The following is a 69,218-nucleotide window of genomic DNA, read 5'->3' as shown; positions in this document are numbered from 1 at the left end:
GACTCTGTCTTAAAAAAAAAAAAAAAAAAAGTATTCCCTTTGATTTATTTGGATCTTTGTTAAAGAAAAAAAAATATTCCAGGACTGTGACACCCACTGAGTTTTCTATGTAGCTGCACACCATGGAGTTCATTTCCTTCCTGGATTACAACTGTACCTTGGATAGTAAGGGCACTTTTGAAAGTGCACACCTAGCTCACCTGATCTCAAACTCAAAAGTGGATAAGACTCTGTTCAACAGGAGTGTTAAGCACCCCCATGCCGTTAATGTCCATTCAGGCCAAGTACGTGCTCTCTGCCCCCAAGAGAGCCAAAGTCATTTTGACACATACACCCAGAGCTTGCATAATGGACCCAGAGAATATTTCTGGATTTCAGAACAAAGTCTTCCTGGAGCCCTTTGTACTTCATGGATCCCGTGTTTTGTTGTCAAAGCTATGTAGAATATTTCAAGAGGAGCAGAAAATGCTCTTGGTTCTGTTTTTAGTCCTGAAGACAAAGTCAGCTATGTAATTTGCAAAGCTTGTGGCAAAATGAAAATGCAAGCCCCTTATTTAAATATCATGAAAAAAAGGATAAGGGTATTAACTATAAAGCTTTTTCCTTTCTTCCATAATTTCTTTGTTGTCATGATGTTTCTAAATTCACTATTTAATGTTGTTCTAAGTAAAGTCAAAAATTTAGGCCTGGACAATAGTGAGACCCCCACCTCTACAGAAAAATAAGAAAAATTAGCTGGGTGTAGTGTGGCACATGCCTGTAGTCCCAGCTGCTCAGGAGGATTCCCTGAGTCCACAAGCTGAGGTTGCATTGAGCTATGATGATGCTATTGTACTCCAGCCCTGGCAATAGAGTGAGACTCTGTCTCAAAAAAAAAAAAAATTATTAGCATGAATTTTACCATTCATTTTCATATTGTATGGTAATAGTTTTAAATGCAAACATAAGAACCTTTAACTCTTATGCAAAATTACAGAAATCGCATAGTTGGTATTTTGTGGCTGGTATACTCAGGTGTTTTGTTCTTGCTAGGGCAGTGGAAAGTTACAAAAGTAACTTAATGGTTTAATTTTATTCAATACCACACATAGCAGCACTGTATGTATTTACAGTGTATTTACATTTAAGGATGAACTAAAAGGAAAAGGAATTACTAGTTGCCCTATCTTTTCCTTTTTCTATGTTCAATATAAATGGTGGCTAATACAAGGAAGCAACACAGTAAGAATAGGGTTTCTTGGTTTGTGTCGCTTAAAACTCCATGTCTTTTTTCTTCATTCAAATGAAGTTCTGGTTAAAACTGAAACCATGGCCTAGCACGGTGACTCAAGCCCATAATCCTAGCACTCTGGGAGGCCTAGGTGAGTGGACTGCCTGAGCTCAAGTGTTTGAGACCAGCCTGAACAAGAGTGAGATCCTCTAAAACTAGCCGGCTATTTTGGCAGGTGCCTGTAGTTCCAGTTACTTGGGAGGCTGAGGCAAGAGGATTGCCTGAGCCCAAGAGTTTGAGGTTGCTGTGAGCTATGACATCACAGCACTCTACTGAGGGTGACAGAGTGAAACTTTGTCTCAAAAAGAAAAAAAAAAGGACAGTATGGCCTCTTTGGACTGTCCACACCTCTGCCTACTCAGTAGTAGATGTAACATGCTTTACCTGGCATTTCTTTTGAGCTTCACTGAAAGGCACACATTATGGGTCCACCGGAACTCTGTGCTCAAGGGGAATTGCATATATGTTAACAGAGTGGCAAGGGACATCTCTTGTAGTCACACACATGTTGCCTGTTCCATTGGACTTCACTTACAAAACACAAGTTTAAAGATAAAATTATTTTTTTTTTTTTTTTTTTTTTTTTTGAGACAGAGCCTCAAGCTGTCCCCCTGGGTAGAGTGCCGTGGCATTACAGCTCACAGCAACCTCCAACTCCTGGGCTCAAGCGAGTCTCCTGCCTCCGCCTCCCAAGTAGCTGGGACCACAGGCGCCCGCCACAACGCCTGGCCATTTTTTGGTTGCAGCCATCATTGTTGTTTGGCGGGTCCAGGCTGGGGATTCGAACCCGCCACCTTAGGTGTACATGGCTGGCGCCTTAGCCGGTTGAGCTATAGGCGCCGAGCCTAAAGATAAAATTATTAAGAATTTCAAGATAGGGACAGCAGAATATTAAACCAATCATGGGTCTGGGCTTGATGGCTCATGAGGATTGCTTGAGGTCAGGAGTTCAAGACCAGCCTGATCAACATAGTGAGACACTGTCTCTACAAAGTGATTAGCTGGCTTGGGTGGCACCTGTAGCTCAGTGATTACAGCGCTGGCCACATACACCCAGGCTGGTGGGTTCAAACCTGGCCTGGGACAGCTAAACAACAATGACAACTGTAACAAAAAAATAGCCAGGTTATTATGGCCGGCACCTATAGTCCCAGGTACTTGGGAGGCCAAGAGAATAGCTTAAGCCCAAGAGTTTAAGGTTGTTGTGAGCTGTGATGCCATGGCACTCTACTGAGGGTGACATAGTGAGACTCTCTCTCTCAAAACAAAAAAAAAACCTAGCTGGGCATGGTGATGTGTGCCTGTAATCCCAGTTACTTGGAAGGCTGAGGCTGGAGGATCACTTTAGCCTAGGAGTTTGAGGCAGTAGCAAGCTATGATCTTGCCACTGCACTCCAGCTTGGATGGCAGAGCAAAGACCCTGTCTTTTAAAAAACAAAATATAAAAAAATAAGCCAAGCACTGGGCCTTTCTGAGCTCAGTGCCTTGTTAGACATTCAGTGATGTTAAAGTTGTTTTTAAACAAATGTCTGAGAAAGGTAAAGGTCTAAAGAACTAATGGTCACCTTGTCCAGAAATGCTGAAAGAATTAAAATGTTCATGTGAGGCATAGGGATCAGTCATTCTGCTTGATTGCATCTTCAGGCTTGGATAGTAATTTTTAAACCTTTTCTTTTAACTCAACCCATAGTAGAAACAGACCATACATAATATCCCAGTCACACACATACATACATTCCAGAGACAGAAAGTTCCATGAAATGATATACTTATGATGCATTCTGAAATTTTCTATTTCATTTTTTTTTGTATTGCTGGTTGTGACTCATTCATTTTCCAACCCCCTAATGGATCTCCACCAGCAGTTTCCAACACAGTGATTTAGGGGAGATGAGTCCAGATGGCTTTTATCAAGGAAATTGGGATCAGGATCCACATTGTCAGACATGCAAACTGCTGCCTGGGGTCTCTCTGACCAGAGACCACAGCTCCAACTCTATGAAGTTTGTAACTTCTGCTTTCAGTTATCACCTCTGGGTTTCCCCTGTTGTGATCTGTAGTAAATGACTATCATTTTGAAATCCAGCTGGTATGTTACAACAGAGATTCTTGGTATTTTACGGTTATCTTCTGATGCAGAGCAAAACTTCAGGTGAATGAAAGCAGACTTATTTCACTTTTTTTGCTTTAGTTACCCCAGGCTGATGTGGAATAAAAAATGTTGGGTAATTTCTGTTTCATTTCTGTATAATGAATGAGTGGGGGAAATTTGTGTGTTTAATCCTGAAACCATTTAACTTGGGGTTGTTAGAAAATCAGTGATTGTTAAGAAGCATATAGTACTGAATTGAGACAGCATATTGGAATTTATTTAAATTTTTTGTAATTGCAAAATCACTCTTTGAACTATTAAAATTTAGTATAAAAAAGATTTGGCTTATCTTTCTGAGTTTGGTTACAAGTTAAGGTTTAATAATCCTAGTTTTGAATAGCAACTATGTAAGAGTTCTGCATTGAGGATTCCCCGCAATCCCTGAATAAATTTAATGAAATACAGAGTTTATGACTCTTGAAGTTCAAAAGCCTCAGTGAAAGCCCCTCCAAAATAATATTTTCTTAACTTTGCCCTAAAATGCGAGCTCCTAATAGACAGAAGATAATCATTTATTCTTACATTTAATTGGGCAGGTGTGCAAAGTGCCATATTATTATATTTAGACCTCTGTAGAAATTTATATCATATAGTGGTTCCCAACTGGAAAGTGTGCACCAGAATCATTTAGGGAGCATACAGCAGACCAAGTTCCAGTTTGAGAGACTAGAATTAAGTGTTGTTGTTTTTTTTGTTTGTTTGTGTCTTTGAGACAGAACCTCACTATGTTGCCCTCAGTACAGTGCTGTGGCATCACAGCTCACAAGCAACCTCCAACTCTTGGGCTTAAGCGATTCTCTTGCCTTAGCCTCCTAATTAGCTGGGACTTACAGGCCCCTGCCACAATGTCTGGCTATTTTTTGGTTGCAGTTGTCATTGTTATTTAGTAGGCCCAGGCCAGTTTCGAACCCGCCAGCCTGGGTGGATGCGGCTGGTGCCATAACTACTGTGTATAGGCGCCAAGCCAGACTTAAATGTTTAAAAAATTTCCTCCAGGCGGGGTGCAGTGGCTCACAACCTGTAATCCTAGCACTGTAGGAGGCCAAGGCAGGTGGATTGCTTGAGCTCAGGAATTCAAGACCAGCCTGACCAAGAGTATGACCCTGTCTCTATTAAGAACAGAAAAACTAGCCAGCAAGTGTCTGTAGTCTCAGCTACTCAAGAGGCTGAGACATAAGATGGCCGAAATGCCATGGCACTCAACTCCAGGGCAACAGACTAGGACTGTCTCTAAATAAATAAATAAAATTAAAAATCCCTGGGCCCAATATGCTCAGCCCTCCAGCACATACAAACTTTTTCTTTTACATTTTCTTTAGCAGTATTTTTCAAATTTTAGCATGCACTGGAATCACCTTTTGAAGGGCTTGTGAAATCAGTTTGCTGTGATTATATCTTCCCACAAATAACTAAATGTTAGTTCTTTGAGAGGAAGGGTCTGGGCTCCCCTGTTCTTTGCTTTATTTCTAGAGTCTACAAAAGAGTTTATACAGAGTAAGTGCATAACAAATAAATAATTGTTGAAAATTAATACATAAAAATATTTAGGCACAACCCTTTTTCTGAATGAAGTAGGTACATTTTCACAAATATAGACTGAGTGTGCAGAATTCTTGAGTTAGACTGGTAAGTGTTTATTTTACTCTAGTTCAGGATCTCTGAATTAGCAAGGCCTCTTTATGTATGAGACTATACTGGCCAGGATTTCTCAAATTACAGTTCCTGGACCAGCAGCATCTGCATCACCTGAGAACTTTGCAAATAAAATACACAGACACCAGATTAAATTTGAATTTCAGGTAAACAGTGAACCATGAAATATTTGGGATATATATATACCAAAAATTATTCAACATTTATCTGAAATTCAAATATCAGATTTCTTTCTGTAAACTTTTTTTTTTTTTTTTTTTTTTTTGGCTGGGTGTGGTTCCTCATGCCTGTAATCCTAGCACTTGGGAGACCAAGGCTGGTGGATTGCCTGAGCTCATGGGTTCAAGACCAGCCTGAGCCAGAGGGAGATCTCGTCTCTAAAAATAGCTGGGTGTTGGGGTGGGTGCCTGTAGTCAAGCTACTTGGGAGGCTGCAGCAAGAGAATTGCTTAAGCCCAAGAATTTGAGGTTGCTATGAGCTAAGAAGCCATGGGACTCTACTGAGGATGACAAAGTAGACTCTGTCTCAAAATAATAATAATTTTTAAAATTTTTTCTTAAATATCAGATTCCTTATTTGCCAGTCCTAACGTATTAGAAATGAAAATTCTTTGGCCCTACCCTAGACCTACCCAGTCAGAAACTCAAGTGAGTCCCAGCCATCAGTGTGATTTTGATACACTTTTTTTTTTTTTTTTGTAGAGACAGAGTCTCACTTTTTCACCCTCGGTAGAGTGCAGCGGAGTCGCTCCAGCAACCTCCAACTCGTAGGCTTAGGCGATTCTTCTGCCTCAGCCTCCCAAGTAGCTGGGACTACAGGTGCCCGCCACAACGCCCGGCTATTTTTTGTTGCAGTTTGGCCGGGGCTGGGTTTGAACCCGCCACCCTCGGTATATGGGGCCGGCGCCTTACTCACTGAGCCACAGGCGCCTCCCTTGATACACTTTAAAGTTTGAAAACCACTGCTCTAGGCAATGCCACGTTGACCCAAACATCTGGTAATCCAAATCTGGTCTTCTGTTTTTGTTAAAAAAGCTTTTTAAGAACACAGTCACACCCACAGCCATTCTTTTACTTATTCTTTTATGTGTTCATTATTAAGTTCCTTGCCCTCCTGGAGTTTATGCTCTACGTGTAGGAGGTTGTGTTAATTATATTTTCAGGCAGAAATAACAATAAAATCAACTAAAATTGGCTTAAGGGCGCAGTGGCCCATGCCTGTAATCCCAGCACTCTGGGACACCAACGCGCATAGATCTCTTTGAGCTCATGAGTTCTAGACTAGCTTGAGCAAGAGACCCTGTTTCTAAAAAATAGCTGGGCATTGTGAGGCACCTATAGTCCCAGCTACTTGGAGGCTGAGGCAAGAGCCCAAGAGTTTGAGGTTGCTGTGAGCTGATGCCACAACACTCTACCAGGGGATAAGAAATTGAGACTCAAAAAAAAAAAAATTGGCTTAAGTAATAAAGGAACACATTATCACGCATAGCCAGAAGTACAGAGGTAAGGTAGGCAGAGGGGCTGGTTGGTCCAGAAGTTCTTTGTGTTACAAAGACTTTATGACACTGAGAGTCTAAAACGTTTGCTAACTGGTCTTTTACAGATAATATTTGCTTAATCCTACTCTAGGAGAATGTTCTCTGATAACAGAAGCACATTTTTGGTTATCTCTTTAACAGGAGCAGGAAGCTGGGACAGGACAGACACTGAGGTTCTGAAAATGGAAAAGTTCCTTCTGAACTCTCCTGGTATGGCTGTGGTTCTTGGCTTCAAGTAGGGAAGACAGCCAGGAAGGCGGCAAAGGAGAAGCTGAAGAACAGAAAAAGTACAGTTCTGAAGGCCCAGAGGACGGTTCTGGGCACCCCCTGCTGGAAAGCTGTCATTCTGTGACATGGACATGTAGTCAACACACCTGTAGAGAAGGTCTATTGTATGCCAGGTTCTGGGGAGCAAAGACAAAGTCCTATTCTTGAAGGGCTCACAAGTCAAGAGTAGCCAGATACTCTAATTAAATCTTCATGCTGTCTAATCGAGTGTTATCAGCAGGTGTACTTGCTGTATTATTTAGGCTGGTCTCCAACTCCTGGGATCATGTGATCCTCCCACTTTGACCTCCTGAAGTGCTGGCAATGTATAAATAACAGTATACATTAGTATAGTGTATACTCAATGACTAAGATGGTCTGAAAAAACAAAAGGATGGGTGGTGCCTGTGACTCAAAGGAGTAGGGCACCGGCCCCATATGCTGGAGGTGGCAGGTTCAAACCCAGCCCTGGCCAAAAACTGCAACAACAACAAAAAAAAAAACCCAAAAGGATGCTGGACACCATGGCTCACACCCATAATCCCACCCCCCCTCAAAAAAAATTAACCATATATGGTGGTGAGTGCCTGTAGTCCCAGTTCCTTGGGAGACTGAGGCAGGAGGATTCTTTGAGCCCAGGAATTTGAGGTTACAGTGAACTATGAAGGCACCATAGCACTCCACCCTGAGAAACAGAGGAAGACCCCATTTCTAAGGGAAAAAAATAAGAATCTCTTACCCTTTAACCATCACTCCTTATTTCCCTATCTCTGCCCCCATAGCCTCCTGCTCCCTCCACTAAGCAACCATTATTGTAATTTCTGTCTTTATAGATCTCCCAATTCTGGACATTTCATGTGGATGGGATCACACAATATGTGGTCTTCCGTGGCATCTTTCACTTTGCATAATGTTTTCAAGGCACACCCACATTGCTGCACGTATCAGTACTTTACACTTCTATGGCTGAACAATATTCCGCTGTATGGAAATACCACGCTTTGTTTATCTGTTCATCTGCTGATGAACAATAGGTTGTTCTCACCTTTTGGCTATTATCAACAATGCTATTGTAAACATTTATGTACAAGTTTCTGTGTAGACATGTTTTCATTTCTCCTATATCTAAGAATAGAACAGTAGAATTACAGGGCCACATGGTAGCTATATGTGTAATCATTTGAGGAACTATCATACTATTTACCAAAGCAGCTGTACTATTTTACATTCCCACCAGCAGTGTAGGAGAAAGATTCCAACTTTTCCACATCCCTGTCTCTGACTTTTACATTCTACCCATCCTACTGGGTATGAAGTGGTATCTCACTGTGGTTTGAATTTTCATTCCCTAATGACTAATGACATCTCACATCTTTTCATGTGTTTATAGACCATTTACATACAAGGGCTGTCTGGAAAGTATCCAGCCACATATTTCTCTGTTTTCCATATTACATGGCCATTTTCCAGATAGCCCTCGTATCTTACCTGAAGAAATGTCTATTCAGATTAGTAAAGGGAGAATAGTTCCCCTCATTCCTGCAAAATTCATGACCATCTGGTTTATTTGAATGTTACCTTCTAGGAAGTACAGTCTTTGCAGATGTAATCAATTTACTTTGAGGCCATACTGGATTAGGGTAGGCCCTAAATATAATAACTGAGAGATAACATAGTGGTAGGAACACCATGTGAAACAGAGGGAGAGTCTGGAATTTATAATTCAAGGAATTTCAAGGATTGCTGGTAACCACCAGATGCTAGGAGAGAGGCATGGACTGGATTGTCTCTCAGAGTTTCCTCAGGGCCCATGGGCCCTCCTAACACCTACCTTGATTTTAAAGTTCTAGCCTCCAATTACTTGAGCTCAGGAGTTTTCAGCCTGAGCAAGAGCAAGACCATATCTCTACTAAAACTGAAAAGAACTAGCTAGATATAATGCTGTGTGCCTGTAGTCCCAGCTACTTAGGGGGCTGAGGCAAGGATGCTGAAGCCCAAGAGTTTGAAGGTGCTGTGAGCTACAATGTCATAGCACTTTACTCAGGGTGACAGTCAGACTCTCTCCACAAAAAAAAGAAAAAAAAAGTTCTAACCTCCAGAGCTATAAGAAAATAAATTTCTGGCTCAGTGCCTGTGGCTCAAGCGGCTAAGGCGCCAGCCATATACACCTAAGGTGACAGGTTCGAATCCACCCCGGGCCCGCCAAACAACAATGATGGCTACAACCAAAAAATAGCCGGGCATTGTGGCGGGTGCCTGTGGTCCCAGCTACTTGGAAGGCTGAGGCAGGAGACTGGCTTGAGCCCAGGAGTTGGAGGTTGCTGTGAGCTGTGATGCCACAGCACTCTACCCAGGGGGACAGCTTGAGTCTCTGTCTCAAAAAAAAAAAAAGAAAAGAAAAGAAAAGAAAAGAAATTTCTCTGGTTTTTAAGCCTTCAAATTTGTGCTTATTTGTTACAAAAGCCCCAGAAAACTAATAAAGATCTCTTAAATTGGATTATTTTCTTGTTTATTTTTCTTCCTCTTCTTCCTCCTACTCCTCCCACCTTCGTCAAGAGATGGAGTCTTGGCATTCTCCTTCCCTTCTTCTTGAGATGAAGTCTTGCACTGTTGCTAGGTTGGTTTGAAACTCCTATGCTCAAGCGATTCTTCCACCACCATCTCCTAAATAGCTGGAACTATAGGTGAACTGCAGCTGGCTTAGGGTTGTCATCCTGTTGAGCTGTACAAGTCCTTTAGATATTTTGGATACAAGTCCCTTATCACATACAGTAGAACTTATATAAGTTGACCACCCAAAGGACCATAAGTAACAAACTAGTCAACATGAGGAAATAGGTCTATGTACTGATACATAGTGCAGTACATGGCCAGTCTATGAAAAATAAGTCAGCTTAAGGAGGTGGTAAATATAGAGAAGTGGTCAACTATGGAGGTTCTACTGTATTTTCTCCTATTCTGTGGGTTGTCTTTTTGACAATGTCTTTTTTTTTTTTTAGACAGAGTCTTACTCTTTTGCCCCATGCTAGAGTGCTATAGCCTCAGCCTAGCTCATAGGAACCTCAAACTCCTGGTTTCAAATGATCCTCCTAGCTCAGCCTCCCAAGTATCTGAGACTACAGGTGACCGCCACAACACCTGGCTGATTTTTCTATTTCTGGTAGAAAAGTTACAAAGAACTATTAAGGTAGAAATAATATAGCTTGGTGAATAGAATACTAGCTTTCATAGCATGAAGAAAGATACTAAACTCTCTGCCTCTAACTCTTTGTATAATCTATAACTAACACCGCTTACTAGAAAAAACCCTCAAATCTCACATAATAAAGAACGGGATAATTAATAAACTACAGCTATTGCTTATAAAAAAATTTCTGAACTACCAGGCTCTCAATTCATTAAGATAGATGGCTCTGTAAAGAGAAGAAATGACTATCAGGTGGGTCATAGAAAAATTTCTGAAGAAAATTGGGAAAATGTATAAAAAAATTACTGAGTGAATATTACAAGTTTATAGAACAAGTTGCTTAAGCACATATAAGTTGAAAGTATGAGTTGTTCAGAGAATGAGAACTATGGCTAGGGCACAAGGTGGGTATGAAGAAGACATGGAAAATAAGGAAAGGCTATGACACTAAACACTAACATTTTTTAAGTTAATATCTGACCACTATGCAGTACTTTATACATAAGAAGCTTATTATAACCTTATGCAGTAGATACTGTTACTATCCCATTTAAGATGGGAGAAAAGGTTTAACATATGCAACCCACAAATGTAATTCACCATATCAGTAGAAGCAAAAACAAAGAACCATATGATCCTCTCAAAAGATGCAGAAAAAACATTTGATAAAATTAGAAATCCTTTTCTAATTAGAACACTTAAGAATATAGGCTTAGGTGGCACATTTCTTAAACTGATCGAAGCCATCTACAACAAAACCACAGCTAATATTTTACTAAATGGAGAAAAACTGAAAACTTTTCCACTTAGAACTGAAACCAGACAAGGTTGTCTTCTATCACCACAACTGTTCCACATAGTGCTCGAAGTTCTAGCCAAGAACTTTAGGCAAGAGAAGGAAAAAAAGGGCATCCAAATGGCGGCAGAGGTAAAAATCTCGCTGTTTGCTGATGATAAGATCTTATACTTAGAGAAACCCAGAGACTCAACCATAAGACTCCTGGAAGTGATCAAAAATATAGTAATGTTTCAGGATATAAAATCAATGTCCATAAATCAGTAGCTTTGTATATATGCCAATAACAGTCAAGTTGAGAAGCTAATCAAGGACCCCCCCCCCAAAAAGAAAGAAATACCTAGGAATATACCTAACAAAAGAGATGAAGGACCTCTATAAAGAAAATTACAAAACCCTAAGACAACAAATAGTAGAAGATATTCACAAATGTAAGAACACACTATGTTCATGGCTGGGAAGAACCAACATTGTTAAAACATTTGTACTACCCAAAGCAATCTACAGATTCAATGCACCCCCCATTAAAATACCAACATCATACTTTCAAGATTTGGAAAAAATATTTCTTCATTTTGTATGGAACCAGAAAAAACCTGTATAGCTAAGGCAATTCTTAGTAATAAAAACAAAGCTGTACTACAGACCATAGGCTGTACTACAAGGCCATAGTGATTAAAACAGCATGATACTTGCACAAAAATAGAGACATAGACATTTTTGGAACTGAACTGAAAATGCATGAGGTGAAACTAACATCTTACAGCCACCTGATCTTTGACAAACCAAATAAGTACATTGGGGAAAAGAATCCCTATTCAATAAATGGTGCTGAGAGAACTGGATAACCACATGTAAAAGACTGAAACTGGACCCACACCTCTCACCTCTTACCAAAATTGATTCAAGATGAATAAATCTAAGGCACGAAACAATAAAAATCCTCAAAGAGGGCGGTGCCTGTGGCTCAGTGAGTAGGGCGCTGGCCCCATATACCAAGGGTGGCAGGTTCAAACCTGGCCTCAGCCTGCTAAAACAGCAGTGACAACTGCAACAAAAAATAGCCGGGTGTTGTGGTGGGCGCCTGTAGTCCCAGCTCCTTGGGAGGCCGAGGCAAGAGAATTGCCTAAGCCCAAGAGTTGGAGGTTGCTGTGAGCTATGATGACAAAGCACTCTGCCAAGGGCAACAGAGTGATACTCTGTCTCAAAAAAAAAAAAAATCCTCAAAGAAATATCCTTCAAAACACTTGAAGATATTGGCCTGGGGAAAGATTTTATGAAGAAGACTTCTGTAGCAATTGCCACAACAACAAAAATAAACAAATGGGACTTAATTAAACTGAACAGCATCTGTACAGCTAAGGAGACAACAACCAAAGCAAATAGACAACCTTCAGAAGGGGAAAAGATATTTGCCTATTATGAATTGGACAAGTGCTTGATAAATAGAATCTACAGAGAACTCAAATTAACAAAAAAAGACCCAACAATCCCATGTACTACTGGGCAAAAGACATGAATAGAACTTTCTCTAAAGAAGACAGACAATGGCTAACAAACATGAAAAAATGCTCATCGTCCCTAGTCATCAGAGAAATGCAAATCAAAACCATCCTGAGATATCACCTAATCCTAGTGAGAATGGCCCACATCACAAAGTCTCAAAGCTGAAGATGCTGGCATGGATGTGGATAGAAGGGAACACTTGGAAACTGATGGTAGGACTGCCAACTGATACAACCTTTTTGGAAGACAGTATGGAGAATCCTCAAAGAACTCAAATTAGACCTCCAATTTAATCCTGCAATCCCATTACTGGGCATCTACTCAGAAGAAAAAAAATCATTTTATCATAAGAACATCTGCACTAGACTGTTTATCGCAGCTCAATTTACATTTGCCAAAATGTGGAAACAACCTAAATGCCCACCAACCCAGGAATGGATTAACAAGCTGTGGTATATGTATGCCATGGAATACTATTCAGCCATTAAAAGAGATGGAGACTTTACATTTTTTGTATTAACCTGGATTGAGGTGGGAACACATTCTTCTTAGTAAAGTATTATAAAAATGGAGAAGCAAGAATCCAACATACTCAGTTCTAATATGAAGGCAGCAGATGACCTAATACATGGTGTGGGGTAGGGGAATGAGGGAGTGGGGAGAGGGAAGATGGGAGAGGGTTCAGTGGTCAAGGTGTATAGCACACTTCTTAGGGGGTGGAACACAGTTACAATAGAGAATTTACCTAACAAACGTGATCAGTGTAACCTAATTATTTGTACCCTCGATGAATTCCAAACAAACAAACAAAAAAAGATGGGGGAAAAGGAGGCATGAGTGTGTTAGGGTAATTAGCCTAAGATTATATATCTAATAAATGGCAGAGATGGGCTCTGAACCCTGGGAATGTGGTTGCCCTTTCTGAAGTGATCTCATTATGAATGACCTTTTTATTCTGAAGATTTTGTGACTTTTTAGGTAGGCTATTGTATAGATTGGAAGAAAGATCCTTGCCTACTTTATTTTTGGCTTAGCAATCTCAAAGAAGTATATGCGATAAAATAGATGGTCAGAGTTTGTGGAGAACTAGTGGAGGCTAGAGGACTGATGCAAACTCTGATCCTCTGTACATAACCTAAGGTTGGGAAGACAGACCTGCTTATGGCTGGCGGCCTAAGCTCAGATATTTTATTTTTTGAGAGAGTTTCACTTTGTTGCCCTTGGTAAAGTGCTGTGGTGTCATAGCTCACAGCAACCTCCAACTCTTTTTTTTTTTTTTTGACACAGTCTCATTATGTCGCCCTCAGAGTGATCTGGTGTCACAGCTCACAGCAACCTCAGACTTTTGGGCTTAAGCGATTCTTTCGCCTCAGCCTCCCAAGTAGCTGGGACTACAGGCGCCCGGCACAACGCCGGGCTATATTTTAGAGACCGGGTCTTGCTCTGGCTCAGGCTGGTCTGGAACCTGTGAACTCAGTAAATCCACCCGCCTCAGCCTCCCAAGTGCTGGGATTACAGGCGGAGCCACCACACCTGGCGCTGAGCTCAGATATTTTAAATTGGGAAGAATCTCTTTGCCATTCTCCCAAGAGAAAGGGGAACTGAAGCTGTGGAAAGGGAGAATGGGGGTTGGCGCAAATCAGTACTTGATGTCAGTTATTTTGGCTCATGTTTTGTATTTCCTACAAACCTTTTCTGAAAATGCATCCAGAAAAATAGACATTTTACAATGAAACTCTCGCTAAGCACTGCGAGGCACTTTTCATACATTAAAAGTGCTTTATATACATTAACCCATTTAATACAGCAATCTAGGAAATAGACACGATTATTTTTTTACTTTGCGAATGGGGGCACTGAAGCACAAACTCTCCCACACTTGTACAGCAAACTAGTGGGGAAATTAAGTACAGCTGGAAAGAACTACAATAAAAGTATAAACAAGTACAAAACAATTGGCTATGATCTGTCCTCCTGAGATACTGTTCAGAAAGAACTGTCTTAGATCAGGACTTGAATTCGGGATCCCACACTTACATCTGTGTAAACATTTGCGACTGGTCACTCTGAACCTCAATTTCTTCGCCTATAAGACCGATCTTATAATACCTTGCAGGGGTTTTGTAAGGATCTAGCGAGTGGTGGCAGTAAAAGCGCACTGTTACTCTCTAAAAATATGACAGATGAGAGAAACACCCCCGGCGTCTCGCTGGGGAACTTGGGACCGGAAGCCGGCGCAGGGCCCTCTGGGACTCGTAGTCCGGTACTGGCGCCCGACCGCCTCTCCGCGAGGGTGAGCCCCGGAAGTACTCGTCACGCGAGAGGCGCGCTGGTTAGGAAGGGAAGGTCAGAGGTCGTAGGGGCAGAAGGCGTTCCTGCTCCTTGCCCAGTCGCTATGTAGTAAAGGGGCCGACGTTCTCGCACAGGTTCTGGAAGGCTCGTAGGCTCGATTAGGGCAGTAACCTCGCGACTCATTGTCGCAGGCTTCGGGTCCCTGCCGGCTGGACGGAGCCGCCACCGCCGCCATGTTTGGCTGTTTGGTGGCGGGAAGGCTGGTGAGCGTGGGGCTGGGTGGTGTCAGGAAGGGGTCAGGTTACTGGGGGCAAAAACCCTGGGGAAGGGAGTCCCGGTGTGCCGGTGCTAGGAGTGCGGGAAACCCTCTCAGTGTCTGCTTTTTGGTTGGAGGTGTGAGGATTGAGCGTGGGACGCTGGGGTGCTTTCATTTGTCTAACTGTTCAGATTCATTTGAATAGAAATCACGGTAAAAGAGGCCCTTGTGCTGTACGTTTGTACTGGGCTCTGCAAGCGTTTTGTCACTTGCTATTTCTGCCTCTGTGTAGTGCTTATTTAACACCTCAAACAGTTCCCATAACTCGTGAGATGGTCATTTTAATTTTTCTCAGTTGAGGAACTTAAGTTCAATCGGCAGGATAGATACTCGCCTAACCTCATAACATGAATTAGAAGTAAACTTGGGACGTGAATCTAGTCTGTAGCAAACTATTTGTCAGAGATTAAGGTGCGCAGACAATACATATCTGCACAGTCTCTTTTATGCTCGGTAAAAATATGCATAACATAGCTGAAAGTTGGCTGATAGAAACGCCTGAAACTTATTTGTGGACCTAATCTGAGATGACTAGAGAAGGGCGCGAGCAATGTGTTTCCTTATTGGTCGAAGGAGATAATCTGCCTTCGCAAGTCATTAGAATTAAGTGAGGTCTGCGCCTAGATTGTTGAAGAATAATGTACCGGGCGAAACTTGTTTGCTTCCTTGGTAACCATTCACACACCTACTTTCAGACCTGATTGTTTTCACCTGGCGTTCTTTTTCTTTCCGTTTTGTTAAAGAGTGCCGCCAACTTGTTGATTTTTTTTGTTATTGCCAATCAACTTTTGATAATATGTTCTGTACCCAGTTCTAAGAAACCAGAAGGATAAATTGCAAACGACTAGCCTCGAAGTTTATTGTCTGTCTCTTGAATGACTGGGAAGTGATAGTGGTAGTTAGTAATCCTGGCGAAATAATTTTGGGTTGCCTCTGCTCTTGACAAAGTGAAAATATGAGTGTGGGACTCAGATGAGTGACTTATAATTGAGTGACATTAAAAGGGTATGTGTTTTGTTAAGAATAAAAATAATCCATTCTCCTGTTGTCTACTAATTCGGAAGGAAATTTAGTTGTAACAATTACCTGTGTCTGTTTACCGAACTCCTGACTTCTGTAATGGATATCCAATAAAGGTTCTTTCCAGACGAGATTTATTGGGAGTGTTTGGCTTTTTGATTCTGGAGTGTTGGAACATACTAATCAAAAGGAAGGCCAGATAGACCTAGCAACATTCCAAAGTTTAACTACATTCTGTTAATGGTAAAATCCATTTATCTAAAGTTAAGAACCTTGTTTCCATTCCTTGAAATTTTTTCTTAAAGAGGTACCATTTTTGTTAAAAGTCAAGGATTAGGGTGTCAAAGTACAAATTTCAGGAATGGTGCCTGTTTAGGGTTAACACTTAAATATTTATTTTGACTGAGTTATTTCAAGACTCAGGACTACCATAGTTTTCCATGATTTTAAGGTTACATTCATGCCAAAGCCTGATGGAATTGAATTTAATACTAATGCAGGCCATTTGGTTTATGTTTATGTACTTCTTTTGTTTTGTTCTTTGTACTTAAACGAGGGGGGGTGGGGGCGTGGGGGTTGGAGGGTGGGGTATTAAATTGGGTCAGAAAACTTTTTTTTGGTTTTTTTTTTTTTGAGACAAAGCCTCAAGCTGTCCCTCTGGGTAGAGTGCCATGGCATAGCTCACATCAACCTCCAACTCCTGGGCTCAAGCTAGTCTCCTGCCTCTGCCTCCCAAGTTGCTGGGACCACAGGCGCCTGCCACAGCGCCTGGCCATTTTTTTTTCGGTTGCAGCCGTCATTGTTTGGCAGCCCAGGCTGGATTCGAACCTGCTACCTTAGGTGTATGTGGCTGGCGCCTTAGCCACTTCAGCCATAGGCGCCGAGCCAGAAGACTTTTAAAGAGGGAATGAGAACTTTAAAAACACTTGTCTTTTGTATTTCAGGATTTAAATTAGAGTAGCTGATATTATTTATAACTAATACATAGAGTAAATTATATAGCAGTATAGTTTTCTTAAGAGTCTTTGTACTAATAGGATATTATAGAGGGAAAAGTAAGCATTTTAGTAACAATAAAAAAAAATAAGGAACAGGAAATAATTTGCATTCCAGCCAGTAAGAATTGACTGTTTAGTCTTCAACAATAGTAGTAGTAACTTAGATTTGGTGTTTGCTGAGGAAAGTGGCAATAGCAATTAATAAACAAAACCCAAAATCCCTATGTATGAGAAATTTTTGACAGCCTATCTAACTGAGTGCCCTCAGAATTAATATTTCTTTTCTTCTTTTCTTTTTAGAGACAGAGTCTCACTTTGTCACCCTCAGTAGAGTGCGGTAGGCATCACAGCTCACAGCAACCTCCATCTCTTGGGCTTAGGCAATTCTCTTGCCTTAGCCTCCTGAGTAGCTGGAACTACAGGTGCCCACCACAAGGCTCGGCTATTTTTGTTGCAGTTTGGCCAGGGCTGGGTTTGAACTTGCCACCCTCGGTATATGGGGCCGGCGCCCTACTCACTGAGCCACAGGCGCTGTCCAGAATTAATATTTCTTTTTGCTAATGGAAATGAAATGGCAATTATCAGTTTTCTAACTGTGAAAGATTTTTTTCTATGGAAGTAGACTTCTCAAACTTCAAACTTAAGATCTCATGTTATAAATTGATGTTTAATTCTAGCACAGAAAATTATACTATGAAATGAATCAAGAGGAAACTTTTACAAATTCTCACATACAAAATGTAAGGTAGATTTTTTTTTTGAGACAGAGTCTTAGGCTGTCGCCCTGGGTAGAGTGCTATGGTGTCACAGCTCACAGCGTCCTCGAATTCTAGGATTTAATTGATTCTCTTGCCTCAGCATCCCAAGTTGCTGGGACTACAGGTGCTTGCTACAATGCCCAGCTATTTTTTTCTTGGCAAGCCTGAGCTGGATTCCAGCCCACCAGCTCCAGTGTATGTGGCTGGCACCCTAGCTGCTGAGCTACAGGCGCCAAGCCTGTAAGGTAGAATTTTTTACATTTTTATGTACAATTGATCCTTATTCTTTCCAGTAGTTATGTTCCATAAAATTTCTGCACATTGAAGTGATGGATATTGAATAATTGCCCCTAATGGGACTTCAGGGTTAGGTTCCTGTGATCCTCTAGTTAACAGCATTTTTGGTCAACTTATTACAAGCTTGTTTTATGTATTTCTGTTTAAAGATAATTCAACATGTGTTGATTCATTAACATTCAGATCATGGCTGTTAGCACTATAATTCATGACTGAACAAAACTTAATCTACCACATGTATTTTCTTTGTAAGACATATTCTTCTTGCATTTGGGAACACTAGCCAGCACTTGAGCTTGGTGACTTTAAACAGCGAAGTCATCAACAAAAAGCACAACAATGCAAATAAATGTGGTATTGAATAGACTGAAAAGGATACTTGCTCCCAGTATGAGGGCTGAAGCAGCACGAAGGCCCAGCACAGCCTTGTCTCACCTCAGTCACTTCCATTTTTTGCTATTTTGCCCATGAGCAGCATGTTTATGAATGACTGCAAGTGCAGCAAGCTTTGATTTGGGGTTACAAATAAGTTTTAGTGAGGTGATTTCAAAAATATGAAATTTGCAAGTAAGGAAGATTGCTTACCCATTTTAATAATGTAGTTCCTTACCATAAACTGGAGTGTAAGAGCTTGGTGGTGGTGGTGAACAAGTTTTTATTTTTACAGCATTCCGAAACTGTCTTTACCCTTCGTGGAGGGCACCTCTGAAATGATTTAGTGATATTTTTACAAGATTGCATTCATTAAATTAACCTTCAAGGATTAAATAAGTATTTTTAGATTCTTTATTACAATTAACACTTTTTGGTATATTTGATAGTTTCATAATTAGAGTTTCTAGTTCATTGATACCAAGTATAATGACTATAATGGACTATGCTAGTAACATAGCTTATAGCAATACTGTAAGAGTTATAGAAACTCATCAAACTATCGAACTAAGACGAGTTTCTTATTTTCTAGGTGCAAACAGCTGCACAGCAAGTGGCAGAGGATAAATTTGTTTTTGACTTGCCTGATTATGAAAATATCAACCATGTTGTGGTTTTTATGCTGGGAACAATCCCATTTCCTGAGGGAATGGGAGGATCTGTCTACTTTTCCTATCCTGATTCAAATGGAATGCCAGTATGGCAACTCCTAGGATTTGTCACCAATGGGAAACCAAGTGCCATCTTCAAAATTTCAGGTCTTAAATCTGGTAAGAATAATATATTAAAATAGTTTCATAATTAATCAGACTTTTTTCTTTAATAGCATTCATGGAATATGGCTTTTTTGACTCTTATTTTTCTAGTTGCTAAAGTAATAACATTATTTTAAAAGGAGAAGATATAGGGACATTTGAAAAAGAGTAAGCAAAAAACTTGACTGGCTCTTCCCTCCCACCCTTTGGCCCTCGAGAGAACTACTTACTGTTCTCTATACCTTGGTAGAGGGATTTTTTTCCTGAATTAGTGGATGTTTTAGTAAATAATGAAAGGAATCTTCTCGTTTTTAATTTGCACATCTGTGTTTTAAATGAGAAGATAACTCAGGTAGGTTTGTGTAGGAAATGAGAGTGCTTCTTTTATTAAGATTGTTGAACTCAGTTGCGTGTGGTGTCTCATGGTTGCAATCCCAACTACTTGGGAGGCTGAGGCAGAAAGATTGCTTAAGCCAGGAGCTGAGGCTGCAGTGAGCAATGATTATGCCACTGTACTCTAACCTGGGCTACAAACTAGATACTGTTGCATTAAAAAAAAAAAAAAGACTTTTGAACTCTTAGATTTCATTACTCTTCTAGTGTTCTTTTAATTCTATTAAAATCCTATCGTTGTTGGGACATTGCTTTGATACTTTAAAGTATTTTGCGAAGAAATGTGACAGTGAAACTGGATTAAGTGCCTTTACCTGCATTGAAACTCTGATTCTCTTGAAAATCTATAAAAGACAGACTTGAAAATTCTTTTTTTTAGAGACAGTGTTTCACTTTGTCACCCTTGGTAGAGTACTGTAGCATCACAGCTCATAGCAACCTCCAGCTGTTGGACTTAGGCGATTCTCTTGCCTCAGCCTCTTAAGTAGCCGGGACTACAGGCACCTGCCACAACGCCTGGCTATATTTTTTGTTGCAGTTTGGCTGGGGCTGGGTTCAAACTTGCCACCCTTGGTATATGGGGCTGGCGCCCTACTCACTGAGCCACAAGCGCCGCCCAACTTAAAAATTCTTTATACCTTCTAGAAACTGTCTATGGCATCCATGGAAAAGTTATATTTAGGTAACACGTAGATAACATATAGTTAACAAATGTTTGGGTCTCTATTATAGGATCTAAGAATAGTGATTGAGGCTTGGCACCTGTAGCACAGTGGTTATAGTGCTGGCCACATACACCGAGGCTGGCGGTTTTGAACCAGCCCAGGCTACTAAGCAACAATGACAACCCCAACCAAAAAATAGCTGGGCACTGTGGTGGGTGCCTATAGTCCCAGCTACTTGAGAGGCTGAGGCAAGAGAATCGCTGAAGCCAGCACTCTACTGAGGGTGATATAGTGAGATTCTGTCTCAAAAAAAAATAAAATTAGTGATTAAGTTCTTGCCTCAGATTACTCATATTCTTACAGAGAAAGGTCTAGAACAGTAATCAGGGGTGAACAGTAATAGTGGATGTTTATACAAAGTGCTGAGGGAGAAAAGGTAGCAATTAACTCTTTAGGAGTTGGTTGGAGGTTTCCTGCAGGAGGCGATTTTGAAGCCCTTGAGAAGACAAGGAGTTTGTCATGCCTGTGAGATCTGTACTTGGCATTCTTTTCTAGGTGGGGATAATATGGGTATGAGGTGAAGTTTGAAAGCATGGCAGGCTCAGACCGGTACAAGGCAGGATATGTGTGGGAAGGATAGCCATGGATCACAAAAAGCTGATATATATCACTGAATCATTTGGAATTTAATAGGTCAGCAGTTTTAATATGCTGAAGGCACAGATCTGTGTCATAGTATAGTAAAATATGTGTAACATAGTATAAATACTCAAATATTTTGCATCTACTCCAAAGCTGTTTATGTACCATCCCCCCCCCCCAAAAAAAAAAAAAAACTGCTCTTGAAGGTGTAGAGAAGCCAGTAAACAGTTTTGGGTAAAGGAATGGTATTTTTATTGAAATATTATTTCAAGGCTGAGCATCATGACTCATGCCCGTAATCCTGGCACTGTGTGAGGCTGACGCAGGTGGATTGCTTGAGCTGAGGAGTTTGAGACCAGCCTGAGCAAGAGTGAGACCCCATCTCTACTAAAAATAGAAAAACTAGCTGGATGTTATGGTGGATGTCTATAGCTCCAGTTGTTTGGGAGGCTGAGGCAAGAGGATCGCTTGAGTCCAGTGAGGTTGCACTCTACCCAGGATGACACAGTGAGACTGTCTCAAAAAGAAAGAAAAAAAGGGTTGGGCATGGTGGCTCACGCTTGTAATCCTAGCACTCTGGGAGGCCAAGGTGGGTGGATTACCTGAGCTCACAGGTTCAGGACCAGCCTGAGCCAGAGCAAAGACCTCATCTCTAAAAATAGCCAGGTGTTGTGGTGGGCGCCTGTGGTCCCAGTTACTTGGGAGGCTGAGGCAAGAGAATTGCTTGAACCCAAGAGTTGGAGGTTGCCATAAGCTAGGGTGCTACAGCACTCTACCAATAGTGACAAAGGAAGACTCTTGTCTTAAAAAAAAAAAAAAAAAGAAATATTATTTCAAAATTAAAGAAATTTCTTTTAGCTTGAGGAGTATGTTAAGAAGGCCCTAGAACAGTTTTGGCTAGTTGGTGGTCTGTTAACTGCTTTTTTTTTTTTTCTGAGACAGAATCTCACTTTGTCACACTTGGTAGAGTGCTGTGGCATCATAGCTCATAGCAACCTCAAACTCCTAGGCTTAAGCGATTCTTTTGCCTCAGCCTCCCAAGTAGCAAGGACTACATGCACCTGCCACAATGCATGGCTATTTTTGGAGACAGGGGTCTCGCTGTTGCTCAGGCTGGTCTGGAACCTGTGAGCTCAGGCAGTCCACCTGCTTCAACCTCCCAAGTGTTAGGATTACAGATGTGCGCCTTTGTGCCGGCTGACTGCTCTTTTTTTATATAGTTGGAATTCTACAAGAAGAAACGGGAGAGAGCAATAGTTAAAGCTAAAAATTGTTTAGAATTAATGATAAATACCAATCTCTAGATTTAAGAAGCAAGATAAGTTCCTATAGTCCTTCTAAATGGGGTTTCATGAGATAATTACCCCTAATTTCTAAGGCAATAAGTTCTTAAAGTACGGTATCCTGATCTGTAGCTTATTAGAAATGCATATTTCTGGGTGGCGCCTGTGGCTCAGTGAGGTCACTGGCCCCATATATTGAGGGTGGTGGGTTTGAACCTGACCCCAGCCAAACTGCAACAAAGAATAGCAGGGTGTCATGGTGTGCACCTATAGTCCCAGCTACTCGGGAGGCTGAGGCAAGAGAATCACCTAAGCCCTGGAGCTGGAGGTTGCTGTGAGCTATGACACTGCGGCACTCTACTGAGGGTGACAAAGTGAGACTCTTGTCTCAAAAAAAAGAAAAGAAATGCACATTCCTGGCAGGACCCCAGACCTGCTTATTTAGAAGCTGGATGTGAAGTCTAGCAGTCTGTATTTTAATAATATTCGTAGGTGTTGCATCTTGAAGTTTGAGAACCTCTGCCCCAGGGTATCCACAGTATATAATGAGTTAGTACTCCTTATACGTGTTTTTTCCTTCTCTCTGGCTATGCTGAAAAGTAGATATCTGTAAGTAGAAAAATATAAATAGATAATTGGGTGTATTCTATTGAAATTACTGAACATTAAATATAAAGTAATAAAGCAACTAGAGAGAGAAAAGTCATTTATATTTAAGCAGCAGTTTAACAGACTTGTTAAGAGCATTAATAGAGGTCAAAAACCAATAGATTAATATTTTCAAAGTGCCAAGGAAAAATAACTTTCAAAACTGTCATTCTAAAGTGAAGAAGAAATATGTATATTTTCAGATGGACATGAAGAGTTTAAAATCACAGACTGTTGTTGAAAAAACTACTGGAGGTTCGCCAGGTGTTGATCCTAGCCATTTGGGAGGATCACTTGAGGCCAGGAGTTTTTAAGTGCAGCTTGGTCAAGGTAGCAAGGTTCAGTCTCTACAAAAAAGTAAGAAATATTAGCTGGACATGGTAGTGTGTGCCTGTAATCCCAGCTATTTGGGAGGCTGAGACAGGAGTATCACTTGAGTCCAGGAGTTCTGATCTGTGAGCTGAACTGTGATCAAGCTGTGATCTGAGCTATGATTGAGCCACTGCACTTCAGCCTGAGTGACAAAGCAAGAACCTGTCTCAGAAAAGCCAAACAAAGTGGGACTACTGGAGGTAGTTGTACTTGGTAAGAGGACACTGAAGCTAGAGTGTAGAAAAGGATGCAAGATACAAAATTAGCAAAGACATTGGTAAACATATAGACATATCTTTTGATTGTATAAAACAATACAATAAATAAACACAAAAATTAAATACTGTTTGAGAAAATATGTAAGACAAGTGGGATAATGACCTAAATTAAAGTTTTCGGAGGTCCTGTTCTTTAGAAGGAGATTGGCAATATTGATTCTGCTTTCAAGTAATCTTAAAAAAAAAATTATATCCTGCAAACCACTGGAATAGGTAAAGTAGTGGAGAAAATAGTAGTCCATTAGAATGCAAAAAAAGAGGAAAGAGAGACAAAATGGGGAGAGGCAAAAGAAAAAGTATAGTGTATTAAAAACAAAATCAGATGGTAGAAATAATTTTGTCTTTATCAGTTATCAATATAAAATGTAAACAGGCTAACTTTACCAGAGAAACATGGGGATTCCAGGATGAGACTTTCTTAAAAAGGCAGCAAACAAAATAATGTTATCTTTGAGTAACAAGTCTGAAACATTCTGATATAAGGAAACAAAAACTGGCACAGGCTTATTAATTTTAAGAAAACTTAGGCCAAAGCAAAAGCATATCAAGGGTAAAATTCATTCAACAGGAATGAGATAATTCACTAGGAATATTTACGTATTTCTGGGAAAAGCTAAGTGTCATGAATTTATGAGTATATATAACATACCTCCAAAATATATAAAGAAAAATATTGATGTTTATTGATTAATGGGCAGCCTTACAATAAACCCTTTGACTGCTGAGGGCTCAGAAAGGAAATATGCCGACCGGCATCTTTCGCACCAAAGGAACATCTTGTCTGAATGCCTACAGGCCTTGTTTTAATATGAAGGTTAATATTTTAACATACCTCTAATTATGTCAGAATGGCATTAGTAAAGATGTGGGAGACTTGAGTAAAAGAGTTAACAAGTTTGAGCTCATGGACGTTTATAAAACTCTGTAACTAATAATTAGATCATACATTTTTTAAGTACATAGGAGATTTATGAAATTTGACCACATACCAGGTCACGAAACAAGTTGCAACAATTGGCAGGTAATTGATTTGCAGTCTCCAATGTAGTGTTACACTGAAACATTGTCATGTTTGGAAATGAAAAACTATTTTTCAGTAATTCATAGGTCAAAGAAGAAATGATTATGGAAATTAACCTTCTATAGAAATCAGAACAAAAAACATTACATATCAAACCTTTTTTTTGGTGAAATTATTATAGCCAATTGATTTTTTTTTCTTTTATTGCTACATAGTGCTTTACATGTTTATTGGGTATCTGTGAGGGTTTTACATGCGTAGAATGTGTAATGATCAAGTCAGGGTGTTTGGGGGATGCATCACCTCGAGTATTTAATCATTTATTTGTTGGTAACATTTCAAGGCCTCTCTTCTAGCTACTTTGAAATATACACTATATTCTTGCTAACTGTTTTTACCCTGGTCTGTTATTGAATATTAGAACTAACTTCTTCCAACAGTAAGTTTGTATTCATTCACCAACCTCACTTTGTTTTTGCGCCCTTCCTGGATATCTGTTGTTCTATTCTCTATCTCCATGTGATCCAGTTTTGACACTTTATTTTTGAAGACAGAGTCTCACTTTGTCACCACCAGTGAAGTGCTGTGGCATTGTAGCTCATAGCAACCTGAGACTCTTGGGGTCCAGTGATTCTTTTGCCTCAGCCTCCCAAGTAGCTGAGACCACAGGCGCCGGCCACAACACCCGGCTGTTTTTAGAGACAGGGTCTCACTGTTGCTCAGGCTGGTCTGGAACTTGTGAGCTCAGGCGATCCACTTGCCTTGGCCTCATTGCAGGCGTGAGACACTGAGCAAAACATATCTTATTTATTTATTTACTTGCTAGCTGTGAAGTAAATACTTTTATTCTTTCCATAGAATAGGTTTCCAAATGATCACAGTGTTAAGGTTAATAAGATGCTGGAGTAGCCAAAGATATTATAACAAAAATCTCAGTGATATATCAAATGCAAATTTACTGAGATGTGAAGAGAATGTATTTGTAGTTGTGTGGCTAACAATAAGACATAACAGTAACCAAGTCCATAAAACTAGAAAAAAGCACTGTATAACAAACGGCCTTTGATAAGCTACTAAATGAGCATATATTATAGATAAACCAATTTTATATCTGAAGCAGTTTATAGCACCATCATGTTGGCAGGACTAGAAGAGGGATAGGGTCACTCGACCAAAGCATGTGAGGACAGGATGGGATCCCAGCCATCACCTGCTTCTTATTTTAAAAGATTTTTCTTTATAGAAAATTCAAGTATATACAGAGGCAGATCAGGTGGAATATTGAACTCCATTTTGCTCATCACCCAGCTTCAAAAATGACTGACTCTTGGATGTTATTTTGTTTAGATTCCCATTCACTTCTCTTCATATTATTTGAAAGTGGATTCCAGAATCATAGCATGTAGTGATCAATTTTATTAATGATTAATATATATGTAAATATACTAATATGTGTCCTTAAAAGATGAAGTCCTGCTGGGCATGGTAGCATGTGCCTGTAGTCCTAGGAGGCTGAGGCAGGAGGATTGCTTGAGGCCAGAAGTTCAAGGGTGTAGTGTGCTATAATTGTGCCTATGAATAGCTACTGCACTCCAGTCTGCAACATTGTGAGACTCTATCTTTTTTGGGGGGAAGGGACAGTTTCACTATGGTCCAGGCTCGAGTGCCATGGCATTAGCTTAGCTCACAGCAACCTCAAACTCCAGAATTCAGTCTTGTTTCATTCAGCCTCCCAAGTAGCTAGGACTATAGGTGCCTGCCACAAAAGCCAGCTATTGTTTATTTTTAGTAGAGATGAGGACTTGCTCTTGCTGGTTTGAAATTCCTGAGCTCGAGGGATCCTCCTGCCTTGGCCTCCTAGAGTGCTAGAATTATAGACATGAGAACCTGGCCCACATTCTTATCTCTTAAAAAAATGAGAGAGAGAAAAGCAAACCCCAAAACAAAACACAAGAAGACAGTCATTAAAAAATACACACACACACATATACACATGCACACCCAGGGTGTCCATAAAGTTTGAGTTGTGTGTATAACTAAGACTGTTGTCACACCTAAACACAGTAATTATTCAATATCTAACTGAATATCTGTGATCAGTGTTCAGGCTCAAAAGTTTTATCTTTATAAAGTTTTTTAGTACTTTTGGCTGAGGTCCTTTAAGGGCTGTTTGTTGGACGAATCTCTCAAATATCTTGTAAAATTCAAAGATTGAATGTGTTCTATTTCCAAGAAAGTCATTGAGTTTAGGTTTAATCAGATTTTGAGTTTATTTAGATTTTTTGGCAGGATTACAGGTGTGTATTATAGGTTGATGGTGTGTTCTTCCATCAGGAAACCCATAATCTGATTCTTTTGTGAAATTAGGAATCAATAATTCAGTAGGGGGTCAAAATGATGATATCCTGAATTTGTCATTTCCTTTATCATCTGTATAGAGAAACTTGCATATCTACTACTTAGTTGGACAGGGATGGAGTCATTATAGGAAAGGCAGGATAAATGCTTGATTCTTTTTGCTGTACTTACGGAGAGTCAAAAATAAGTTAATTACCTAGCATCCTTCAAAGGTAATTAATAATTAAAAAAAAATGAAACTGTGGGTATATATGTGTGTATGCATAGATATATTTGATTTGTAGCTGATGTATTTTATCCATTGATATAGCATCAGAATCCACTGGAGGACCCAGTTTTAATTTTTCAATTCATTTTTTAAGCAGGTACGATATTTCATAGATCTATCTTTTCTTTCTTTTCTTTTCTTTTCTTTTGTTTTTTGTTTTTTTTTTTGAGACAGAGTCTCAAGCTGTTGCCCTGGGTAGAGTGCCAGGGTAGTTTTTAATTTTACATTTATATTTGTGTTCAATTTGAATTAAATTTTCTATTAATGGAAGGTATCTGTTGAAATTCTGATTTTTCTTGGCAAGTAGATGTTCATTGGTTCCAGTACCATTTCTTGAAAAGACAAAGTTATAATCACATTTGTCAATATCCATCATCAGGGATATTCATTCACTTGGGAGTTCTCAGCTGCTTTCTTTTAAAGTAAAATATGTGCATATGTGAATATTTATGCATTGATTTTAAAAGGAAAGAAATGGAAATAGATACTTCAGCAGTTTTTTAATAATAAAACATTAGTTGGAAAACACAATGGAGAGATTAAATGGATACTGGTAAATATTTATAATAGCAATATAAGAGGAGAAGCAACTAATTTGGGGGAAGGGAGAGATGATGTTATTCGTATGGATTTAAGAAGTTTGTGGGACATTTTAAGTCCCTTAAATATAAAGTCTTTCAAGTATAGCAGTTGGTAGTAGCCAGTTGGTAAGGTGTTTTACGTAGTTGAAAATGTAGAATTTAGTAGGCTTACTTTGTATCCAGACTATATTGCATTTGAGGTGAATACTAGAATATTGGTCACCATCCAGCAGACAGGGACAGATTAGATGTTTTTGAAAACATACCAATTAAATTGTCAGTTTAATTGTCCTCACCTTACCCTCATTTCACCACAGCTTTGCTAACATTTTGAGTTTGGAATGGGTCTTAACATTGCTTTTTCCTTTGTAATCAACACTACATTCCCTGTAGGAAATGCTTTGGGAATAATGAAATGTACTTTCTCCTGTTCTTGCATTTCTTTTGGCTGTCTTCTCTTTCTCTGGTCACACATAAGAGTTTGGAGGGGCCATAATGTTGCCATAAAGGTCTCATGGTAAAGCAATGTCACAAAGAATAAGCACGCTTATTGAAATTGTGTTTTAAATAAAGGTGACCATCTGCTCGCTCAGGCAAAATGGCGAGCTTTCTTTATTTGCTGTTGGTTTATATAGGCAATCTTGTGCATGCTCACTATACAGCAGTGACCTCATAAATATTCATTACAATCCCTCTGCACATGTGCATTGGACGTCAGTGACTTCATTAATCCATGGTTTATATAGGCAATCTTGTGTATGCTCACTGTATAGCAATGGCCTCATAAATACTCATTACAATCCCTCTGCATGTGTGCATTGGACGTCAACGACTTCATTAATCCATTTAAACATCTTATGACCACCCGCCCTGTAAGTAGCTCCTCCCTAGTAATCTGATAATCCACTCAACATACACCTTTAAGCATAATCCTTTCAATATGACTGGTTTAACATAACTTAATGAAGAACATGTTGTCAGTTATTACTTTCTTTGTTCTTATCTGATGAAGCCTGAGGCTACTGGGGAAAGCCAATTTCTACTACCCATGCCATTTGGAGGCAGTTACTTCGAATCTTTAAGCAAAGCATAGAGAAACTTCTTGGGCATATAGGAGTTTGTGTGTAAACCTCTGCTCCCATGTAGGCCTTAAGTCAGGGGGGTTTTTGCTGGAGACTTTTATAAGGAATTCTCGGGCTGGACTTCTCAAAAGCCTTTCATGTGCCCAGGTTTCATCTGTGCCATTAGATACCTGTATGCATTGGGTAAATTCCTCTTCTCTTGAGATCCCCTAGCACATTACCATTCCTGGACCTGTCAGCAAGCGACCTTTGTCACTTACCACAGATCAGGAAAGGTCATTGATGGCTATCTGGCCAGTTTTCCAAAGGGCTTTTTCATTGGCCTTGTAAAGTTCACCTTAATTCCTTAATGCAGCCTGGAAATGCTATTCTAGCCAAAGCCTTGGTCATGTTAGGCCGGCAACTAACCTGGCCACATGGGATTCTGCCTCATCTTCTTACAAGTATGCCTGCACAAAGTCTTTTCACTGCTCTCTCTCAAACGGCTTTTTTGGCCAGAGGCATATAGGCATTTCGCCTTTACCATAAGAACCCAGACATTTCCTTATTGTGTTATTTCATCCAGTCTAAAGAAAATTCAGCAGTCAAAAATAATCTAATTAACCCAAACTTAATAGTTTCTCAGTGAGATACATTTTCTTTTGTGGAGTTAGATAAAACAGTCTAAAACCTTATCCCAGAATAATACTTGATTATCATTATCATTATCAGGGGAAAATGCATTTATTTTAATTATGATAATAAGACTGGTTCTTTTGTTCTCCAGATTTTAATTTTTTATTTATTTTTATTATTTATTTATTTTTAAGACAGAGTTTCACTATGTCACCCTCAGTAGAGTGCCTGGGCATTACAGCTCATAGCAACCCTCAAACTCTTGGACTTAAGCGATTCTCTTGCCTCAGCTTACCAAGTAGCTGGGACTACAGGCACCAGCCACAATGCCTGGCTATTTTTTGTTATTATTGTCATTGTTGTTTAGTAGGCCCAGGTTAGGTTCAAACCCTCTTGACTTGGTGCTTGTGGCCGGTATCCTAAACATTGAGTGCTATGGGTGCTGAGCCTGGATTTTTATTTAATTATTTTTAAGAGACAGAGTCTCACTTTGTTGCTCTTGGTAGAGTGCCATGGCATTATAGCTCACAGCAACCTGCAGCTCTTGAGCTTAGGCGATTCTCTTGCCTTAGCCTCTTGAGTAGCTGGGTCTCCAGGCACCGGCCACAACACCTGGCTATTTTTTGTTGCAGTTCGGCCAGGGCTGGGTTTGAACCTGCCACCTCCAGTATATGTGGCCAGCACCCTACTCCTTGAGCCATAGGTGCCTGAGACTGGATTTTTAAAAAATAGTTTCTGGGCTCGGCACCTGTGGCTCAAGCAGCTAAGGCACCAGCCATAGACACCTAAGGTAGCAGGTTCGAATCCAGCCCAGGCCTGCCAAACAACAATGATGGCTGCAACCAAAAAATAGCAGGGCCTTATGGTGGGCGCCTGTGGTCCCAGCTACTTGGGAAGCTGAGGCAGTAGACTTGCTTGAGCCCAGGAGTTGGAGGTTGCTGTGAGCTGTGATGCCATGGCACTCTACCCAGGGGACAGCTTGAGGCTCTGTCTCAAAAAAAAAAAAAAAAATAGTTTCTGAAGCCTGGCTTAGTGGCTCACGTGCCAGATAGTGATAATCCTATCACTTTGGGAGGCCGAGGCAGGTGGATTGCCTGAGCTCAGGACCCCATCTCTAAAAAAATAGCCAGGTGTTGTGGCGAGTGCCTATAGTCCTAGTTACCAAGGAGGCTGAGGCAAGTGAATCACTTTGAGCCCAAGACTTTGAGGTTGGTGTGAGCTGTGATGCCACAGCACTTTACTGAGGGCAACAGAATGAGACTATCTCAAAAAAAAGTTTCTCATCATTTTCATTTGCATGGCTATTGATAGTTTTATCTATGAAAACAAATTTTCAAGGCAATATTTGTGATGGCATAATGCTAGGTTAGAGAAAAGTAAAGCAGCTTAAAATAATGTTTTATTACTAGTTCTTTACCTGGTAAGTTGTTTGAAAAAGCACTATTAAATGTTTAATGTATCGAAATTCTCAATTTTAAACGTTAGACCTAGTATTGATAGTAGGAAATGGTGTATTATTAAAATGAGTAGACTTATGATGGATTTATATTTTCAACCTTTGGGGTGCCTTTCAAGCCTACGGGTTTAAGTCTGATTATATTGGGCATACCTGGCTAACTAGAACATCAGGGTGGGGAAGAGACTTGGTGAAGTAATTTCAGACACTTGTGATTGAACTGAGAATTTATTTAACAAATCCAGCAGAATTTTATAGGTACCAGAGGGGAGAGAGTTATTCAAGTGAAGTACAGTTCATGTTAGAGATCTGGGTGATGCAGTGCATGCTATCTGAGTGAAGGGCACACTTAGAGCCCTTCACTTTGGACTAAGTCTGTACAAAAGCAAAGTACGGGAGCAAAACATGCGTTCTTCTGAAATTAAACAAAAGAAATCTGGGGAGTATTCATGGTTCTGTACTGAATGATGTGAATGGATTTCTTCTTTTTTTTTCTTTTTTGAGACAGAGTTTCACTATGTCACCCTTGGTAGAGTGCTATGGCGTTACAGCTCACAGCAACCTCCAACTCTTGGGCTTAAGCCCAACTCTTGCCTCAGCCTCCAGAGTAGCTGGGGCTACAAGTGCTTGCCACAACGCCTGGCTATTTTTTGTTGTAGTTGTCCTTGTTTAGCAGGCTTGGGCCTGGCTGGAACCCGCCAGCCTCAGTGTATGTGGCTGGTGCCCTACTCACTGAGCTACAGGCGCCAAGCCGTGAACAGATTTCTTAACTTCACACAGAACAGTTTTGGTGGTGGATGGTAAAGAGAGCTCTTTTCGGAGCATTGCATTGGTAGGGGATTTTGAAATCATTACTGTGAGTTTTTGTTTGTTTTGCTTGAAAGCTGATTCTTTGTGATTCTTGGGATCTGAAAAGGAGTTTTATAATAAATACAACATTTTTACTCTTGGAACAATTTGCAGGTAATGGTTAAAACTAAGATAGGAGTAAATTTGCAAATATAAAATGAAGTTTTTGATGGTAAGAAACTTCTGTGTCTTTTTTTCTGAACATGGATTATAATCCTTCAATAAGAACAAAATAGCAGGCTTGGCGCTTGTAGCTCAAGTCGCTAGGGCCCCAGCCACATACACCAAAGCTGGCAGGTTTGAATCCAGCTCGGGCCCGCCAAACAACAATGACAACTACAACCAAAAAATAGCCAGGTGTTGGTGGCGGGCGCCTGTATACCAGCTACTTGGGAGGTTGAGGCAAGAGAATCGCTTAAGCCCAAGAGTTGGAGGTTGCTGTGAGCTGTGATGTCAGGGCACTCTACCCAGGGCGACAGCTTGAGGCCCTGTCTCAGAAAAAAAAAAAAAAAAAGAACAAAACTGCACTTGCTTAGGAGATAGGATTAGGTAGTTGGGAAACTTGGAAAGTTTTAAATCAGTTCCTTACAATTTTATCTTTAGATCAGTGGGTTCTCCTGATCTGCAGGAACTATATTAAAGGGTTGCGGTGTTAGGAAGGTTGAGAACCACTGCTTTAGATGCTATTTTTGGTTTTCCTAAGGTGGAGGATATGTTTACCCGGAGTTCTCTGTAAAGAGACTTTTTGCTTTATAGGAAGTATACATAGACTCAAGTTAGTACATACAAGAGAAGAGTAACAGCATTAATTATTTTTATGAAACTTCTGTTAAAAAGGTGGGAAGCTGTAGGTGCTGTAGTATATGTGTTATAGGTCTTTTCTCTACAAGCCTGGGGAATTTTTCTAGGCATTCCCATTAAAAAAGTATCTGCTTATGTAGTTGAAACTTTGTTATGAAAAGTTTCAAATTTGTTTGTGTATCTCATTCCTCAGGTAATTATTGAATATCTACTTGATGCCCACTCTCAGGATCTGTGTATGTGTGTGTGAAGGTTAAACTGCCACTCTCAGAGGAGACAAAATTATGGGCTGTGCTAAATGAGAATGTCTCTATGGAAGATTGGAAGTTTATTCTCCCGCAGGTGGGATATGGATGAGACGGAAGTGGAAGGATGTGTGTTGCATTTGGAGATGATCAAAGTCATAAAAGTAACATGTCCTCTCGGTCAAGTGGTGGTGAGGTGGAGACAGGGTGGCATGATAGGTTCCTGTTTGAGGGGAGTGAGAGATGAGGTTTTTAAGATAAAGTATTTCTGTTGTATGGATGGCTATGCTATGTGGGGTTTAAATTTTTTCTGGTAGGTAAGTGTTTGAGCACGAGAATGGGATATTAAAACTAGATGTGATGCTGTGTGTTTGTAGTCTCAGCTGCTTGAAGCCTGAGGTGGGGAGATTTCTTGAGCCCAGGAGTTTAAGACCAGTCTCAGCAGCATAGTGAGACTCTAGACAGACAAAACAGAAAAACCCAAAAATGTTTTAGGAAAATAATAGTCTGGGATGCCTTAGAGAATCTTAATGAGGTTAGAGCCAGGGAAACCAGTTAGGCAGATTTTATGATTGAAGGATGAGTGAAAGGGAGCAGACACTCAATGTATGCAGTGGGCAGTGCACTGGCTTTGACACCTGTATTTAATCTTTAATAACAACCTTTAGAGGTTGGTTTCAGAGAGTTTAATTATTTTTTGCTCAAGCACTGCTGACTTTTAGGTGGTATGTATAGATCTCTCCTTTCAAACAGTTTTATGTTATACAGCAATACCATACTTTATTTAACTACTCTACTATTGATGAAAATGACCATTTTTTATTATTTTACTAGCAGTGCTACAATAAATATTATGACACATACCTTTGTAGATATGTTCTAGCACTGTGCTTTTGTAGAAAAAACTCCTAAAAATGGAACTGGATTCCTGGATTAAAATGGCCTTTAGAACAAGTGGTTTAGGAGGCCTAGGGTACTGAATGTGGATAATGGGTCGTGACTGTCACAGTGCCCCTCTGAGATCTAACGCCACCACTGATGTGACAGGAAGTGGAACTCAAGAGGTGGTAAAGGGAATGGGTTTTAATACAGATGAAGTTTTTCTTGTTTGCAGCTCACCTCCTGTGTGGTCTGTCCTAACAGGCCATAGACCGGTGCTGATCTACAGCCAGGGGGCTGGGGACCTCAGCATTTCATGATCAGATCCAGGTTATGGTGAGAATCTTCTCAATAGACAACTTCTTTAATTTTCTCTATGAAGTCTTTTGAGTAGCCCATAGCCTGCTTTTCTGATGTGTGTCTATTTTTATTAACACAAAAAATACCTGTAATAGAAATTACGTATGCTAAGTATTTCTTTCTAGTTTCATATTAGTACTGTCACAGTGCTTCTTGAAAAATTTTTTTTAAATGTCTGAGCAGAATTCTGAAAGTGGTATCTAGTCTAAGTCATATCTTTAAATTGTAAGGTACATAAGAAAACTTGACAGTCCTTTTTAGCATTCACATGGGAGGTCAGCTGAATACTGGTTTCCAGTTCTAACAACTTAAATGACTATTAAAACCTGTAACAACTGTGAATAATGAGATGCTATGTAATGTTAACTTTAAGAAGTTTTGGTCTACTATATATCAAGAACATGAGCACAATCTTTATTTATTTTTTGAGATGGTGTCTCCCTATGTCACCCTGGGTACAGTGCCGTGGCGTCACAGCTCACAGCAACCTCCAACTCTTGGGCTTAAGCGCTTATCTTGCCTCAGCCTCCCAAGTAGTGGGGACTACAGGTACCCGCCACAACACTTGGCTGTTTTTCTGTTGGAGTTGTCATTGTTGCTTAGCTGGCCTGGGCTGGGTTCGAACCCGCCAGCCTCAGTGTATGTGACTGATGCCATAGCCACTGTGCTATGGGCTCTAAGCAGTAGAACATGAGTACAATCTTTTAAGGTTTAAGAATTTGATTCTGAATTTGGAAGGGGAAAGCAGTTTCTCTTACCAAAACTAGTGACTGGACAAAAAAAATTAAGTATATTTATGCATGTTTATATGCATTTGTCTGTCAAGTATTTGTACAGTTCATATGCTATTTGAAGAGTTTATTTAAGCCACACCCACATACTCTTTCATACACGCAAGGTTCAATTTAAACCCTTCCTTTTCTCTGTAGGTTAACTATTTGTAAAGTGTTTCAAGAGACAATGAGGAAATGGCTCAATGCCTCAGTCAGGGAGAATTCCAGTGACATCTACAGTGGACAATTATATGGAGAATGGGAAACAGAAGAGGCCAAGATTGCAAGAGCAGGTGGGGGAGTAGGACATTAGGTCAGAAATAATGAAAACACTTAATGTAGAGCTTTATAAATATTTTTTATTGTATCTTTAGCACTTTAGTATGTGATTATACTTAATAGAAAAATAAGAAATTGTTGTTTGAATTACCTGTAGCATAAGAAAGGGGATATGTGTATATATTAATGTGAATGAGTAATATTGGTAGAGCTTTGTAGAATACTCTTGTTATGAGAAAAGGCTAATGTTTTACATTTCAGGCCTTCTGAGTAAGTGAGACCTTACAATGGGGCTTTATTTTATTTTGGGCAAGGCCTCACTGTGAAGTACTGTTAGTTTGGAATGAGAATACATTAGAGATTTAAACTAACTTAATGTTGAAAAGAATGTTTTAAGAGGAGAACTAAAGAATAGTGCAAAGAATTTCTTGCACTCTTTCCCCACATTCATCAGGTTTTGCCACATTTTATTTATCATTCTCTGGAGAAAGAGTAGGAGAGATCCACATATACATGCAAGCTCAGTTGCTTAGCTTGTCTTTGTCTTTAATAACAGTGGCATTGGCTCGGCGCCTGTGGCTCAGGTGGCTAGGGCGCCAGCCACATGCACCTAAGGTGGCCAGGACCTGCCAAACAACAATGACGGCTGCAACCAAGGAATAGCCAGGCGTTGTGGCGGGCGCCTGTGGTCCCAGCTACTTGGGAGGCCAAGGCAGGAGACTGGCTTGAGCCCAGGAGTTGGAGGCTGCTGTGAGCTGTGACGCCATGGCACTCTACCCTGAGGGACAGCTTGAGGCTCTGTCTCAAAAAAAAAAAAAAAAAACAGTGGCATTAGAAATAGCCATAATAGAAGGCTTAGCACCAAAGAATAATTTTTTTTTTTTTTTGTCACTCAGCTATGCATTAGCTGAGCATTAGCTGCATTAGCTGATGGTGACAAATACCACTTGCTGTGTGTTCATAAATACTTCTCATGAAGTAGAAATTCACTGAGGAAAAAATTAGAAAAGAAGCCACTTGGCTACAACAAATCCCTAAAGAACCAGGATTTAATTTTTTTCATGATGTTTTTAGTTAACTCCCAAATGCAATAGGTTCCCTCAAAGAATAATTTTTAACAAATATTTATTTATTTGAGACAGAGTCTCATTATGTTGGCCTTGGTAGAGTGCAGTGGCATTGCAGCTCACAGTAACTTCTAACTCTTGGGCTCAAGCAGTTCTCTTGTCTCAGTCTCCCAAGTAGCTGGGACTACAGGAGCCTACCCTGATGTCTGGCTATTTTTAGAGACACGGTCTTGCTCTTGCTTAGGCTGATCTTGAACTCCTGAGCTCAAGCAATCTGCCTGCCTCGGCCTCCTAGAATGCTGGGATGCTGAGCCACCTTGGGAATGTCTTACTCTCTCATTTCTTTGACTTGCTTTCTTTTTACTCTGTTGTTTCTTTGACTTTCTTTCTTTCTTTTTTTTTGAGACAGAGTCTCACTAGACTGCTGTATGCTGTAGCATCACAGCTCACAGCAACCTCCAACTCTTGGGCTTAAGCGATTCTCTTGTCTCAGCCTCCCAAGTAGCTGGGACTACTGGCACCTGCCACTACACCTGGCTATTTTTTCGTTGTAGTTGTCGTTTGGCAGGCCTGGGCTGTGTTTGTACCCATCAGCTGCTGCGTATGTAGCCGGTGCCCTAGCCGCTGAGCTACAGGTGCTGAGCCTGACGTGCTTTCTTGAGTGTTTCCTTGTGAAGTAAGTAATGAACAAAATCAATTAAGGGTTTATACCTTAGAGTTTGACATAAACAGGTAGGATAATGAACTGGAGTACACATCAGCTTTGGAGCTTATAGACCTGTTTGGCATCTCAGTGATTCTCATTAGTGGGCATGTAATTTTGACCAAGATATTTAACCTTAGAAGAGAATTCAGGTAAAATGGAGATAATACCCACAATATAAGTGTTTTTGTGAGCATTGGAGATATTATATGTGAAATGTGTAATAGTACTTGCACATAGTTGCTGCTTAGTTAATGGTTATTATGTTTTTATAAAATCATAGAATGTTAGCAGTAGAAGGGATATTCGAAATTACCCAGATAATGAGGCCAGTTCAGAACAATTAAGTGACTGTTACTGCCCATGTAATTTTAGGTTTATCAAGCTATTAATGGAAGTGAAGCAAAGATGTTTCAGAAACATATTTAATTTGTAAATTTTTATATCTAATACTAAGAATGCTTTTAAGCAGACATAATTAAGATGTTTATGTAACTTTGTATCATACGTCATGATATTAAAATGCTATTGCCTAGTGAATTACAATAATTTTTCTTTAGTCCTCATCCCTTTACTGCTATGCACATTTACAGCTTCACCAGTATACTTTTAGTTTTTTTGGTCTTTTTTGAGATAGTCTCAAGCTGTCACCCTGGATAAAATGTCATCATTGCTCCCAGCAACCTCCAACTCAGGCTCCAGCAATCCTCTCGCCTCAGTTTTTCTATTTTTAGTAGAGATAGGGGTCTTGCTTTACTCAGGCTGGTCTTGAACTCATGAGCTCCAGCAGTCCACCCACCTTGGCCTTCCAGAGTGCTAGGATTACAGGCATGAGCTACCATGTCCGGCCCTTACTTTTAGTTTTTTAGTTTCTTTTTTGAACTTGTAAATATTAGAAGGATTGATATTTCATGAGTTTTATTCTTTTGTAGAGCTCTTCCAAAGAGCAGAGACAACACTTACTTAACATATTTTTTAATAGAATAAAACTCATTTCTTCTTAAAATTACCACATGGGTCCACTGGATCATTTTATAAATCTAAGAGGTATCTGGGAATATTAGTGGTCTTATTTTTTTCTATATCTTGAAAACTTTTTATTTCATTCAGGAAATTGTTTTGTCATTATTCATCAATTATTCTTAAATGTGTTTTTTAAAAAAAAGGCACTAAAATAATTTAAAAAATGGAAGATTGATAGAATTACTGGGAACAGAGGGTGGCAAACTTTTGTAAAGGGTCAGATAGTAAATATTTTAGGAATTGCAGGCCACATATTGTCTCTATGGCATTTTATTATTTTTCAAAATAACCCTTTAAAAATTTAAAAACTGGATGTTTCCAGACTATACAAAATAGGTTGTGGGCCCGATTTGGCCTTGCATTCTATGTTGGACCTTGGTTTGTCCTTGCATTAACCAGTGATTGCACAGCTCAAAGGATTATGCCATCTTTAAGAAATGGAAAACGAGCCTGGAGAAACCATCTTTATGGTCTGCTTTTATGAAGCACTACTTAGAATTCATACTTTTTAATATTTTGTTCATAATAGTAAAGAGAAGAAACTTGACAGAAGAACAGTTTCGTATTTTTTTAGAAAAAATAGAAAATATAAAAAAGGTGGACACATTCTAGGCTCATTGTGAAGTTGATCATATAAGCAAAATCATACAATACTGTGAATCTTCACATAATTCGTCTGAATTGTTGCAACTAAAAAATTGATGATTGAATAGCAGTGGTCAAAAGGAAATGCAGGCAGTCTCTATAGAATGAGATAGGTTCTATAGGTTTGTTCTTAAGTTGAATTTATATGTAAGTTGGGACAGCTACATTTACCTATTTACCCGCTCTGTTCTTAAGTGTGAGCTGTACTTCATTAGGGTGTTTGTAACTCAGGGACTGCCGATATGGTATTCTACCCAATTAGTCATCTAAGAAGGAATTTATCATACAATATTTTGGGACAATTTCTCAAACCAGCGTGGGGAAACAGAAACAACCCTAGTGGGAATGGTGGGAAATGAAAAAGAAAAGAGATGACACAGGATGGGCTTGTGAGGTGAGGTCTGATGCAGCTGATGACTGCAGCCAGCACTGAACTGTGGAAACAGCTTTGTTTATTATATAGTATCTTTAACAAGGTAAACCTTAACACCTGGGGCAAAGATTAACTTTAAGGAGGACAAGCTGTGTGCTTACCAATATAAGGAATGTATGCATGGGCTACGTGACTTCTGGCAGAGGAGAAAATGTTAAAGAGGAGAAGCAGGGCGGGGCCTGCGGCTCAGTGGGTAGGGTGCTGGCCCTGGCCAAACTGCAACAACAACAACAACAACAACAAAAATAAAAAATAGCCGGGTATTGTGGTGGGCACCTGTAGTCCCAACTGCTCCGGAGGCTGAAGCAAGAGAATCGCCTAAGCCCAGGAGTTGGAGGTTGCTGTGAGCTGTGTGATGCCACAGCACTCTACCAATGGCGATAAATTGAGAACTTGTCTCTACAAAAAAAAAAAAAAAAGAGGAGAAGCAATTGAGGGGGGCAGGGGTGTCATTCCCTGAATGTTTCTCTAGGCTGTGGTGGCCCTGCCACCTCACAGCCCATTCCCCATAGGGCAATATTTTGTACATGTGGTAAAAGGATGTTCTTTCTCTCTTTGTGCTCTAGAATTGACTGGATATGGTCTATAAGTGAATGAATGCTGAAAGCATAGAAAGAAATGAAGAAGAAATCATTGGGTTAATCATTATAAATAACATTTGTAATTATAAAAATGGAAATGTTTTGCAAATTGTAGATCAAAGCAGATGGCCATCCTTCAAATTATGAGTGATTAAAAATTTCCAAATTTCAAGCTTTCAAGTACTGATGTTTGATAATGCATATGCCAGAAAAAGAGCAATAATCATAAGCTAGAGCATATTAGAGACCTGACTTAACATATAAGATAGGTATATTTCATGTCCATCCATGATAGTTCATAAGCACTTGTGTTCAGAGGACATGGCCCATTTCGGCTATATAACTTAAAAAACAAAATGTGTAGTGAATATCTGGGTTTGCTATATTTAAGTACTTACTAAAAATTCTAATGAAGTTATTTTTCTCTATTCATCTGAAGATTCTTTATAAAATGACTTCATATATTTTTAAAAGGTTCCATTAGATAACAGATGACTGCTTTTCCTTGTATACTGAGAAAAAAGAATTAGCTTTCTATAGCATTTTTTTCTGACTTGTGCTTTGTGTTAGGTTTTTGACTTGCAAGGAGGAGGTATATTTTGAGAAAGTCTTTTTTTTTTTTTTTTTTTTTGAGACAGGGCCTCAAGCTTTCCCCCTGGGTAGAGTGCCGTGGCATTACAGCTCACAGCAACCTCCAACTCTTGGGCTCAAGTGAGTCTCCTGCCTCCGCCTCCCAAGTAGCTGGGACCACAGGCGCCCGCCACAACGCCCGGCTATTTTTTGGTTGCAGCCGTCGTTGTTTGGCGGGTCCGGGCTGGGGATTCGAACCCGCCACCCTAGGTGTACGTGGCTGGCGCCCTAGCCGGCTGAGCTATAGGCGTCGAGCCGAGAAAGTCTTAAAATATTAACTGCTACATACTATTAGAATGTGGTTGAGAACTTGATCACTTTATTGTATGGTTTTTTAAAATAGAATTTGCTTGCTGTGTTTTGTTTCTTTACAATGTCATTCAATAAAATTTTGTTAGGCAAAATTAAGTACTAACTAAATTTGTATGTTGTATGTCAGTATTTCTTACCACTGTATATTTTTTTTTGACATGGAGTCTCTGTCTCCCTGAGTAGAGTGCCTTGGCATCATAGCTCATAACAACCTCACAATCTTGGGCTCAAGCCATCCTCTTTCCTCAGCCTCCCAGTAGCTGGGACTATGGCGCCTGGCTAAGTTTTTAGTAGAGACAGGGTCTCACCCTTACTCAGGCTGGTCTTGAACTCCAGAGCTCAAGCAGCTCACCTGCCTCAGCCTCCCAGAGTGCAGGGATTACAGTGTGAGCCACCACAGTGCCTAGCCTCTTACTTGTGTTTTATGGTTTGTAACCAAGGACCTTTGTACTTGGAGAGTATAAACTACTCTATCAAACTCATTTTGAGAATGAGATTGACTAGCAGGGGTCCTCAGACTTTTTAAACAAGAGGCCAGTTCACTGTCCCTCAGACCATTGGAGGGCCGGACTGGGGGTCCTGGGATGAGTCCACTGCTAAGTAGGACAGGCAGCAGTGGCAAAAACACCCGGCGGGCCAGATAAATGTCCTCGGTGGGCCGCATGTGGCCCATGGGCCATAGTTTGAGGATGCCTGGACTAAAGGAATGATTTAATTGCACAGTAGATATCCTTGAAAATGTGAATTAAAGATTGCTGAAAACCTTTGAGTCTTTTTCTTTTCTTTCTTTTTTTTTTTAAGTTGCCCTGTGGCACAGCGCTTTAAAATGAAGAACAAGTTAGAATATTTTCTCTTACATTGTGTCTTAGCCAGTTTAACTTAGGGCTTAACTCTTTAGCCAAGAGCTTGCTTGTGGTAAAAGATGCCCGTGAGAGACTGACAAGTCTTTGTACGCAAATCATTTCCCTATAGTTCAAACTAAGGCAATAGAAGATTGTATTGAACCTCTTTTTTTTTTTTTTTTTTTTTTTTGGCCGGGACTGGGTTTGAACCCACCACCTGCGGTACATGGGGCCCGTGCCCTACTCCTTTGAGCCATAGGCGCCGCCCGAACCTCTTTTCTTAATTAGCATCATTGGAGCCTGTTAGGCAGACAGGTAGCAGTGTATTTTCTGCACTTAGCATCATTCTAGGTTTAACATAAAATCCATCTCTCCATAAAAGCAACAACACGACTCAAATTGGCAAAAACGGAACTTTTTCCAAACTCTGGCAAATAAACAAAAGCTCGTAGAAACAAGGAAAATACTTAATCGGGAAACACCACTGAATCTTAGAGCAGTGAGCTTTGTAACATTTAGCTGTCCTGGTCTCATCCTCTGCTGTTTAGCTCTGTGGTAGCCTTGAAAATAACAGCCCCGATGTTGGTGCTGGTATAGGGAGCAGGATAGACCTCAAAGAATTGTAATTAACTTGTTTTGATCTGTCTGGTGGATTTCTGGAAGCCTGGCTCACAAGGTTTGCCTTTTTCTCACCTAACTGGAAACTCTCCCAGTGCAAAAGTGACTACCTTGGGTGTGTTTGCCAAAAATATTTACGGACACATGTATTAGTCACTGCTGCCTGTGGCAACGGACAACAGTTGGGCAAACAATAGACTTAACCAGAAAGCTGGGGAAGAAAGGTTGGGAATGAGTTACTTTGGAGAATGAGGGCTTTGAAATTTTGACGTATTCTTGGGAACTCAGAAGGGATGTAAGCCGCCCAGAGCAATGCACATGCCCAGGAAAGACGTAAGGAGGCCTTCAGTGTTCTCTTCTGGCTGACTTTATGGCTCAGCACAAGCAGGAAATGAAGGCTGAGACAGTTATTAATATAAACCGCCTGGCTGAGTATTGAAGGCTTATCCCAGCACCCAGAGCCCACCTGCAAAGATGGGGAGAGTGGTTGCAGATGTTTGAGGAAACTTTTTTCTGATAGAATGAAACAGACTTGAGTGGCCACACAAAGAAAGAGACTTTGTAGAATAGTTCAGGAAAGTTATTAAATATGGAAACAACTATAAGAAACAGTAGCAACAAACTCTGATAATAGGGTGTTAGGGTGTGAGCTAGTGAGTGTGGGTTTTGAGAAAGATTTCTCTAGACAAAGTTTAGGATAGGTAGAAAGAAAAGGTTATTTTATTTTTTTCCAGATGGAAAAAGGGAAAACATGGAAGTGAAAGAGGGAGAAAGTGTTGGCAAAGCAAACTGGCCGGGGCTTCCTCTTTAGCAGTTGTGAAGGGGGTGAAGATGAGTTATAGTTGTAGGCAGATTAACAGAGTGCTGCATCCACTTGTTTTTGTTACTGGCTCTTTTCAGATGTTGTGAAAACTGAGCTCTTTGCTGTTATGAGAAAGGGGGAGACGGAGTGCACACTCATTTTTTCTTATTTCGCTAGCAAGGCTGTCCTTTCATAGGGAAATAGCTAATTCTGATAGTTGCCACAATGTAATATTCAAAATGTCTTTTTTCTACAAAATTATATAAAGAAACAGGAAAGTAAGGGCATTACACAGAAGAAATTAGCAGAAACTGTTCCCACGAAACATGAAGACTTTAAGCAAACTATCTTGATTATGCTCAGAGAGCTAAAGAGAATGAGAATGATGTGTTATTAAATAGAGAATATCAATATGGAAATTATAAAAAAGGAACTAAACAGAAATTCTAGAAAAGTATAATAACTGAAGTGAAAGATTCACAGGAAGTTTTCAGTAGCAGATTTGAGTGAACCGAAGAAAGAATCAGTGAACTTGAAGATAAGTTAATTGCATTATCCAGTTTGAAGAGCAGAGCATTGCAGACCTGTGAGACACCAGCATACAGGCCATCCCCAGGTTACAAATGAGATAGGTTCTGTAGGTTTGTTTTTAAGTTGAATTAGTATATAAGTAGGAACAAGTACATTTACCTGTTGCCTGTGATAGCCTCTGTTTGTGTGAGTCACATGTCAGTTGGATGTTTGTAACTGGGAGACTTACTGTAATAGCCTCTGTTTGTAAGCATGTGTGAGTTGTATATAAATTGATGTTTGTAACTTGGGAACTGCCTGTACACAGTGTAATGGGAGTAAAAGAAGTAAAGGAGAGAGAGAAGAGGTAGAAAGAACATTTGCTATGGGCTTAATGTTTCTGTCCCATGTTCCCCAATATATCTTGAAATCTTTTTTTTTTTTCTTTTTGAGACAGAGTTCACTTTATCACCCTTAGCAGAGTGCCATGGTATCTTAACTCACAGCAACCTCAAACTCTTGGGCTCAAGCAATGAATTCTCTTGTCTCAGCCTCCTGCGTAGCTGGGACTATAGGATCTTGCCACAACATCTGGCTGTTTTTAGAGACAGGGTCTCGCTGTTATTCAGGCTGGTCTTGAACCTGTGATCTCAGGCAATCCAACTGCTTCCACCTCCCAGAGTGCTAGAATTACAGGCATGAGCCACCATGCCCCATATGTTGAAATCTTAACCCCCAAAGCAGCGGTTCTCAACCTGTGGGTCATGACCCATAGGAACTATATTAAAGGGTTGTGGCTTTAGGAAGATTGAGAACTACTTCCCCAAAGTATTAGGAGAGGGGCGGTGACTAGGAGTTGGAGCCCTCATGGATGGGATTAGTGCCCTTATGTGTATATAGGAGTAATGAAAGATTCTTTGCCCTTCTACCATGTGCGGACACAACAAGAAGATTCTGTCTATGAACCAGAAAACAGGCCCTCACCAGACACCAAAGCTGCTGGTGCTTTGATCTTGGACTTCCCAGCCTCCAGAACTGTGAGAAATAAATTTCTATTTATAAACCACCCAGTTTATGGTATTGTGTTATAGCAGTCTGGACAGACTAAGATACAAGATAACATTTGAAAAAATAATGTATGGGAACTTCTCAAATTTGATGAAAAGCATTAGTCCCCATTTTAGAAGCTCAGTGAACTCAGTTGAATTCAGTGGGTAAATTCCACATCAAGATACATCATAAACTGTCAAAGACAGAATCTTAAAAGCATGAAGAGAAATAACTCATCCCTTATAAAGATCCTTGATAAAATTAATAGCTGATCTCTCATCAGAGACTGTGATGTTTAGAAGGCAATGGAATGATATATTCAGAGTTCTAAAAGAGAAAAAGCTATAGAATTCAGTGTCCAGCAAAACTATCTTTGGAAAGGAAGGGGAAATGAAGACTTTCCCAGATAAAGAAAAACTGAAGTTTTTCTGAAGGCTGGCAGATCTTCCCTGTAAGAAATGCTGAAGGGGTTCCTTTAGGCGCTATTACAGGACATAAGGTAATTGCCTTTAGGCGCAACTACTTTATGTATTATAACTACATTGGTAAATATAAGGGTTCCTTTAGGCGCTATTACAGGACATAAGGTAATTGCCTTTAGGCGCAATTACTTTATGTATTATAACTACATTGGTAAATATAAAAGTCATTGTTTTAGTGTACATTTTGGTTGTAATTCTCTTTTCTGATTTAAAAGATAACTGTATGAAACAAAAATTATAATCTATGTTGATAGGAGAGCACTGTGTATTATAGGCCAGGCTTGGTGGCTCACACCTGTTATTCTAGCACTGGGAGGCCAAGACTGTTGGACTGCCTGAGTCACAGATTTGAGACCAGCCTGAGCAAGAGTGAGACCCCATCTTTAAAAAATAGTTGAGCATTGTGGCGGGTGCCTGTAGTCCCAGCTACTCAGGAGGCTGAGATAAGAGAATTGCTTGAGCCCAAGAATTTGAGGTTGCAGTGAGCTATGACACCATGGCACTCTACCAAGGGTGCAAAAGTGAGACTTTGTCTCTTAAAAAAATATATATACACACACACACACACACACACGTATATAATTTGTGATAATAACAACATAAGGGTGGAGGGACTTATAGAGGAACAAAGTTTTTGCACACTATTGAAATTAGGTACTGATCCAAGCTAGGTTTTTTTTTTTTTTTTTTTGAGACAGAGCCTCAAGCTGTCCCCCTGGGTAGAGTGCTGTGGCATCACAGCTCACAGCAACCTCCAACTCCTGGGCTCAAGCAAGTCTCCTGCCTCTGCCTCCCAAGTAGCTGGGACTACAGGTGCCTGCCACAACGCCTGGCTATTTTTTGGTTGCAGCCATCATTGTTGTTTGGTGGGCCCAGGCTGGATTCGAACCTGCCAGCTCAGGCATCTATGGCTGGTGCCTTAGCTGCTTAAGCCACAAGTGCTGACCCAAGCTAGGTTTTTAAAAATTAAAATATTAATTATAATCCCCAGTGTAACCACTAAGAAAAATAACAAAAAATATATAGTAAAAGAAATGATAAGGAATTTAAAAAGGCAGAGATTGGCAGAATGTATTGAAAACATGATCCAGTTATATATTATCTTAGAAAATTCATTTTATTTTATTTAGTTATTTTATTTTTTGAAATAGGTCTCCACTCTGTTGCCCAGGGTAGAGCACAGTGGTGGGCTCTTAGCTCATACCTCAAACTCCTGGACTCAAGTGATCCTCCTGCCTCAGCCTCCCAAGTATCTGGGACTAGAGGGGTGCACCACCATGCCTGGCTAATTTTTCTAGTTTTTGTAAAGGTAAGGTCTCACTTTTGTTCAAGCTGGTCTTAAACTTTGGGCCTTAAGTGATCCTTTTAGTTCACCTTTCCAAAGTGTGGCCCAGCCATTTTGTTTTTTAATTTTGAAATTTTATATTTTATTTTTTTAGAGGTGGAATCTTACTCTGTCATCCATGCTGAAGTTCAGTGGCATTGTATAGCTCACTGTATCCTCAATCTCCTGAGTTTATTTATTTATTTATTTATTTTTGGCCGGGGCTGGGTTTGAACCCACCACCTCCAGCATATGGGGCTGGTGCCCTACCCTTTTGAGCCACAGGCGCTGCTCAATCTCCTGAGTTTAAATGATCCTTAGCCTTTCAAATATTGGGACTACAGGCATGCAACATCAAACTCAGCTAATTTTTCTCTTCTTTTTGGTAGAGATAGGATCTTGTTATGTTGCCCAGGCTGGTATTGGGGGGGTTCAGATGATCCTTTGGTTTCAGCCTCCCAAAGTGCTGGGATTACAGGTGTGAGCCACCATGCTTGGACAAAATAATTTTAAAATATTGAAAAAAAAAAAAAAAACCTTGAAACTTATTTAGTGAGAGAGGAGAGGAGTGTTGTGTATTTTTAAAATATAGAAAAGCACATATATAAGTTTTTATTTCTGTGCTTAAAAATATAAGTTTTGAAACTTGTAATGAGTATTGTAGTTATTAGAAATGTGTTCATCAGTGTCTGAGTAAACATTTTATAGTCATAAAAACATCAAATCTAAAAATTGATTCCTTGTATGATTTTTTCTTTTGTTGGACTAACCTTTCTGATTATGTCGTGAATTAATCAAATTGGTTTAGATTCCGCAAGTGTAAGTTAGTTGGCACTTAGAGGTATTTTTTCAATGTATCTTTAGTAATTGAGTTTTATATAAAAGAGACAAGTTGAATAAATTGCAAATTTCCTTATTGCCTATTTGATAGGCAAGTATCGAGAGGGATGATCTCTGGCATTTAGTAAAACATGTCATATTGTTAATTGGTAATGAAAATTAAAGTTCTTTCTTTAATGCAATAGTCAGAGTATACGAAAACTAGTTCTAAAAATCTTTCTAAAATATCCTTTTAGAGTCAGCATTGAATGTCTTTTATCTAATTCTTATTTTTTTCTCTCATTCTGTGACTGTATGTTTAGTAGTTTTAAGTTTTAGAAAAGTAGCGGCTATTTTTCTGGTGAGAAGCATTTCTCTTATTTGTTAATATTCTAAAATCTAGGTAGCCTGTTTAGCTGAAAAGAAACACACTTACACATAAGAAACATTTTAGTGTATATAAACCAGAGGTTCTTCATCTGTTTACAAAGGAATTTTTACGATTACAAGTTAAATTTGAAATACGTGCCGCATCTTAATTTCTTTCAGGAGAAGGAAGCCAACATCCTTTTGGAGCCATGAATATTGTCCGAACTCCATCTGTTGCTCAGATTGGAATTTCAGTGGAACTATTAGACAGTCTGGCTCAGCAGACTCCTGTAGGCAATGCTGCTGTGTCCTCAGTTGATTCATTCACTCAGGTAATGCAATACACATTTCTTAATGTGAATTTCTTAAGCTCATGAGTTTGAGACCAGCCTGAACAAAAAGTGAGACCCCATCCTGGCCCCACTTTATTAAGGTATAATTAACAAAATTGTATATATTTATGGTGTACAATTAGATATTTTGATATGTTTACATTGTGAAATGATGAAATTAAGCTAGTTATCATCCATCACCTCATATACTCATTTTTTTGTGGTGAGAGCACTAATTTCTTTGCAGATTTTAAGTATACAGTATTGTTTACTATCGTTTCCGTCCTATACAGCAGATCTTCAGAGCCTGTTCCTCCTGTCACACTGAAACTCAGTGCCTTCAACAGCATCTCCTCACTTCCCTCCCCTCTCCTCTCCACCCCCTGCCAGCTGTACCATTCTACTCTCTGTTTCTATGAGTTCACCTTTTTAAGATTCTATATGTAAGTGAGATCATGTGGTATCTTTCTATCCTTGGGTTATTTCACTTACTCTAATGAGAGGAAAAAACTGGTAGTAGAAGAGAGCAAGGGAGAATTGCAAAAGTACCAAACTGTCAGCATTTGTGGTGGAGTTCACTTGAGATAGGATAATGGATATATGTGTGTGGATATAGGAGGTTGGTAGATGTAGTGATGAGAACTTGTGCAGGTTCTCCTGATTCCTGCTCTTTGCTCAGTGAAATAGAAAGATCATCAGCTAAAATTGAGTGGAAAGGAGGTATTGGAAAATCTAAAGGGACTATTAAGTCCTCTAGGAAAGGAGGAGGGAGAATGGACTAAGGAAACCTTATAGGTTAGCTGACACATTTTAGAAGGTTGTGGTCATGAATTTAAAGATAGGTTTGTCATATAATCCCTTGAGAATGGACTAAATTAATGACAGTGTCTGGATCTCAATAATTTTTTTTTTTTGTAATTTAAAAAATAAACTATGCTGAAAACAAACTGTAAAATAACAACTTACAGTATCCTATGTAGACATTAGAAGTTTCTGGAAAATACACAAGTGAAGTGTTAAGTTATCCCTGGAGAAGGGTAAGAAGACTTATTACTGTAACTAATAAATTATTTGAGCTTTTTAATAAAGCACTTGTATTCCTTATTAAACATTTTATGGCCAGGCACGGTGGCTCACACCTGTAATCTTAGCACTCTGGAGGCTGAAGTGGGTGAATTTCTTAAGCTCATGAGTTTGAGACCAGCCTGAACAAAAAGCGAGACCCCATCTCTACCAAAAAGAAAAACTGAGGCAAGAGAATCACTTGAGCCTAAGAGTTGGAGCCCAAGAGTCGGAGGTTACGTGAGCTATGATGCCATGGCACTCTATCCAGGGTAACAGCTTGAGTCACAAATAAATAAATAAATAAAAACCAAAAAATCCCCCATTTTATTGTGAAATTTTTAAACACACAAACAGTACAAAGAATAATTTTTACTTTCTATAGTTATTGTTTATCTTCTCTGTGCCAGGCATTTTCTAAGCACAAATAAATACAAATGAGTAGACAAAATACAGTGGCCACTCTGTATAGAGCTCTGTTTATACAAAGAACCAAGTTTCTTCCACCTAGAGTTAACCTAGTTTTATTTTCCACCTAGTTTTGTTTTATTTTATTTATTTATTTTTGAGACTGAGTCTCACTTTGTTGCCCTTGTTAAAGTGCTATGGTGTCATAGCTCACAGCAACCTCAAACTTGGGCTCAAGTGATTTTCTTACCTCAGCCTCCTAAGTAGCTGGGACTATAGGCGCCTGCTACAGCACCTGGCTATATTTAGAGATGAGGTCCCACTCTGGCTCAGACTGGACTCCAACCTGTGAGCTCAGGCAGTCCACCTGCCTCAGCCTCCCCAGCCACTGTGCCTGGTCTTACTAGGTTTTTTTTCTTTTAAACAAAGAAAGAGTATTCTGCAGCTCACCGCTGCTCACCGCTGCTCACTGCTGCTTGCTTTTCTCCTTTCCTTTTACTTTCCATGGAGCTACTTACTCTTCTGACTTTATATATTATAATATGCATGGTAGTATTTTTGTATGTGTTTAAGCATGTTTATAATTTAATTGTTCTCAGTTACTCTTCTTTAAATTTTTATTAAAGTAGCACATATCCTTGGTTTAAATAACTCAAATAGTTTTCATATACAAAACAGCTGTTCTTTCTTACAACTGTTATATTCTACTCCTGTTCTACTCCCATAAATATTAATTACTTTCAGCCCTTTCCTTTTTAACCTATGTTTTTCCTAGCATTTATTATTTCCACGTATCAGAGAAAACTTGACTTAGTCTGCTATACATATTTTTTCTGTTACAGATGTTTCCACTGACCCACCAATGCGAAACATGATGACTGTAGCTCTTAATCTCCTGCTTCTTTTCTCCTTACGTTCCCAGTGTAAACTTCTATTAAATTAGCACTCAGAGTTTTCATTATTATGGCTAGGTAAATATTTTTCAGAACTGAGCCACATGTATGTAGTATAGTCATTTCTTATATAACTTCATTTTTCCTGGTTTCATTTTCCTTATTTTTTTTCCTTTTTTCTAAGTTTCTATTTCTGATTTATGCCCAGACTCTTCCAGTATAAATTCTCATTCAATATGTTTGAACATATCTCTTTCAAATTTATCTTGGAAACATCCCTCGTGGAACTCTCCTTCCTTTTTATTCTACTGTGATCTGGCTGTTCACTGGATCTGTGCATAGCTGTAGTCTCAAGGTGTTATTTTCTTTCATCTTTACTATACAGATTCCTTCCATTTCTCTTTTGTGTTGAATCCCTTATTTTTTAGTTATTTTATTTTTCCTTCTTATTGGTTTATTCTTTTGTATGTTTTAAAAATAATAAATGATATAATTCTGTACAATTTACTGTTCAACAGTTTCTCATTTCTATGTTGATGTATATATATTTTCACTAACATTTATCAAAACCTTAAAATTTTGCCAAACTGGTAAGCGAAAATTAGAATTTTATTTTGGCACATTTTGGGCTGTATTTCTATTTATTTTTTTTGGCAGGGGTCGGGAAGGGGAGACAGAGTCTCACTCTGTTACCCAGGCTAGAGTGCTGTGGGATCAGTAGCTCACAGCAACCTCAAACTCATGGGTTCAAGCCATCCTCCTGCCTTAGCCTTCATAGTAGCTGGAACTACAGGGCCTGCCACAATACCAGCCTAATTTTTCTATTTTTAGTAGAGATGGAGGTCTCCCTTTTGCTCTGCTGATCTTGAACTCCTGTGCTCAAGTGATCCTCCTGCCTCAGCCTCCCAGAGTACTAGGATTATAGGTGTGAGCCACTGCACCGGGCCAAGGAGTTTTTTTTTTTTTTTTTTTTTAATATTCGAGAAGTCTTTCTCTGATATGTAAAGATGGTATTCTCTTATGGTTCTTAAAGCCTAAAAATTAGTTAATTAATTAATTAACTAATGTGTTAACTTGGAGACAGAGTCTCTTTCTGTCCCTTCCCTCCCCTGCCAGAGTGCAGCGTTACTCTTGTGGCTCACTGCAGCCTCAAACTCCTGCACTCAATGCGATTGTCATGAGTAGTTGGGGCTATGGGCTAGTGCCACTATGCCCAGCTAATTTTCTGTTTTTAGTAGAGATGGGCATGCTCTCAGGCTGGTATGAGAAGAGATTTAAATTAATTTTTTCCTTTATGGAAAACCAGTGTCCTCATTGATTGAATAGTTCCATCCTGTTATCTTTGTATTATGTTGTCACATGTGGTTAGTTTTGTTTTGGGGTTCTCTCATTTATTCCAGTGTGTTTATTTGCCTGTTCTTTGCCAGTAAATCTTAGTATCTGGTAGGGCAAGTTCCTCCCCCTCATCACCAAAATAGTTTTAGGTATTCTGCAAAATAATTTTATTAGCTTGTTGAGTTCCATGAAACTGTATCTGCTTATCAGTTTCCATGAACACTTTCTTGGAATTTTGTTAGAAATAGCATTTTATTTATAGGTTTATTTGGGGGAAGAACTGAATACTTTTACCACATTGTCTTCCCGTCTGAGATGTGGTATATCTTTCTATTGAACATGATATATATAGGTCCTTTTGTTTTCTGTCTCCCAATATTTATCATTATTTTATCATATTTTCCACTACTTGTTACCAGCTTGTCTAGCATTTTCCCCCCAGTGTATTAGAAAGACTTTGTTTAGGGCAGTGCCAGTGGCTTAGTAAGTAGGGCACTGGCCCCATAGACCAAGGATGGTGGGTTCGAACCCAGTCCCAGCCAAACTGCAAGAAAAAAGTAGCCAGGAGTTGTGGGTGTTTGTAGTCCCAGCTACTTGGGAGGCTGAGGCAAGAGGATCGCCTAAGCCCAAGAGCTGGAGATTGCTGTGATGCCACAGCAATCTACCAAGGGTGACAAAGTGAGACTCTGTCTCTAAAAAACAAAAAAAAAAGAAAGACTTTGTTTATATTTTGAATTAAATTGTTTAAAGTTACATTTAAAAATGTTTATTGCGAGTATGCAGGGATGTTGTTGATTTTTTTCCTGACATCAGTCTTTTAGTGTCTTTACTTAACTCTGATATTAATTCAAGTACCCTAAAATAGAGTCTCTTGGATTGTATTACCCTCATATTATTAAACAAATTAAAAAACCTAATATGATTTTGCTTTAAAAAAAGTGCTTTCTCTTATGTAGGGAAGAGTCAGCAGGAGCCTTCCTGGCTGGTTTTATATTTTTGAGAGATTTCTGAGTGAGTATGAAGTAGCAGTGTCTGCAGAAGTACATACACATTTAGATTTAGTACTTACAACTCATCTGGTTCTCAGGAAATAGGAATCAGTTTACTTTTAGCTTCTGCCAGGGAGATATGGAGGATTTTAGTGAATGTAACCATTTTAAGGTCAATGGGAAGAGACAGATTAGGAAATAGAATAACACTACCTTTCTTTTATTTTTAAAGACAGGAAGTAACCAGTTGTTCCTTTATAAGTTTAAACTCTTTCCGGAAAAAAAGGACTTCTTAGAGATGGTTACTATTTTGTATGAGAAAAATAGGTTGATTTGAGGAGACTGACATTTGATGAGTAGGGGAACTTAGTGGATGCAGATGTGGAGGTCAAAGAGAAGGTTTTTTTGGCTGGGACCAGCTTTGAACCCGCCACCTCCGGCATATAAGGGCCAGCGCCCTGCTCCTTTGAGTCATAGGCACTGCCTAAAAGGAAATACTTTGAGGGAAAAAACTTTTTCTTTTTTTCCCCTAAAGTGAATAACATATTCTACAATGTCATTTTATAAGTCAACAAATTTTATGACTAAATTTTTTTTCTTATGTTTAGAAAGCCTTGATCTGTAATAAAAATGTACATTTAGGGTAGCAGGGCATATCGTACCCTGAACGTTAAAATAACATTTTAATGCTTTACTTTTCAGCATTAGATTGTCTTAGAATTTCATAGTCCTTAAAACCAAGTTAGTACAGGAAAATTTTTAATTAAAAACATCAGAGTTTAAATGAACTACTTAATATAATTCATTTATCTATTATTAACGTTTTAGTTCACACAAAAGATGTTGGACAACTTCTACAATTTTGCTTCATCATTTGCTGTGTCTCAGGCCCAGATGACACCAAGTCCCTCTGAAATGTTCATTCCAGCCAATGTGGTTCTAAAATGGTATGAGGTATTCTGTATGTCTAATATTAAGACTTTCAGCAACTGTGTATTTTGCTTATGAATGTATTCCTTCTTTAACATTTAAACATATACTTTTATTGTGGATATCAGCATACATTATCATTTACATGCCATTACAGTGTTTGTATAGAGTTCGGATCAAAATCATTCTTACTCTAAATATTCTGTTTATGTAGTACCATTGGGAATTAATAAAGACAGGAAAATATAATTGCTTATGTTTTAGGAACCACTATTAAGAATTGTAAATTTTTGTGTATTTTGATTTGGAAGTACCATATATGAGACTTGAAATATCAATCAAAACTTTTTAAACTTAAATTTAGAAAGTCTTAATCTATAATTAAGATGTACATTTGGCGTATCAGGGCATATTGCACCCTAAACATGAATGACTAATAAATCTTTTTGCCCCTCTTTTCCATGTTTCTGTTTTGTAGGTATTTCTTTTCACTTTGAGTATCCCGGTGGTGGGGGATGCTTAGGCAGAGTTTGTTGAGAAGTGATTTAGTGGTGTAGCATGGAGGGTGCTGAAATGGACTAGGTTTGAGCTCTGTCACAGTGTAGCTATGTGACCCTTAGCAAATTACAGTGAAATGAGGGAATATGATTTGATATTTTTCCTTAAGTTCCTTCTGGCTCTCAAATTTGCCAAAGATAATTACTAAAATTTATTATGATTTGTGTTCTGATAAAAGCTAATCAAAACTGCTTTCATATATAAATCGCTGTTCTTGCTATCTTGCTTCTTATTCTATAAGAATAATTAAGTTATCTCTTTAGTTTATCTTAGATTTTTGAATTTTTGTTTTTGATAAGTCATTTGGCAGGTTATGAGGGTCATATCTTAGTTTTCCTATAAATAATTTGCATTTTCTTTTCTAGGTATGAAAACTTTCAAAGACGACTAGCACAGAACCCTCTCTTTTGGAAAACATAATTCAAGTAAAATTTTTAATGGATTCTGAAATTAGTCATGTTTTGAAGATGAAGGACTCCACTTAAAAGCGTAACGTCAAAAGGATCATGAAATCTATGTTTAAAAATTGCTTAGTGACTGTGAGGCTTAATTAATATCTTATAAATAATTAAAAACATCAAAAAATGAAAGTATGTTTGTCATTATTGACTAACCCCCCCCCCCCACTTAAGCTTACAATACTATTCAGAGACAAACATTTTATTTTGGCTGTCATTCTGTTTTTACTTAGACATAGCCTGTTCACAACAGTAGTATGCCAGTGCCATTGCTTATGTGATGTTTCAATTATTTTTACAGCCATTTGCTAGAGGAATTAACTTTAAATCTGCTACTCTAAAATTTGGGAAACTTTGGAAAAACATCAAATACACATTTTTAGATACAGAAAAATTATATCCAAGGAGTATTAAGATTATAAGTTTTCTCAAAGTAGGTTGGCTGTCAGGTTTGATATCGGCAGATTCATATACTTTTGTTTAATAGAATTGCCATGAATAATAGTGATGAACTTATTTAATAGTAATGTTACGAGGCACTTATATGTACTTATCATAGGATTTAAATGCATATGAAGATAGAACCCTTGTGTTTTATTTAAAAGGGAACCCTTTGACTCACTTATGCTGGTGAAGCCCATTGGCTAAAGACTACCAAGATCTTGCCTGTAATGAAAGCTGGGTTTATTAGCTTGCTGCACTAATGGAGTATGTACACCAGAGGAACCATGAGGGGTCTCCAAAGGAAGGGTACATAGAGGAATTTGGGGCCTGGAGTTAGTTTAGGATTGTCTTGGCAGATATTGGTGAAAATTTGGAAACTAAAGTCAGTGTCTTCAGAACACATGAATTTGTGCAATTATTTGTTAGGTCGGTTTGTGGTCTTGAAACATGAATTTGGCTGAGCTGGCAGTAAGAGTTTAAGCTTAGGTAGTTTCTTGCATTGTCACCAGTTTGTGTATTTTACAAGTTGTTATATTTTTGCAAGTTCTCAGTTCTTTCGTAGTCTTTCTTCATCCTGGAGTTGAAACTTAGAATATTGTTTTTCAGAGTTGTGATCAAATTAGATCTGTATTGCTATTTACTGGGGTGATTGTGCATCAGGTTTTCAATAGCAGTGACTAGGTGCAGGTCTCCTTGTTAATGAATGATCATTGTTCTCTTAGCCCATTTTCTGTTGTTTATAACAGACTACCTGAAACTGGGAAATTTATGAGGGCAACAAATATATTTCTTACAGCTATGGAGGCTGGGAAGTCCAAGATTGAGGGGCCATGTCTAATGAGAACCTTCTTGCTGGTGGTGACTTTAAAAAGTCTCAAGAGTACCAAGGGTATCACATGGCAGGGGCTGAGAGATGCCAGCTCAGGTCTTTCTTACTCTTCCACCAGATCCCTTCCTGTGATAACCCATTAGCCCATTGATCCATTAATGGGCTAATGCATTCATGTGGGCTAAGCGCACATGCTCCTAATACCTGTTAAAGGCTTTACTTCCTTATACTGGCACATTGGGGATTAAATTTAACATGAGTTTTCGACAGGTCAGACATTCAAACCATTAATCCTGTGACTTGTTGAAGGCCACACCACAGCATTTAATACTGTTAACAGAAAGCATCAGTTGCAATAGTGTAGCTGGCTCTAGGCAACAGTCACGTACTCTCTTCCTTTAGCCTAGTTAAAATCTTTTTCATTTATCCAGTGATTTTTATAGAAGTACAATAGGAAGTACCAACATAACTGTTCCTTAGCTTGGTAAGAAGAAATCAAAAACTATGTGATTGTCCATGACAGTTTTGGGTAGTGAATTTAAACGTATTTGTTGGGTTTCCAGAGCAGATGATGCGAATCAAATTTTGGGTCACATTTTGTAGTTGTATTCTTGCTGTTGGAATAGTATCTTGCACCGTATGCCTAAAGAGAGTTGATTATTCCTTCCTGATTTGTGAAGTTTCTGGGTATCCTCAGGGAAACACAATGCGTAACAGACTGGAGAAAAAAAGATGAAATGTTTGTAAATCTCTGAAAAAGATGAAATGTTCTGTTGGATAGGTTTGCATACTGGAGGCAGGTGAAAGCCTGACCTTGACATAATCCCTGCTGGGTTACAGAAAATATTGGGAACATAAATATCACAACAGGAGGGAGGCAGTAATTATTTCTTTGAAGTGGGCGTATTTTCAGTAGAGTTAAATAGTTTCTGCTGGGAAGTCTAGAAAATCTTTGGAGAAAACTGGCCAATGCTGTGAGGATAGCGCCGGTGTTTTCCCCATCCCTTCGTGAGCTTAGTGCTGCTGACAGTCATGTAATGGTGGAGCAGAAGTATTTTGTTGAATTGGGGTAAAGATAGAGTTTTCACAAGAATGAAGATTGGGGTTAATGATATGAAGGTTCAAATATCAGATGCTTTTGAGAGCAAACTGGTCTCCCTATGAGTTTAAAGGAACAATTATTTTCTTTACAATGGAATTTGAGAGATTTAGAGAGTAGCTGTGATCTGAAAAAAAATTGCTCGAAAAATCTTGCATGTCTTAAAACAGACAAAAAAGACCACAAAAGATGAAGAATATAATGCTAAAGATGTGAGAGCAAATTGGCAAACTTTTAGGCAATCTTTAGGGACAGCCAAACCAGAATAAGCAAAGGAGGGAAGTGGAGCAAAGGGTTAGAAAACTCTGCTTGTTGCCTAAGGAAGAAGCTGTCTGTCTCCTGTTGTCATTTGCTTGATTTGAGGGTCCTGATTACTAGTCTTCTTCCAAAGATGTTGCCTTCAGCAGGATTTTTAAGAGTCTTCATTGGTTTAAAGTCTCCTGATGGAGTGGTTGTAAATACTTATTTAATTGGGAAACAAATCCAATGATCATCTTGGAGCTTACTGCCATGCTAGTTGTGACAGTATCTGCTAAGTTAATCTTTCACTTATGACAGTTTTTGTCTGATATGTCTTCTAGAAGACTAAATTTGCTGGCAGTTGAGAATGTTACAGACAATGATGTGTTTGTAGAATGGAGCAGAGTGGAATCCGCTATTGAAGTACAACACTATTTATAAGAACTTAGTTAATGATTATCATATAAGGCGGTGCCTGTAGGTCAATGGGTAGGGCGCCGGTCACATACACCCAGGCTGGCGGGTTCAAACCCCTCCCAGGCCAGTTAACAATGACAACTGCAACAAAAAAATAACCTGGCTTTGTGGCAGGCACCTGTAGTCCCAGCTACTTGGGAGGCTGAGGCAAGAGAATTGCTTAAGCCCAAGAGTGTGAGGTTGCTATGAGCTGTGACACCATGGCACTCTATTTGGGGTGAAAACTTGAGACTCTGTCTCAAAAAAAAAAGGTTATTATATGAGAGTACAACATATGGACAGTATAGAATGACAGTTCTCTCAATCTGTAATTAATCTCATAAAGTGCGTCTTTTGGTAGACAGTAATGTCATAAACATAAGTGTGTTCTTTTTACCTAAAATGTATAGTCACTGAGACACTTTTGTTAATAAATTTTACTTTTGCATAATTTGAACTGAGAAACCTGAACTCTTGATTTGTTAAGTTTTTTTTTTTTTTTAAGTTTGATTTTTTAAAAAGCCTCTTAACAGGCTCGGTGCCTATAGCTCCATGGCTTAGGGTGCCAGCCATATGCACTGGGGCTGGTGGGTTGAAACCTGGCCTGGGCCTGCCAGATAACAGTGACAACTACAACAACAAAAAAAGTAGCCAGGTGTTGTGGCAGTTGCCTGTAGTCCCAGCTACTTGGGAGGCTGAAGCAAGAGAATTGCTTAAGTCTAAGAGTTTGAGGGTGGCGCCTGTGGCTGAGTGAGTAGGGCGCTGGCCCTATATACTGAGGGTGGCGGGTTTGAACCTGGCCCAGGCCAAACTGCAACAACGACAAAAATATAGGTGGGCAGTGTGGTGGGCACCCGTAGTCCCAGCTACTCGGGAGGCTGAGGCAAGAGTATTGCCTAAGCCCAAGAGCTGGAGGTTGCTGTGAGCTACAAAGTGAGACTGTGCCTCGAAAAACAAACAAAAACCTCTTACACTAGTTTTGGATTAAATACAATTTGGAGAATGCCAAACTTAACTTTTCCTATTATCTTTTCGTCATAAGATGATGGAAACCCAAAGAGTTAGGCATAAAAAACATCTTAACAGTCTTACTATGCCTGAATTTGGGAAAGGCAAATCATAAAGAATTGTTAGAGGACACCAGATATAAATATAAGTAAAAAATATCCAAAGACAAGAAATAGTCTTGGCCAATAGCTATATTCTGTACTAGCAAAAATAACACCATTTACCATCTGTGCCCAATGGATTCATCTTTTAAAAATGCTCTTTAAGTCACTTTTTGAAGAATTTACCAAAGGGAAAATGAAGGGATATTGAAGAGCTTTATTTGCAATTTTAAATAATGAGGAACATTGATAATATGTATTATAGTTTTGAAATATATGCCTGATATAGGCAGTGTCTTAATGTAACTACTCATCAACTGTCAAACACAACTCTGGGACATAGCGGTCTTATAAATGCTGGTTGTAGATTTCACACACATCTCTGATAGTTTCTATCTTATAATTACTTTTTAGTTCTTGTTTCATTAAAATGCAGTACTTAAAGAATTAGTTGAAAACTGACAACTCATAATTTTGTTGGAGAGAACAATTACCTTAGCGCCATGATTGTAAAAAAACATTTTTAGATGCATAGCCAATTAAATATTAGATAAATTTAACAATTTTTGTTAAATTGTTACAATTGCTAAAAACCAATTAAATATTCAAAGTTTTTTTTTATTTTACATCTATATTTTTCCTTTACTTTTGTATGCAAATCTGCTTTCAGCATTTGTCTACTTAAAAAAAAATTGAGATACATTTCACATACCATATGATTTACCCATTTAAAGTGCACAATTTTTATTTAGTATATTTGCAGGGTTATGCAAGCATCATCACAATCTAATTTCATTTTTGCGATCCCTAAAAGAAGCCTCATATCCATTAGTAGTTAATGTTTATCTCTCAACCCTCAATATCTCTTAGCAACCACTAATCTACTTTTTGTCTCTGCCTTTCCTTTTCTGAATATTTTATAAAAATGGAATAATACAGAAGCCTTCTGTGAATGGACTTTCTTCACTTAGTATAATGTTTTCAAGATTCATCCATGTCATTGTATCTATTGGTGCTTCATTTCCTTTTTATTGCTTATAAAATATTTTATTGTGAAATACTACATGCATACAATCAGCTGATGGAAAGACTTTTCACTTTTTTTTTGAGTCAGAGTCTCAAGCTGTCACCCCGGGTAGAGAGCCTTGGTGTCAAAGCTCACATCAACCTCCAACTCTTGGGCTTAAGGCTCTTGCCTCTGTCTCCCAAGTAGCTGGGACAACAGTCACCCACCCAGCTATTTTGTTGTTGTTGTTGTTGTTGCAGTTGTCATTGTTTTAGCTGGCCTAGCCCTGGTTCAAACCCGCCAGCCTCAGTGTATGTGGCTAGCGCCCTACCAACTGAGCTATGGGAGCTGCCGGGTTTTCACTTTTTGAATATTACGAATAGCCAATAGTGTGGATTGGGGGTATATGTTTTTATTTCTCTTGAGTATTCTTTTAGTTTGGGCTACTATAACAAAGTACCATAGATAGGGTGGCTTTTAAACAAATTGATTTCTCACAGTTTTAGAGGCTGATCGTGGTGGCAGCACAGCCTTTTCCAGTAAGGAAATTGGAACTCTTTTTTTTTTTTTTTTTAGAGACAGAGGCTCACTTTGTTCCCCTCAGTAGAGTACTGTGGCATCACAGCTCACAGCGACCTCCACCTCTTGGGCTTAGGTGATTCTCTTGCCTCAGCCTCCCAAGTAGCTGGGATTACAGGTGTCTGCCACAACACCCGGCTATTTTTTGTGGCAGTTTGACTGGGGCCAGGCTCAAACCCACCACCCTCAGTATATAGGGCTGGCACCCTACTCACTGAGCCACAGGAGCTGCCCTGAACACTCTCTTCAGTTGATGGCAGATAGGAGATGCTCAATAGATATTTTTGAAAGATATGAGAGCAGTTTCCTTTAGAGAGAAATAAGTGCTTTTCTGATTAAAATATCTTTATATCTGGGCTGCACCTGTGGCTCAAAGGAGTAGGGCGCCAGCCCCATATGCCGGAGGTAGCAGGTTCAAACCCAGTTCTGGCCAAAAACTGCAAAAAAAAAAAAAAGAAAATATCCTTATATTTAGTGGCTTCTAACTAAAGGATTTCAGAAGGTTCTGCAAAAGAATAAGTTGAAGTATGAGAAGTATTTTGGGTTTTGTTTTTCAGGAGGAGTGATATTTTCCAAGACACTAATTTATCCCCAATTTTTCAAATACCAGTATAACTCCCTAAAATTTAGCATAATACGGTATTTTTCAAATCACATTTTATAAAATACTAGTTCTGCTAGTTATTCTGAAAAAGGCTCCCATGGCCAAATCACTAAAGAATCAGCATACTCTTCCCACTGTTGAAAATTTTGGCTCTGAAAAATCCTCAGTAAAGAAATAAGGCCAGTCACAGTGTTTCATGCCTATAATCCTAGCACTCTGGGAAGCTGAGATGGGCAGATTGCTTGAACTCAGGAGTTCAAGACCAGCCTGAGCAAGAGTGAGACCGTCTCTAAAAATAGCTGGGCATTGTGGCAGGTGCCTGGAGTCCCTGCTACTTGGGTGGCTGAAGCAAGAGGATTGCTTGAGCCCAAGAGTTGGAGGTTGCTGTGAGCTATGACACTATAGCACTCTATCCAGGACAACAAAGTGAGACTCTGTCTTAAAAAAAAAAAAAATTATGAATGTTTGTTTATTGCTCTAATTCAAACTCTTTAACATTCTTGTAACAACACAGAAAAACAACCACCACGAACACCACTCAGTAAGACACTGTCACACACATTGACTCAAACACAACTGTGAGACACTGATACACACCAAAGTTATAAGCCTTTACCAAGTTATTTGTTCAATGCTGCCAGCATAAGCACACAGTGTCAAGTTTGCGAATTGTCAGACTGTATACAATGACTTATTGTTGACCAGTCACTCTGTTCTGCTATCAAATATTAGATCTATCTAGCTATATCATTCTATCTAACTACATTTTTGTACCCATTTTTCCAGGTTATTTAACTATAAAACTCGATTTTAACTTCTTTGTGGAAAGCGCAAGGAAGACAGAGAAACTTAACTGCCGCTTCCAGACATTTACTAAGCCTAAATATAGGCTAATTTATATACATGTTGTGGCTTAAACATTCACTGAAACGGTTTCATGCCATGCCATTTCTTTTTCTTCTATTTAGAGCCTGTGGTGGACTGATATGGATCAAATGTCTGAGACATCACTAGCCAGCTTTTCTTATGTATCTAATTGAGTAAGACTTAGTATTTTCTAACCAAGAACAAAAGTTATTTTTAATCTCAATAGCACTAGCATTTGGCTTTATTTTTCACAAAGAAACAAATGTGTTTTAAAACGATGTGTTTTTTTTTTTTAAATAATGCAGAAAAAACAAAGTTTCCATTGTAGCATAGTGGTTAAAATTATGGCCTCTAAAGTCAGATGACTGTATTCAAAACCTAGCTCTACCAAGTACTTACTAGTGTGATTGTAACAAGTTATTTCACCTCTTTGTGTCTTAGTTTTCTCATCTGTAAAATGAAGTGACCACAGTATGTACCTTACAAGCTTGTTACTAAAGTATAAATTTACATAATATAGATGCAAAATTCCTCACAAAATTAGTTAGCAAATTGACAATGTGTAAAGAGAGGCAGAGCAAGATGGCGGGTCAGAAAGGTCGTTCAGCTGAGTTCCAGTACAATTGAAGGATGGGAGAAATCCAGACTGTGTCTGGTGCAGAGATCTTACCTGGAACTGTGGCTCCAGGAGCGCAGGGATGTGGTGTGGTGCAGGATACAGTGCAGGAACTGGAGCAGCAGAGACCTGACATACTAGGCAAGTTTTTTGTAAGTCAGTGGGAGTGACTGGCTCCCTTGCGGAAGTCCAAATGGGAGAAAGCCTTTTCACAGTTTTTGGTTCTTGGGGGAAGCTGTACGTTGAGTGGAAAGCCTGGAAAAGTGGGTGTGCCCAAACAGTGAATCAGCCAGATTTGAGAGCTGGTCCAGGGGCGGAGGTAAAGACAGCCATACTTCAAAGGGCTGTCAGAGGCAGACATTGTGTGAAGGTCATGAGAAGGTCATGAGAGTGGGCTTCCTGCAGGGACACAGACTTCTAGTTCCACCTGCTGGGATCAGTCCTCCACTTGTGATAGGCCCAGGGACTCCTGTACCCCATGGGAACTGTGGTCTGGGGACATGGTGAGACCCGCCTCTGAAAGATTCTGGAGAGCTTTGAGACCCCAACCTGGTGGGGTCTGAATACTGAGGAAATAATCACATGATCACAATTAAGTAGGGAAACAGGTTTATGCCTGGCAACTAGGGAGAGGTTAACAGCTGTGTTGCTGTCCCCTAAAACTACAGTGCTACCTGGTGTCCTGGCAGTATATTACAACACAAATATATTCCTACTAAAGTTAGTCTCTTTGTATATGTATATATGGAAATCTACATATATATATTTTTTTATATGTATGTATATATATAATTAAATTTTTTTTTTTCTTTTTAGTGTTGGTGTTGTTAGTTTTTTAATTTTTTCCTTTGTTTATTTGTTGCTGAGGTTGCTTTTTGTTGGTTATTAGAGCTTTCATTGTGTTGTTTTGATGTGTTTTGCTTCTTGCTAATTTGTTTGGCTGATTCTTTTCTTAACTTCCATTTTTACTTTCATTAAGAGCAAGGGCTCCTGTATTTTTTGGTTATAGCGTTTTAGCCTCATTTATTCTATTTCACTCATCTACATTCTCTCTTTGGATAGAGACTCTTCTATCTTTCTCATCTCTGCCACATAAATCACTTCTGCAACAGCTTTCTTTACTCCACTTCTCTCTCTCTCCTCTATTTTATATGACAATATTTTTAAGTTCCTTTATTCTTATTTTAATATTTTTTTTCTTTTCTTTTTTGTGCTGAGAGCTGAGGTGACACACCTGTGGTCTTGCAGGTAGGCCACAGCAGTAGTCTGGCTCAAGGGAGCTAAGAAACCTTTCTATCTTTGGCTCCAGGAGGAAAGTATGTGGCCAGATCATGCTGAAGAATTTTTCTATTTCATTTTTATCCTTACTTTTTTTTCTTCCTGTTTTTTTGTTTTTGCACTTTTTCTTCTCTTCCTATTTTTGGCAGAGTAAGAGCCTGGCTCGGCACAGGCTGGTAAAGAGCACCTGATTTTGAGGAACCCACCCAGTCCAGCCCCTCAAAATCCTTGAGTTACAGCCATGGCTTTAGCACCATGCTGATCAATACCATTTCTTCCATCACTATCATCATCTCCTCCTATCTCCTCTTCTTAAAGTTTTTTTCTATTATAACCCCTTTCTTTCCCTCCTTTTCTTTTACTTTTTCCTTATTTTTTCCTTTTTCTTTCTTTTCCTCTTCTCTCTCTCTGCTGTCTCTTTCTGTTTACCTTTCTCTTCCTTTTGGCCTCATACTAAGAGGCCTTCATCACTGAAACTCTGAGACAAGGTAATTTGAAGCAAAAGAGAAAGTGTGAAGGAAAAAGCAGCATAAGGAGGTGAATGAGAGGAAAGCACATATGAGGAGGAGTCAACAGAAAAATTTAAGCACCATGAAAAATGAAAATAGAGCAACTCCTCCAAGGGACAACAAGGCAGCTTTTACAGAAGACTCCTCCTATAAAGGATTAATTGATTGGGTAGAAAAGGAATTTAAAATATGGATGATTAAGACAATAAAGGGAATGGATGAGAAACTGGAAAGACAGAACCAAAAGTCAGATGAGAGATATGTAGAATATAGAAAGGATATGGTGGAGCTTAAGGAAATGAAGGAGACAATCAGGATACTGTAAAAGTGCAGTGGAAAGTATCAAAAATAGATTAGACTATGGAGAAGAAGGAACATGAAAGCTAGAGGATAGAGTTTTCGAGTTAACCAAGGTAGTCACAGAGGCAGAAAAGGAGAGAAAGCAAAGTAGGCACTTAGGGAACTATGAAACTCCATGGAGCATTCAGACATACAAATAATAGGAATCCCTAAAAGGGAAGAAGATTGTCCCAAAGATATGGAAGCCCTACTAGAGACTATCATAAATGAAAACTTCCCAAGTTTTGCTAAAGATCTGGACATACTCCTTTCAGATAAGATATCAAACCCCAGGCCATCTCAGCTTTAATAGAGCTTCTCCAAGACACATTGTAATGAACCTGTCCAAAGTCAAGATGAAGGAGAAAATACTGCAAGCAGCTAGAGTAAATGTCAATGATCTACAGGGGGCAGAGTCATTAGGATGACAGCAGACTTTTCAACTGAAACTTTCCAAGCCAGAGAAGCATGGTTGTCCACCTTCAGTATCCTTAAACAAAACAATTTCCAGTCCAGAAATCTGTATTGCACTAAACTTAAGCTGCAAAACTGATGGAGAAATCAATTCTTTTGTGGATATATAAGCACAGACGAAATTTGCCATAAGTCCAACACTACAGGAAATACTTAGACCTATTCTCAACTCTGAACACCACAATGGACCACCACCAGAGTAAACACCTAGAAGCTAAAGGCCAAATCTTAGCTTTCACAGTGGCGCAAAGGATAAAACTACACAACATTCTTTCTCATAACAAGATGAATAAAAATCTACCACACTTATGAATACTCTGAATAAATGTTAATGGATTGAATTGCCCACTGAAGAAGCACAGGTTGGCTGAATGGATAAAAATAAAGCCACAAGCCATCCATACGCTATCTCCAGGAGACATACCTAGCCCTGAAAGACAAATCAAAACTCAAGATTAAGGGATGGAAAAGAGTATTTCAAGCAAATGGAAATCAGAGGGAAAGAGGGGTTGCAATCTTATTTTCAGATACAAATGGATTCAAAGCAACTAAAGTTAAGAATGCAAAGATGAGGTGGCACCTGTGGCTCAGTGAATAGGGCACCAGCCCCATATACTGAGGGTGGCAGGTTCGAATCTGGCCCCAACCAAACTGCAAAAAAAAAAGAAAAAAATAGCTGGGCATTGTGGTGGGTACCTGTACTCCCAGCTACTCAGGAGGCTGAGGCAAGAGAATCACCTAAGCCCAAGACCTGGAGGTTGCTGTGAGCTGTGATGCCATGGCACTCTGTCTCCAAAGGAAAAAAAAAACAAACGCAAAGTTGGACATTTCATACTGGTCAAAGGAACAATACAACAAAAAGACATCTCAATTTTAAATATTTATGCATGTAACTTAAATGCTCTCAGATTTATGAAACAGACCTTGAGGGATCTGAGCAATATGATATCCCATGATATCATAATAGCCGGGGACTCTAACACCCCTCTGACAGAATTGGATAGATCCTCTAAACAGAAACTAAACAAAGATATAAAGGACTTAAATGTGACCCTAGGACAAATGGGATTAATAGACATACATAACACACCATCCTAAAGCAAAAGAATATACTTTTTTTCTCATGAGCCCACGGCACATACTCCAAAATAGATCATATCCTAGGATACAAATCAAACCTCAGCAAAATTAAAGGTATAGCAATTATACCATGTCTCTTCTCAGACCACAAGGCTATAAAGATGGAACTCAACTCCAACAAAAATGTTCATTCCTACATAAAGATACTGAAATTAAACAACCTTATGCTGAATAATAATTGGTTTCAGGAAGAGATAAAAGAAGAAATTGTTAATTTTCTCAAACATAACAATTTAAGTTAGGTGCATAAATGAAAATACAACTTATCAAAACCAGTGGGATATAGCAAAAGCAGTCCTGAGAGGAAAATTTATTGCACTAGCTGCCTACATTAGAAAAATAGAAAGATGCAACACATACTCACAAACCATCTTATGGAATTGGAAAAAGAAGAACAATCTAACCCTAAACCTAGCAGAAGAAAATAACAAAAATTAAATCAGAGATTAATGAAATTAAAAACAAAATAATCATTCAGAAAATTAATGAAACAAAAAGTTGGTTTTTTGAAAAAAATAAATAAAATAGGTAAACCTTGGCCAGACTAACTAGAAACAGAAAAGTAAAATCTCTAGTAACCACAGTCAGAAACAATAAGGGGGAAATAACAGATGCCACAGAGATAAAAGAGATTATCTTTGACTACTATAAGAAACTCCACACTGAGAAATTTGATAATGTGGAGGAAATGGATCAATACTTGGCATAAAACCCTCTCCCTAGACTTAATCAAGAAGAAATAGATCTCCTGAACAGACCAATTTCAAGGACTGAGATCAAAGAAACAATAAAAAAATCTCCCAACAAAAAAAGGCCCTGGTCCAGATGGCTTCACACCAGAATTCTATCAAACCTTCAAAGAAGACCTTATACCTATTTTACAAAAACAATTCCAAAAAACTGAGAAGGAAGGAATCTTCCCCAACATGTTCTACAAAGCAAACATCACCCTGATACCAAAACCAGGAAAAGCTCAACTAAAAAGGAAGACTTCAGACCAATTTTACTAATGAATATAGATGCAAAAATTATCAATAAAATTCTGGCCAATAGATTATAGCTTCTCGTTTCAAAAGCCATATATCATGGTCAAGTAGGTTTTATTCCAGGGATGCTAGGCTGGTTTAACATACGCAAGTCTGTAAATGTAATTCACTGTATCAATAGAAGCAAAAACAAAGACCATATGACCCTCTCAATAGATGTAGAAAAAACATTGAGTAAAATTTAGCATCCTTTTCTAATTAGAATGCTGAAGAATATAGGCATAGGTGGCACATTTCTTAAACTGATCAAAACCATCTATGACAAACCTACAGCTAATATTATACTGAATGGAACAAAACTGAAAGCTTTTCCACTCAAAACTGGAAAAAGACAAGGTTGTCCTCTATCGCCACTACTATTCAACATAGTGCTGGAAGTTCTAGCCAATGCAATCAGGCAAGAGAAGGTTATAGAAGGCAGAAGGGGACGGAAGAAGTCAAATTCTCTCTCTTTTCTGATAATATGATCTTATAGTTAGAAACCCCCTAAGATTCAACCTCAAGATTCCTGGAAGTGATCAAAAAGTACAGTAATGTCCCGGGATATAAAATCAATGTCCATAAATCAGTAGCCTTTGTACATGCCAATAGCAGCCAAGATGAGAAGCTAATTAAGCACACAATCCCATTCACAGTAGCTTCAAAGAAAATGAAATACCTCAGAATATTCCGAAGAAAAGAGGTAAAGGAACTGTATTAAGAAAATTACAAAATCCTAAGAAAAGAAATAGCAGAAGATATTAACAAATGGAAGAACATACCATGCTCATGGTTAGGAAGAATCAACATTGTTAAAATGTCTATACTTCCCAAAGCAATCTACAGTTTCACTGCAATCCCCATTAAAATACCAACATCATTCTTTCAAGATTTGGAAAACATAATTCTTCATTTTGTATGAAACCAGAAAAAGCCCTGTATAGCTAAGGGCAATTCTCAGTAATAAAAACAAAGCCAGGGGTATCAGCCTACCAGACTTTAGACTGTACTACTACAAGGCCATAGTGATCAAAACTGCATGGTATTGGCACAAAAATAGAGACATAGACATCTGGAACTGAATAGAAAACCATGAGATGAAATTAATATCTTTAAGCTACTGATCTTTGATAAACCAAACAAGAACATACACTAGGAGAAAGAATCCATAATCAGCAAATTATGCTGGGAGAACTGGATAGCTACACGTGAAAGACTGAAACTGAACCCACACCTTTCTCCACTCACAAAAATTGATTCAAGATGGATAAAAGATCTAAATCTAAGGCATGAAACAATAAAAATCCTCAAAGAAAGTGTGGGGAAAACATTTGATGGTATCAGCCTGGGGAATGACTTTATGAAGAATGCTCCAGTGGCAATTGCAACAACAACAAAATAAACAAATGGGACTTATTAAACAGAAAAGCTTCTGTGTGGCTATGAAAACAACAACAAAAGCAAACAGATAACCTTCAGAATGGGAAGAGATATTTGCGTATTGTGAATTGGACAAGAGCTTGATAACTAGCATCTATAAAGAACTCAAATTAGGCAACATAAAAAGAGCCAACAATCCCTTTTATCAATGGGAAAGAGAGATGAATAGGGAAAGTGAGATTTATCTTAGGTAAAGTATTTATCATAAAAATTTTCACAGTCTTGGAATAGAGGAAAATGTCCTTAACTTGATCAAGAAAATTTACAAAAATCCTGCAGTTAACATCATACTCAATGATGAGAAAGTTGAAGCCTTCTCACCAAGATAAGGAACAAGGCAAAGATGTCCCTCACCACTGTTGTTCAATATTGTACTGAAAGTTAATGTACTAAGATAAGAAAAGCAAATGAAAGATATGCAGATAAGGAAGAAGTAAAACTATATGCAGGTGACATGATGGCTTATGTAGAAAATCTGAGAGAACTGGCAAAAAAACCTCCTGGAACTAACAAATAATTATAGTAAGGTTGTAGGAGATAAGGTTAATATGCAAAATTCAATCACTTTTCTATGTACTGGCACTGAATAAGTGGAATTTGAAATTAAAAACAGTACAATTTATATTAGCATCCCAAAAGGTGAAGTATTTAGGTATAAATCTCACAAAATATGTACAAAATTTGTGTAAGGAAAACTACAAAACTTGGATGAAAAGTCAAAGAATTAAATAAAAGGAGGGATATTCCATGTTCATGGGTAAGGGAACTCAGTATCATCAAGAAGTCATCTCTTGGCTCAGTGCCTGTGGCTCAAGTGGCTAAGGCACCAGCCACATACACCTAAGGTGATGGGTTTGAATCTAGGCAGGGCCCACCGAACAACAATGACGGCTGCAACCAAAAAA

General features: G+C 39.0%; 1 protein-coding gene and 1 pseudogene across 2 annotated transcripts; both read left to right on the top strand.

Annotated features, from left to right (window-relative positions):
• The first annotated feature begins 14,656 nt into the window (after positions 1-14,656).
• Positions 14,657-54,522, top strand: HIKESHI (Hikeshi, heat shock protein nuclear import factor). 2 transcript variants are annotated; one of them, XM_003780842.1, is made up of 5 exons: positions 14,657-14,923; positions 19,014-19,251; positions 47,475-47,626; positions 53,142-53,260; positions 54,167-54,522. In XM_003780842.1, the coding sequence occupies exons 1-5, from the start codon at positions 14,894-14,896 to the stop codon at positions 54,219-54,221; spliced, it is 594 nt and encodes a 197-aa protein (XP_003780890.1). In that variant the 5' UTR covers positions 14,657-14,893; the 3' UTR covers positions 54,222-54,522. The 2 variants fall into 2 exon arrangements, with proteins under 2 accessions (XP_003780890.1, XP_023367452.1); XM_023511684.1 differs by lacking the exon at positions 14,657-14,923 and adding an exon at positions 17,722-17,739 and having other exon boundaries at positions 54,167-54,437.
• A 7,600-nt stretch (positions 54,523-62,122) lies between these two features.
• Positions 62,123-69,218, top strand: part of LOC100962709 — a 17,845-nt pseudogene continuing 10,749 nt past the window's right edge.

Source organism: Otolemur garnettii, unplaced genomic scaffold (assembly GCF_000181295.1).
Source record: "Otolemur garnettii isolate 467f Iridium unplaced genomic scaffold, OtoGar3 scaffold00001, whole genome shotgun sequence".
Lineage (NCBI taxonomy): Eukaryota > Metazoa > Chordata > Mammalia > Primates > Galagidae > Otolemur > Otolemur garnettii.
This window is presented reverse-complemented; position numbering and strand designations above follow the sequence as displayed.

Coding starts and splice junctions, on each gene's coding strand:
- HIKESHI (XM_003780842.1), top strand. CDS start 14,894: ATGTTTGGCTGTTTGGTGGCGGGAAGGCTG. Junction 14,924..19,013: donor GTTTGGTGGCGGGAAGGCTG/GTGAGCGTGGGG, acceptor CTTATTTTCTAG/GTGCAAACAGCTGCACAGCA. Junction 19,252..47,474: donor AATTTCAGGTCTTAAATCTG/GTAAGAATAATA, acceptor AATTTCTTTCAG/GAGAAGGAAGCCAACATCCT.